At 38.2% G+C, this 72089-nt stretch overlaps 1 protein-coding gene across 1 annotated transcript; it reads left to right on the top strand.

Moving 5' to 3' along the window:
- Positions 1-44303: 44303 nt before the first annotated feature.
- On the top strand, positions 44304-44852 carry LOC125235218 (forkhead box protein Q1-like). The gene has a single exon (XM_048141700.1). The coding sequence runs from the start codon at positions 44304-44306 to the stop codon at positions 44850-44852; it is 549 nt and encodes a 182-aa protein (XP_047997657.1).
- The last annotated feature ends 27237 nt before the right edge of the window (positions 44853-72089 follow it).

The raw sequence follows: 72089 nt of genomic DNA, 5'->3' as shown, positions 1-72089 counted from the left end.
AAGTGAGCGTGAGCAGAAAGCGCACTCTGGTTAACGCCAGTGTTCGGCTTGCGTCTTGTGTTGCGTTTAGGCAGCGTTCCCACTTATCCGTCGCGTGTCTCGGGGCGCGCAACGGGCGTCCGCGCCACGCCGCTTCAGTGTAATTCAAAAAACGTCTACTCAGTACATTTTGTATAGGAAAGACGTAAGACGCGCCCCAGGTGGCGTGGCGGCGGCGGGGCGCGCGCCGCGCCGCTTGGCGGCGCGCCTTACGTCCTTCCTATACAAAATGTACTGAGGAGACGCTTTTTGAATTACACTCAGGTGGCGTGGCGCGGACGCCCTTTGCGCGCCCCGAGACACGCGACGGATAAGTGGGAACGCTGCCTTATGTTGTTGGTGTTCTGTGAAATGGGTTTTGGGTATTTCTCACTGTATAAATAGATATCAAGTTTATTTTTAGACTTCTGGTTATTTTCAATATATATTGTGTTGTTTTAATACTCTACTGGTTTATCGAAGAAATAAATGTACTATAAATAACAAATAAAACAAATTAAAACTATTCTAAACTAAACGTTAACAGCTAAACTAAACTAAAACTAAATTAATAATTAAGTTCCGTTCCGGCTTGTGTTGTTATAATGTATTCCTGTATTTTTCATAACTGATAACAACTGGTATCTTATCATACCTACATGTACTATATAAATATAAAAAACCTAGATGAATATAAAGTACAGAATGTTTACGTCGGTTTCGACAAATGATTAATGCGACAGTAAATAGGAGTGTGAAGTATTATGAGACAGTATTAATCACCGGATTATTTATTTTCGAAAATAATTATCTTTTGTCCTCGTATTTGTTTTAGAAAGTTCGTGATTTGTGCTAAAATCTTTAATAGCAATAAATCGATTTATATTATAAAACATACTTAATCAAAACATTTTTATTATAAAAAGATACGAGTAGGTACTATACGCGTGTACACAAACTTTTTGCAGTAAAGTTAAATCTTACGTTTTCATGCTTGAAGGATTCTTGTGATTCGTGTGATGTGCATGAGGACATTGAGGACCCTTAGCTATTCGAGAGCCACATACAGCTATCCAACGATACATAATACAAATTCATGCAAACGAACCTAATTCCACAACACTTTTTAGAAAATAGCGTCAAGAAAGAAAGGAACATATCTAAAGAAGAAAAAGTGAAAAAGAAGTCTGAGCAGGCAAAAAAAAGGCTAGAGAAAATAAAAAACGACCCAGTTTTGTTAGCCGCATACAAAGAAAAGGAACGAATGAAATATGCACGGAAAATAGAAAATGGACAAAGGAAATATGTGAAGGATATGACTCCTCGTGAACATCAGAAAGCACGTAAAAACTGGTTAATTCACTCATCAACTTATAGAGCGAGTCGAAAAATTCACAAAAACATTTCACAGTAGGTAAACTACAGCAGTGGAGAATTCGTTTTTATTATTTGCGAGTTTAGAAAAGCAAGTATATATGTATTTATTCTAAAACATAATATAAGCTACTGAATAAGATTGAGAATAACGCTGAACTTTATGGAAGTCTAAAAAAAAGATATATTTAAATTGAATAAAAACGATGACTGGTGGTGTGCCTTATGAACAATGAAGAATAAAGATAAAGTAAAATTGAAAAAAAAAAAACATATGTTTTTATTGCCAGGTACCCAACTGTGTGATATATAGCTTTTAGACTACCTACTAATAAAATTTCAGAAATTGTGTAGAATTGTTTAATATCTGTGCCGATAACTTTATTCAAATAAAAAATAGAACTTTTGTTTATTTTTAGAGCAGTAGTAATGAATCGGCTGTTGTTGAAAGACCACCCCCATACGTTACTTGTTATTTAGTTAGTTTTCTACAACGTCGGTAGCAACAGTCGCCGTAGCCTAGGGGCGTAGGTAAGAAATGTTTGTAATGTTTTTTTTAATAAATATCATCCTTTGTTTTGAAAATTTCAGACAAAAGGAAATCTAATCAATTTTCAATCAGATTTTTTTTTTCGTTTGTTTTTCAATACCTATGTTCAAAATTACCGACTTGTTTTAAAAATGCAAGCGTATATCATTATGGAATAAGGTATTCTTGTTGTGTTCGAGAACTTTCAGATCTTGTCAGGTCTTCCAAATTCTTCACTATTTAAACTGAACTAGGTAAAAATGTTAACTAACTGTACGGTTACAGCACGGCCGTGCACTCAATACTATCCAACAGGTATCATCAATAGTGAATTTTCACAATTACAGGCATGGGGAAAGATTCATTACAAGCAGTGAGGAATTGTTATGGCGAGCACAAGCCCGTAAAGATCGACAAGTATCAGAGATGCAAGCATTGTTCGATTAATAGAGAGCGCAAGATGACGAGATTTGCGTGCAGTCATTGTGAAGTCTATTTGTGCTTTGGTTGCTTTGAACAATTCCATAATGGATTTACTAATGTTTATTAATTATAATATATACGTGTAAATACTAAATACCACAATAAATTAATATGATACAAATTTAATCGAAAATGAATTAACGCAAAATGATTAAAATTAATTGTATTGCGAGTTCTGAGACTGTTAAGAAGAAATTCTGTCAGAATGAATCCTGATGAACCCTGGGGATTGCCCCAGGGTCGGAATACGGGAAGAGTAGTTCGAGAGACCGCACAATCGCGAGACAGGATGGATGTAGATCGCGGGGCTAAATAGTATTACCTCAACACGAGGTTAACGGTAGGTATACTATCAAGACTGTTCGATTCATTTGACATGCGTAGAATTTTTCATAATGTTTATTTATTTCGTATACAAGACTGTTCGATTCATTTGACATGTGTAGAATTTTTCATAATACATATTTATTTATTTCGTATACCTATGGATTGATCGGGTCATTGGTTGAGAATATTGATATATCTGGTCCCTATAAATAATAATAATGGAAAATTTTCCCACCCTCACCCTCGTGCGTAACGATGGCAACAGACCTAGTCTAGCACCGTGGGCTTAATAGCAACCTATTTATACCGATTACTACATAATTTGTCAGTGAGCAATCTAACTTACCAACAAGGTAACTTTAAATAAACTAACCCAAAAAATGCAAATTTACTAATTGGAAAACTGATGTGATCATGTAATTCAATTGTTATCACTTATCATATAATCCCACTTGGAAACCGACAAAGGACACCACTAGATTCCCTTATTTATTACAAAGATATGATCTACTATTTATAGTTTTACATGATATTTTCCGACTTGATTAGCACATACCTACTTATTGCCACATATTATTCATAAGTACATACATAAACCTTACAAAAACAAAAACAGAACAAAATCACTGTTCATAGGCAAATCGCATGAATATTCGTTCAGTAGTTTTTACAGTTTGTTACAAACTAACAAACAGGCACGACAGGGGTTTGTTTTATAAGATGATGATGATTTTAGTGACTCTATTCCAAATATAGAACTACAGTAAATATAATTTATGTTGTTTTATTTCTTTCACTTTTTTGGCAATTTTATAGCAAAATAACCTTATCTACCTATACCTACTACTTAGTGTTTAGTTGTTTTGTGTACCGATGACTAACTAAGATTTTCTGGTTGAGGCGAGCTTACTGCGTTAGACTTTTCCTGATTTCATCATGTAAGTCTTAGGCACAAATTCAATAGACCACATTATTTATTTTATTGCAGACAAAAAAGATACAAATATAAAAAAAACAGTAAATAAAAGCGAAACCACAAATAAGGAAAATAAAGGAGAGCCGAGAAGGGAACTAAGAAATATTATACTTAAACAGGAATTGGTAAAGCACATGCCAATACAGATCACGAAGTTCCAAAGGTGCCGCCACTGTTCAGCCACCAGGAAACGCCGCACAGCAACCCGATACACTTGTGCCACCTGTAGAGTTTACTTATGCGTTCCCTGCTTCAAGAATTACCATGAAATGTTGCCACTCATGATTGCTACGGATGAAGGTGTCAAAATAATAGGAGATTAAAACTAATGTCGACTACAGGAAAAAAAATCTTCAGCCGACTAGTGAAACACTAGCTAAAATGTAGCCAATGAAAAATAAATATTTAGTGCATAAATTTACTAAAATATTGGATGCGTTTTCTTCGATAAAATGCTTTGAAATGATTGAGTATAGTTAAATAGCTGTCCTTAAAATCTATTCAAAATGAACATAGAAATGTATTTAATACAAGTAAAAAAGAGAGGATATTAAAATAAACCCTAAATTAAAAAATCAAGTGCGTGTCGGACCCAAAGAATATAATATGGTCAGACCACACATAATAGAGGATTCCGTAGTCTGACGCAAGTTAAGAAAAACTTAGAAACTGTATTTAAATCTTTTATATTACATATATTTTAGTGTGGACATCTACTAAAAGTATATATTTCTTCACAGAAATGAAAAAGAGGCCATTCTCAAATGCGTGACGTCGAAAATCGGAATATTTAAAAGCGAAGCCAAGTTACATACCTTTCCGAGAAATGATACATTTAATACATTAGGTATGCCTTCAAGTTGGCAATATTTAAGATATTACCCATGCTAAATACAAAGGGGAATTTGTCTTGACACTCTTAACTAATGTTAATGTGTGACTGACTGCCATACGTTAACTGCGTCGCCATTTTTACGTGCTCGTGAAATTTATTGTAAATGGCGTAATGGTGTCTATTTAGGTGTTTTAGGTGCACTGGTGCAGGTTGGCGTTGGCGGTTTAGAGTGGTGACAACGATAAGTAAGTACAGCAATACACTATGTAACATAATTGCCGAAGATAAATCCTACGGCTTATACATTACCTTCTATAGTACCTTTAATTTTCATGGTGTTTATTTTAAAAAAGGAAGTGGTATTCGTAACCGCTATTCGATACCGGTTATGCTCTTAAATGGATCACCAGCATTAATGTTACATCCTGTATAGATGTAGCTCTAGTGGAAAGAGTGCTAGTCTCGCGCAATTCAAATGAAAAAGAGTAGTGTCATATCATATTCAGAAACCTTTTCTCATCTGAGTTACACAATATACTTTACGATTTTTACCAAAGTCACTACTCGTATAGGTAACTATGAGCAATATCGTCGTACCTGAACATAAATATGTATCTATTGTCAGCATCAAACAGCAATATTATAAATAAATATCTGTCCTTCTAGATTTCTTATCCATTTCAAAATCATTAGAAAAATCCTAATATAGGTATTCTATAGTAAAAAAAAAGTTCTAGTAGGTATAGACTTAATTAGCTGCTTTTTTACTTTATTTACACTAAAATATGTAGTTGTAAAAGTATAGGTTTACGCCATCATTGCAGCAGCTCAGAGTGATTCATACTTTCTATACCTACCCATTATCAGTCTGAGTTTAAAATCAAGACAAAAAAAACGACATAATACCGGTAGGGCTTAGCTAAAGGGCATACATAAACATTATACCTACTTATGTGCATCTGCCCAGTTCAAGGCAACGATATAAAGATAATACAGGCGATACTAGCTCCATCTGGTTATCGGCAAGTTTTTTAGTACACCAATGACCTGTGTAGTGCGTATGTCGCTACCTTATTACAGCGAGCGCTGGCCGAGTGAGTGTCGCGCGAGTTTGGTGATAGATGGCGTTAGTAGTCTCGAAAAGCACCTGAAATACACTTTAGTGCTAGCACTTATAGTTTTCGCGCAATCGGTCACGAAAGTTGCTCCTTTCTGCAATTTTCTTTAATGAATGATAAGTTTTCTCCTTAAATGCTTACGAAATCGTCGGTTTGATAGTACTAAAATATTATAATCTCAGAATGAATTTCAGGGGAAAAAAATCACTACCATGGGCGGGACTTGAACTCACGGCCTCTAGATTGATAGATATGATAGATAAATGACGCTAGGGGTACCATTGATTCATATAATAGAAAGCTGAAAGATTCGCTAGAAACTAGGGATGAGCTTTTGGTGGCTCAGTTGGTAGAGCCCTCGAGTTTCTATCCGGAAGCCGTGAGTTCAAGTCCCATCCATGGTAGTGATTTATCCCCTTTATTTTATTATAGTCATGAGTTTACAATATTTTAATCGTATCAAACAAATTTCGTAAGCATTTTGGGAGAACACTTATCATTCATTAAAGAAAATTGCAGAAAGGAGCAACTTTCGTGACGGATTGCGAGAAAACTATAAGTGCTAGCACTAAAGTGTTTATGAGAGATTTGTAGTAAATTCATTAAGGATTACTTCGTTCCTACACGCTTTTTCTGTATCTTCATTGGTTTTGTCAGAAATCGAGAAAAATCGCATTTTCGGCTCTTTAAGGGGGGGTAGAAGGGTGACGCTGAGGGGGGAGGGGTGGGGAGGGTTGATGAAAAATAACTTCGGCCTATAATCTACACATCCCAATTAAAAAAATCTTCCATTAATTATGCCAAAATTTTCATACATCACTTTCCAGGAGCAACGTACTAAAGGGTAATACTAGTAATATATAAATAACTTATTTTGACATTGTTGATCCAAACTAATATTTTTGATAAAAATATATGTAATAGAGTATAAAATAGCGATTATTATATGAAAATATAGTAGGTGTCGCTAACTCGTATGTAATAAAAAAAAAATATTTAAAACATAAATTAAAAAAAAAATGTACTTAACAAAAAGTCAGGAAGTTAATTTTTTTTTAATCGATGTATCCCTAATATATCTATAAAATATCCAAAGAACAAGTCAATCGAATACGCGGTTTTAAAGAAAAAAATAAAAAACAAAATTTCTTTTTTTTAATTTTTTTCGTAAACGGAAATAGTTTGAGGCATAATATCCAGTAGTAGTACATGTAGTAACAATACGAATAATCCTGCATATCAATATTTCATATTTAGCCAGGGGCGATTTTACCATAGCAGTCCGGCCAGGCCCTTTAGTAATATTAACTAGAGATAAGTGAAGATGCAGATGTTTTTATAGGATTAAATGTAAGAACGACGTATTTATTATTATCATTACTGATTCAAAGGTGCTGAAATCAATCAATAAAATATTTTATTCGTATTACATAGATGTTTGCTTCAGAGCTCTACAAATCAAGGCTCATGAATCGCTAGCGGCTTTCTGGAGATACAGTTGCGGCTCTACAATTACTCTCTCTGTTGAGCCAGTACTCACCCGTGAGAGTAATTTTTCTGTTTTACAGTTACCTATTTAAAGCTATCGTCGTTCGCTGACGTTTTTGATTATCAGTATTTGCATCATCTATAAGGCAAAAGCCGAAATGAAACTTAAAAATAAATAAACCTGACGTCTATATTGCGACCTAATTTTAAGTAGGTAGGCTTTTGCCCGCGGCTTCGCTAGCGGCTTGTAAGAGACAAAAAGGAACATGTCACTCTCCATCCCTTCAACTATCTCCACTTTAAAAATCACGTCAATTCGTCGCTCCGTTTTGCTGTGAAAGTCGGACAAACAGACACACACACTTTCCCATTTATAATATTACTTAGTATGGATGTGCGTACAAGAATTAGACAGGTCAACCGCGTTCGAAGGAAGTCAGTGCTGTCAAACTGGTATGACTATTGTCCCGGATTTGTAAGTTCACTTTTTTGACACATTTGTTTTGAAGTATGTTGCGATTGCGATGTGGCTAAGACGTATCGTTTGCCAAATCTAACGATTAATTTCGAATTGGTTGAATCGATTAGGCCTTAGGCCCTATGTACAAGGAGGCGCTTAAACAAATATACGATTTCTATCAACTTACTGAAATGTCATTTGAATCGAAATGACAGACTGCCACAGCACTAGTTTAAAAATAAAAACCGACCAAGAGCGTGTCGGGCCACGCTCAGTGTAAGGTTCCGTAGTTTTTCGTATTTTTCTCAAAAACTACTGAACATATCAAGTTCAAAACAATTTTCCTAGAAAGTCTTTATAAAGTTATACTTTTGTGATTTTTTTCATATTTTTTAAACATATGGTTCAAAAGTTAGAGGGGGGGGGGACGCACTTTTTTTCCTTTAGGAGTGATTATTTCCGAAAATTTTGATATTATCAAAAAACGATCTGAGTAAACCCTTATTCATTTTTAAATACCTATCCAACAATATATCACACGTTGGGGTTGGAATGAAAAAAAATATTAGCCCCCACTTTACATGTATGGGGGTACCCTTTTACGGTTACTGAGATTATGAATGATAAATGAGTTGACTACGGAACCCTAAAAATGAATGATAAATGACATAATAAGTAAATCCTGCGTGATAAATTAATATCGTAAAATACTCACTAACGAAGATCCGCAAAAATGTAACATGTGCTAGATTATGTTTAAAGTAAGCGAAATATTGTTTTTAAGTACTTGATTTTTTTAAATATTATTACAGGATTTTATTTAAAATTTCATTAGGTTGCGCGAGTTTACGTATTGTGGACGCTGTCATGTGTCAAAAAGAGGTTCTTACAAATCTGGGACAATAGGCAGATACTCAAACATGTTGACACTACACATTGTTGAAATAGGGCAAACGGAGATTTTTCACGATACAATTCGTCTACAGAGTGTGATTTTTATAACCGACAATATTTAAGGAAAAAACAATCAATGTTAATCAATGTAATCATATATATACCTGACGAGGAACCCAAAACAATAGGTAAATAAATTGTACCTACATTGGTGGCACCCAAAATTTTCCTTATTTTCCATAAATTATAGACACCAATCGCAGCGGTAGGTACATAAGAGTAAACCATCGCCCGATGGATGTAACCGCTGTGCGGTGACGTTGGTGCATAGGTAGATGTCTTTTGAGATAGAATTAACCTAGAACAGGCCCTAGGTAAAATGGAACCTAATATGAATGATATTTTATGTTTTAAGTTTTTAATAGCCAGTAAATCCAGAAAATGATGACATTAATTCCAGATCTCCGTTTCGTGCTATCGTGTCGAGGCAACCCCATGATCCGGATCGGCGGCAACAACTTCATCAAGGAGAAGTCGCGCGGGGTGCGCACGCGCTGGGTGTGCGGCCGCAAGCGGCGGCTGCACTGCATCGCCAGCATCACCACCATCGAGGGCCGCCTCGTCAAGATGTATGGCTTCCATAATCATACCTAACAAAGGGACATTTTCACATGTTACATCCTACAGGAGACGCCATATATGTATGTATAGACAACTGGCACTGATTTTCATAAATATTTACACCTAAACGGGCGTCTTAATTGTAAAGGTGTATGACTTTGCATACATTACCTCATTACTGCGTTACTGCTAAGTTTTTTTATTATATACGAAGCAGACCAGCAGGCGGGTCGCTTGATGGTAAGCGATTAACTTAGGGCAATCACCAGTGCCTTTAGCGGAATTATTTTGTAACACGGTAGGACGTAAATATTAGATGCGAGTAGTACTTCAGTAAGTCTGAATCGTCTTAAGGCTGACAATGACATAGGTAAATAAGGGACCCTTGTACCTAAATATTTTGTATACGGTGCTTATTATGTATATTAAGTTTTTAAACTTTCACGATTTTTACACATATTTAAACTAGCTACTACTATGTTTTAAACACTACGCGATTAAGTCCCGCTTGCAATTTTAAATATATATTAGTTTTATTTGTTAAAGACCAAGGCATATAACATGTAATTGTATCTTATGTACGTAATGTGCCTTTAGTAACTTCTACAATTACTAAATATTGACAAGTGTTCGACCGAAGCTTCGATTTCATTTTATACAGGTTTCGGTATAAAAAGATATGTTCGTCAAACATTTGCTCTCAATACGATATGGGTTGGATATGTCAGTGTCAATTAGTGGCCTTTTGAATACAGTGACATTGACACTTGGTACTAACATTTTTGTGCCTCTTTCTGGGTTGACATGACATTGTTACTAAGCGTCAATATTTTTTGTTGAACAGGCAATGAACGGCAAAGTGTCGCTGTCGGGTGACAATTGTCACTGTGGTGAAATAGGCCACTGACCTTACAGATACTGACAGTGGATACTTATTCATGTAACGCGTTATTTAATGACGCGCTGTTTCGTTACGTTATACAAATGTACTTGAAAATAAATAGTCAATGGTTCGTTAGATTATTGTTAAAACTAGGAATATTTTGAAACTTTTATTTTACCTACATTTTATGCTGTTTTTATAATACAATGTTTATTTTTATTTTTTTCTTTTATTCGATTAATATCGCTGTTATCTTATTTTTTTCTGTTTTACATCAGCTCTGGAAAATTACAATATATGGTCTTTTCAAGGTTCACTTGTTTGGAACGTATTTTAATGAATTATACGGTTTCCAGCAGTGGATAGTGTATATCAGCGGCGCGGGCGCCTGTTCTCTTTCCGCGACCTCGAGGTCGTGCTGCACCAGTGCTCCAGCGATTAACCTGCTCCTCCCTGGGATGGGACAGACAAGGAGACCCCTTCGGTGTGCTCATTTATTATCGTTTAAAGCTCAGCCTCAAAGTTTTACGGGTTTGTTCTTAATTTAGGTTAGAAGTTTTACAAGTGTTGTATATAAATCATGGCCATCACTTTAGTTATTATGTTAGTAGCAGATATTGGCAAACCCTGCAAAAATGTTTTTGATACGTGATGATTCGAGAACGTGTATTGAAAACTTGCAAAAAATTAGATATTTTTTAAATGTAGGTATCTAATTAAAAAAAGAGTAAAACTGAACAAAAAGCTGGAGAAGGCATATTTTGACTGTAATAATGTAACAGATCACGAATTTATTCTGAATTTGTTATAATAATCAAAATATTTCAAGTTGTAGAAACAATTGTTAGAGGCCTTATTGGAGACAATAATTAAATATCCATGTTTTTGTTTAGTCAATTAGCCATGTCGAGCAAAGCCAAATAATCATAAGGTTTTGTATACATATGTTTTATATAAATATTGTAAAATACCTAGCCTAAGAAAGAAAATAAATACTGATCATAAGGTTAATTTCAGTAATTAAATTAATTTCAACTGGTTAATAGGGCTATAATCTAGATGTCGAGGACGCGATGAATTAACTTCATTCTAATTATATAACCATTGATTTTCTTCCCCTAAAAGTTGTTGATATAAAGTACAGTTAGGCCACACTTTTATTTAGTCATAAATCTATGCCTACGATTAATTGTCATCGTAATCTTATTAAACTCATCTTTAATTATATTTACATTTCCTTGCCTACAAATAATATCACCTTTATAACGTACTTTTAATTTCCATCTACCAAAATGCCTTGCACGTGTTATCTCACTTTGTCTTAACATCTCTTTCGCTTAGCACTAGCAGTATTGGCTGCAGACAAAGTTAACCCGTATTATGAAACAAATCTAGTCTACTAGTTAATAATTAGAAACTTAATCATTAAGTATTGCTTATATAAATAATCGCAAGCCTTAATCGAGTGCTTCCGAGCTAAGCTCCATTTCCACGAAGTATCATATTCGGTTAGGCCAATTGCGGTGCACTATGCATCGCTTAAATGAATCAAATACCTACAATGTTTATTTTTCATTCATTGTGTTATTTTGTTTTGTGCTATTTTAAATTAGTTGACGGTTTACAAATGCCAGTTGAGAATGACGGGCGGGTGTTTAAATAGTATACCTACTGAAATTAAATGAGATTAACACAGCTCATTGTTTTACTCTTACCTGTGCAACAGCTAATGAATAGACATGTAAAATCGGGTAACTCATGTAAAATTGTCGAAGGTCGCTCGACATGGTTCGCTCCGTAACGAGGAGCATTTTCATTGAGCACGCGCGATGCCGATGCGCAGTCTGCGTCGGGACTCGGGATACCATCGGCATTGCGCGTGATCAATGAAAATGCTCCTCGTTACGGAGCGACACATGTCGAGCGACCTTCGACAATTTTACGTGAGTTACCCGATTTTACATGTTTAATATGTCTCACGGTAGTTTTATTATTAAAACTAATGAATAGATTTAAATATTTGAGTAACCAATTATAACCATCATTCGCTCTTATCGGATCGGCGCAGCATGTCTTCCTCTTCCATGCCTCTCTGAAACCCATCATCTCATCATTGACATGTTTTTTTTCATATTATCATATTCATATTCATTTATTCATAAAATTTAAAAAATTACATGTCAAAGTTAAAGTTAAATTATCATAATTAAGGATATTATCATATCTCTCCCAGAGTCCAACCAACTTTTCATTGGTTCCCCTACTACATTTTTATTCCTTCCAAATGGGTTACCAATTATGTTTATTGATATTGTCTCTTGCCTTTTTTATTTTTCTCGTACATTACTTTGTTATTTATGCATTAGACATGTAGAATTTGTATTTTTTTTACCCATATTTGAATATTTCGGTAAGGCAACGTAAAAAGCATAAGAAAGACAAAAACGCTAGATCAGAAATTTAAACTTGAAGAAATAATGATAAATCCTAAAGTTAAGCAAACTAAAACTGATGATGGCGCTGGCCTTTTTCAACACGTTCAATAGGTACTCAATAGGTACTTAGAGGTTTAATGGTAGAGAATGTCTTGTGGCATATATCCACATTTTGTAATTGTATATTTCTACTAGCTTATCAATTATATGAATGCCTTACTTATAAAATAATTCAATAGGATCTTTCTGTTAAAATATGTTGAAAAGAATCAACAAAGAAAAGTATCTATAAATAAATCTCTTACTCTATGCTGGAGTTGAACTGCTGTTTTATATCTGTTATGTGTTTTAAAGATCATTACAAACCAAGCCTCAACCTTTAAAAGGATTACCTCGTAGCATAATTGAGTTCAATATTTGCAGAAGTGATAATGATCCCTTCCCGCAAAGGCAAGCAGGACCTGCTCATGCTAGACGGCTACACCTACTCTTTGATGAACAAGACATCACGCGGGCTGCAGTACTACTGCTCGTCAAAGAAGTCGCAAGGCTGCCGCGCCACCGTGTACCGGCTTGCGAATGGTCAGGTCGAGCGGCACGACACCACGCACTGCCATCCTCGCCCGGGCTATATATACAAAAATGGCAACTATATTAAAATATAAGGTTAAAAATTCTTGTCAAAGTTCATCTTAACTTACACGACACGTGACCAACCAAGATCAAACGGGCCTCTCGCTCGTTTTTACCCAGAACGTGCAAGTTGTGGATTGTGGAATGAGGTGTTTCCCTTGCGCATGATGATTATGTCATGGGGTTCTTAAAGAAGCACGTATTTAGGGTTTTCTAAAGTCGGCAGCGCATTAGTAGCTTCGTTGATGTTACTTATGTCCTTAGGCGGCGGCGGCGGATACTATCTATTTGTTTGTGAAACAGTAGGTACGAGTATTTTAAGTGCATGTGCTGGCGTAGCGCTGGGACTCACTCACCTATGTTTGCGCGGTGGGTGAACAGCTACTTCATCTGGGGCCTATTGCATAACAAGTTACAACTCATATTACAAGCGGTAGTCCCCCTCCAATTCATTTTATAAGAAAGAGAGTTCACATACAAGTTGTAAATTGTTATGCGTCGTTTTCACGTCGTTTTTAAGTTTATTTATACATAGTTAAATAGGTATTAAGTTATTTTTTAGCACTAGCATAATTTTAAGGATTTGTTGTGATATGTACTATTTAAATATATTGAATTGAATTACTTATCTTTATTTTTATTCATTATATAAAAGATGGATGCAAATTTTATTCGTAGCTTATTTTGACAATATCGCGACCACTTAGTAATATATAGTAAGCAACTGGTTTTGTTTGACATTTTAGGTTTAATTTATCCATGTGATACAACCCACGATAAACGCATCCTGTGCACCGAAAACATACTCGACGAAGCCCGTGAAAGAATTTTCAATGGGGAGTCCATCAGAAGAGTTGCTCGCTCATTCAAAATGAGTGAATCTTGTCTTCGCAAACGCCTTAAGAGTGGCCGGCATGCCATTTCTCTTGGCAAACCTCTGACGTTCTCTGCTGATATGGAAGAAGACTTTTGCGCTTACATCAAGTACAAAGATGGTGATAATCTGACATCTATAAGGCTAAGGCAATTGGCTTATAAATTTGCTGAAAAGCATAACATCAAACATAAATTTAATAAAGACAAGAAAATAGCAGGAAGTGATTGGTTGCGACTATTTCGTCGGAGGCACCCAGAGATTATTTTACAAGGACGAGACACCCAAACAACTAACCATACCAACTGGTAAATGCTCTCTCATTGTGGCGTAGGCGAGAGGGTGGCAACCTTTCACTGCAATGTCACAGTTTCGTTTTCTATCGACCCCTTATTTGCCAAGAATGGCACTGAAACTTGAGTAGTTTCATGTGCTCTACCTACCCCTTTATGGGATACAGGCGTGATTGTATGTATGTATGTATGTAAATGCTCTCTTGATTCTTCAAAAATGTGTAAGAAAGTTGCATTGTATCCACAAGATTTTTCATACAAATTAAACTTGCTAATAATCATTCTAATCAATAACTATAGTTCAAAAAGTGGAATCTTGAGCGTTGCGAGGGTTTCAAGGCACGAAGGTTAAACAAACTTTGCCACCGAGTGAAACACAAAATTTTTCACCACACCAACACCATGAAAATATGAACTGTAAAACATCAAAATAAATAAAATACTTCAATTTATTTAACGTTTAGGATTCAAAATCATCATTTATACGTGAATTCTAACACCCAGCTTTAGACATCAAGTTAAAATTTGTATGAAATTACTTTGCACTCTTGTGGATAAAATGCAGTTTTGCTATCTGTTTTCAAATAGCAAAGAAAGCCTTTATCAGTTGGTGTGGTGAAAAATAATTTAGCTTGTACTAAACCGACTGGTAGAATTTATCTTAAAATGACGATCTTTGAATCAGTTGTTTAATAAATTGGTGGATTCCTGAAGTATGGAGTTTGATGTTTTATTGTTAATATTTTCGATACATGTCTAATATTCAACAATTTGTGCAGACGGAAGGAAACAAATCTACCGACAGCAAAATTAAGAAAAATTTAACCAGTGCATCTATTTGTTGTTCAGACGAAGTGATAATGATTCCGACGCGAAGCGGCAACAAGTTCCTCCTGATGCTAGAAGGCTACACGTACTCGCAGATCAACGAGACGGCGCACTGGTGCTGCTCCTCCAAGATGCGCGGCTGCAAGGCTCGCCTGCGGCGCAGCGGCGGTCGCGTGCTGCGCGTGCACACGCAACACACGCACCCGCCTCCCAACTATATTATGAGGAACGGCCGATATTACAAAATTTAAAAGTATTCTTTTTACATATTCATGTAATATTTGGCGCGCAACGCAACGGACGTCTCCGCCACACCGCCCGAATGCACGAATGTAATTCAAAAACGTGTCCTCAGTCTATTTTGTATAGGAAGGACACATTCGGGCGGCGTGGCGGAGACGTCCGTTGCGCGCCGCATCACATGCGTCTTATGAGTGTGGATGATCCTTAACAGCTGCGATACTGGTATAAAGTACATTACTACAGAGGCCGGGACAAAGGGGGTTGCCGGCCGAAGACATATAGACGGATAGGTCTGAGGCGGGCAACCCCATTTCCCGCCGACGTATGTATAGTGCTTTTCTCAAACATGGTATGAAATAAATAAAGTCTACTGAAAATAGTAACTTTGGATGGCTGTATCTCCTAAACGGTGCGTCGTAGCGCAAAAATAATCGAATTTTCGTTCCCCTTTGATACCCCGTATACGCTTATAAAAAAACAAAAAGTTAAAAAAAAACGAAAAAATTTTTTTTTGTATGAAAACGCACCCAAAATAAAATATTGTCTAGGGCCCGTACCAGTTGCAGTCGGCACGTCTATAAAGCCCCTTATAGTTTTTTTTTTAATTGGCTAAATACCTGGATGTTATGTCACAATTATCTGTGTTTGGAAATTAAAAAAGAAGACTTTGCCGGCCTTGGCCTGCAAGGTTTGTATGAAATTCCATTATCTATCAATCGGCCTAGCCGCACCTGCAACGTCATACTTCGCTGCCAATTATAAGGCACATATAGGGATTGCAATCCGGTCTGATTCCCAATCCGGCCGGATCCGGGCAACGTTAACCTTTTCTCAGTCTGTATAAAAATATCCAGTACCTATCGGTTAAGAAAAACTACAGTAACTACTTAAATTAAAGCCAGCAAGAGTAATTGACCTTAGTAAGTATTATTTGCTATTGCTGAATCAACAATCTTACTGGTTACCTTCATTTTTAAGCTTTGAATTTTATTATTCTCGTAGCAATATGCTCTCATGCTTCTCTTATTATGCTGAAAACTTGTTCTTGATTTTGAAGTCTTACTCGTACGTCACCACAGAGGTGCAAAGGGCCTTCACGAGCTCGCGCCACGCTTTCCTATCTTCAGCTACCCTCGTGATCTCGCTCCAGCTCGACCCGGTCGCTAGTAGTCCATCCTCAACGGACCGTTTCCATAAGTTTCCAGGGCGCTCGGAGCCACGACTCGCATTTTGCAGTTTTCAGCCGAAAGCAATGGTTGCGTTATTTCGTTCCCCTCTTTGAATAGTGTGCCATCCATGTTCCCTTTTGAGTCACGGTTAGCTGCTATATACTCTATAGGTCTCGATTTCGGATAGTGTTTGGCCAGAAAACGCGAAGGATCGACCTCAGACCATGGTTATTTGTCACTCTCCACCACTCCACATTATGCATCCCAACAAACAATCCCACAGATTTAACTACGGATTCCATAACGGAAAGTGTAACGCGTTGCTTGAGCACATTATTTGACTTCCAAACGGCCTTATAATGCAAAGAACATATGTAGGTACTAAAATATTTTTTGATTGAAAATCAGACCGGATTGCAATCACCTGTTGAGCGTCGTTCAAATATTGCCGTAAAATTATTTTTTTGCACTATTTTAACATATCGTGTTACATTACCGGATCCGGCGAATTTCACCGGATCCGGTGGCATGAAAAAAGCACCGGATCCGCCGGACCGCATTGCAATCCCTAGGCACATAACATCAATATTTCATACCATGTTTGAGAAAAATAAATAACATTGATCATCTTCCTCGTAGTCTGTCAAATAGTACCTAATCATGTTATTATGTTCAGCTGTGGAATAATCTTACGACTTTAATTTTAAGTTATTTTTTTGGTATTTATGTTGACTGTTGGTCGGAATAAAATATGCAGTGTTTTAGTGAACCTTCTTATTTATTTCTTTGTGTTTTTACTTATTATATATGAAGATGATGTAAGCTTAATATACATAATTTAATCATCTTGCCAGTCGCCGTAGTCTCTAATTTATTATTCACTAAAAATTTGACATAATCACGTATTAACTGTGATTATTTTTTATAGATGTTCAATTTATACCGACGGAGAAAGGCAAATATATTCTGGTGCTTCGTGGATACACATACTCGCAGGTCGGCGGGCGTTTCTTCTACTGCTCGTCGAAGCACATGGGCTGCCGCGCGCGCGTGCGGCTCTCCAGCGGCAAGCTGGTGGCCTCCGGCGACAAGCACAACCACGTACCGCCGTCGCACGCGCGCTGCGGCAACGGCGCCTTCGTGCAGCTGCGCCCCCGCGCGCTCCCCGCCCCCGCCCCGCAAGCCGCGCTCCTCCCCTCCCCCCTCGCGTCGCCCCACGCACCGTCCCTCGCCCTCCCCTTGAACTTCCCCAGAATACTCCCCAGAACCGACCTCTGGCTCCGACCCCCCAACCCGGAAGAAAAGAAAGATCAATAGAATTAAGCGCCAGAATAAACAGTGATACGTTATTGAGCAATAATTTATGAAATAGTGAATAAGTCCAGTTATACATTATATATGATTATTGTTGATATATTTAGATATACCTTACTTTTAAATGTTGATCTCTAATTATCTCAAAATCTATGTATATTTCGAAAATTATGCTAAGTATAAGCTACGCTTAGTGATACTTTTTACTCAACGCGATACGTAAATCGGTGATATATTCTATATATTTAAATCGAGCCTTACAGTAGTTAAAAATCTGTTAGAATATAAAATTATCATCTATTATTCTAGATTTATTTTATTCTAGTTTGTAATTGTTGTATACAATTATTTTAACATAAAGCAGCTTTTACGAGGATTAAACATTTTATGCTTTTAATTAAACTCTTTAATATTTTTTTCTAATTTTCAATTTAAATAATTCGAACCGCAGGAAACGACGAGTTTTGCGGTTGGGTAGTAGTGTTATTTTAGCCATGGAAAATCCCGCGGTTTGATAATAGTGACTTATGTAGAACACAACTGGTGACCGCGTTCAGACTTCGTCTGTGGATCTAGTGGAACTTACAGGGGCCTCGAGGCTTGTCACAGACTTATTGACAACTTTATTTTGTAAAGAGACTGACTCTATCTTCTCCGAACAAGAGTGCGACGATGTTTTCAAAATCATTTTAAGAAAAGCTAAAAAGCGTCGACAGAGTGAGGGACAAAGAAAGTGAGCGCCTAAAAAGCGACAAAAGGACGATTTTCATGAAATAAACACCTATACGAGTACGATAATACGAGGACACTGAGCGCACTGAATAATATTCATGATTGATGTGTGTAGTAAAATTAGGCACCCTTTTTATATATTTTGCTGTAATTAGGTTTCTAATGTTAGCTTATATGAAGTATGTCGTAAATTAAAAAAGGTTTTGACGTTGCAGTTTTAGGTAAAACTTCTCATCCAAATCCAAAACTAAGTAATTCAATATTTAACAAGATTGTTACACAGGTTACTTTAATGCACAACTAAGGATATATATGATTAATATGGAGTTCCTATTAAGCAAATGTGACATTCTGATTAAAAGATACCACACTGTCGCTTACCATAAGAACGAAGTTTACTCGTATCTTTAAACATAGGTACTCATTAATTACTTCCTTATGCTTAATCGCTTAATCGACAATGTTGAACTTTTACATGAGAGCGGCTCAAATAACAGGTCACCTTAACGTATGGCATCAAAACCTTACTAACCCTTACCGGCAACCGTTTTAGGTGTGGTGTTGTTACCGACGAGGTCCGGCAAGAAGTTCATGCTCATGGTAGACGGGTACACGTACTCGCAGGACCACCAGACGAGGCACTACCTGTGCTCGTCCAAGGCGAGCGGCTGCAAGGCGCGCGTGCAGTACCTGGGCCAGCTGCGCGTCAACCGCGTCAACACCCACCACACGCACCCCGCTCCCAACTATGTTTATAGGAACGGACGCTACATTAGAGTATAGTTTTGTGTGGTTTTGTGTGTCATCGTGTCCAAATACAACGATTACTACTGGTAACGCTGAAAAAAACTTACAATTGATTTTACTGGTGACTAGAGTCTGTAGTAAAAATGCATTGTAACTATTTAAGGATTAGACTGCCTTTTTGTCACAAACTTATAAGTTCGTTAGCACATTACCTACCAGGCAGTAATATATCATATTTGTGATTTTAAATTTACTTGATAGTTATTGCTACATCATCATCATCATTAGGACCTGAATATTTTAAGCAACTAATAATTTAAGCAGAATTCGCGATTAAACAACAGCGCCGCTTGTAGCTATGTAGATAGTGTACTGGTAGTTACTTAGATATAACTTAAACTATTTCAAAATCTTAAAAAACGGAAGGTCAATTGAGAATGACGAGAGTTATACTTGCATTTATCTAATAAAATTGTACAGTTTAAGTCACGTATTTTTACAATTTTTACAGCAAACTCTATATAAAATTAAGGTAATTATTTTTATATATGAGATGTATTTATGTACGTTCTTAATAAGATCTACCTATCAATATAGAGGTATAACAGCGTTTAATGCGCCCGTTTTCAGACAAAGCCTTCCTCTTCATTCCTCTACGCCTGTCGGTCCTTTGTCAACTGCATCCAGTTCTCGCCAGCTTGTTGGCAGATGTCACAAGAACTCTGTTGGATGCAACGGTGTGATGTACGCTTCAATCACAACTAGGACGTTTTCTAATTAAATCCCAACATACGTCCTGATATTATCATATATTGCCAAAAAATATAAGGACTATTTCCTATGAAAAGTCACACGTTGTAAAATTTGAGATATCTGGCTCGTAAGAATGAGTAGGTACAATCGTTCGCTCCATAGCGTAATCTACTTTGGACTTGAGAACGTTGCATATCGTTCGCCATGGAATGTGAGCCATCGTTGTCTTGGCTCCGCGCCCTGTATGAATAGTAACATCATCATTGTAATTTTAGGCGAAGCGGTATTTTACACGACAAGCAAAGGTAGATTAGGAGTAAAATACAACAAGAATAACTACCACAAGAACTATGAAGGAAGTAACGGCGTCATATCTTGGATATGCAGTTTTAAAGGGTGCAATAATAGAATCAGGACTCATGGTCTAGCGGTTATCAGCAGTGTCAAAGCCCACAGTCATAAAGAGGCATCATAATCATAAACCAATCAAGAAAAAAGCAATCAACTAATGTTGAACATCTGAAATGCAAGATTTTTTTTGTTTCAACATCAAGATACGGTATATTAGTCATTATTATTACATAATGTATAATGTAAATAATTCGTGGATATATTTTAGATGCCAGTCAATAGTTTGTGATAATTAAAGCGAAGCCCACGTTATTTAATTGTCTGAAGTGTGTTTGATAAATGTTATTACCAAATAGTTTTGTCTTTATGGCCGCGTTTCTGTCTTCATTTCTGTATACTTTAGGACTATCTTTTTCTAACTTAAGAGCTGTGCTCTTGTCGGTGGAGCAATTTCCAACTCGTCCGGTCCTCTGCCAACTCCTTCACCTTCTGGTACGACACGACCTGAATCTTTTTTATAGGGTATATCATTATATGCAATTACCGTAAGAGTTTATGATGTTATTTCAGCTTTGGCCAGGTTCGTTAAGAGCGCCAAGGGGACGTTGATACTCGAGTACGACGGGAACCGTTATTTGAAGAATTACCAGAACAGGGAGCGCATCTCGTGGCTCTGCAACAAGTACAAGTACGGGTGCAAGGCGCGCGTGGGCACGCTCCAAGGCATGATCGTCAGCGTCAAGAATCATCACACTCATGAAGACAAGCGCTACACATCTAAGCTTGCTGGTTTTTAGATCTTTTTATATATTATATTATTATTTTTTTATTTTGTATATTATATGTATCGTTGTCTGAATACCCACAACACAAGCCTTCTTGAGCTTACCGTGGGACGCGGTCAATCTGTGTAAGAACGTCCTATAATATTTATTTATTTATTTTATGAATTCACTACGCTTAAATTGTTTTAAAATCACTAGTCACATGGGAACTATAACAAGTTAGACAATGTTAGTGTTGTAGTTGAGAATAAGTCATATCATAAGTACATATTTAAATTACAAACGGTACTTAATCGCGTATTATTACGTTTTTAACACTGACCTCCGACTTTTCAAGGACCGCATTGTCCCCGTGGTCTTGAAGCAGACTAGCTTAAGTTGACATCTTCTCTTTTAACTACCCGCACTTGGTCCTGACTATCTTGAACGTTTTGTGCACTAGGGATATCACCTTGTCGACACCCAACACTCACTGTATTCGGTTTTCCAACCTGGGATATTGTTAGGGAAGATGAGATAATAAAACCTCAGTCTCTATTCAATTTGTTATACTTCTTAATTTGAATGGCTTCACTATAGAAACCACGATCTGTAGAGAAAATGAAATCCTGTTTGTAATTTAAATACGTGCAAGTTTAAATAAGTAAAATCGTATATAAAATAATGTCGTAGTTTGGTAGTTGCCGAAATAAAGATACCAAGATGGACGTTGGATGTGTAGCGATACTATGAGAGTAGGTTTTAGGATTGAATTATTTCTTAATGTTTCAAGTATTATTTTGAACATAATAGTAGGATATAATTTTATATTGTATTTATAAATATTTTAAGTACTTACCTATGTCTTTTATTTTGCCGTGTATATATCAGAAACAAATTTTGCGGCACATCTTGCGCAAACCGAATTCCCATTACTCATTTATTTCCTACAATTTGATTTCACACTATCTACAGTTATTATATTTTTATTAGATAAATATTAGTAACTGTTTTTTTTGTCAAAATACCTTTTAAGTACTTAAGTGTTCCGAATAGGTTCCAGGTTTATTAATACAAGTAAAGGCACCACGATGCTGGTTTGCGACGGCTTCCGTTTCTCGAAGAACTATCAGAACAAGGACAGAATCTCATGGAAGTGCAACAGAGCAGCTTGCAACGCGCGCGTCGTCACCATTCAAGGGCAAATTATTGGTCACAAAAATGACCATATCCATGATTAGGTGTTTTGTATAAAAAAACTTTGAATATTTATATGTTTTGCATGTGTTTGCTTTGTGTGATGATTAAATATTAGGCAGCTAAAAGTAAATGTAGTTTTGGCCTTCTATTCCTTTTTGCACGTTATTAAAAGTATTGAAGTACTCTTTGTTCATCTAACTCTAAAGTTCAACTGAGAAATAACACGGTAGTCAACATGAACATTGAACAACAACAACAAATGTATATATGCCTGAAAAGGTACGAGTAATGTATCAGCGTAACTGAATGTGTAATTGTACTTTCGACCTGCAATGCAACCTGATACTTATTTAGATACAATAAAAACTTTGAACATTGAGTTACGTACACTGTCTTTATTTGTAGTAACGGCTGATATTCAAATGTTATCAAAAAGTGTGGCGTATGTACCTACACATCAGTGGCGTGCCTAGGGTTTCAAAGTGAGGCAAGCCGAAAGGTACGTTTTGGCAATATCTAACTACTTAATCTTCAATTTTCGAACTCACAGCCCTACAAAATGTTCTATTACGCGCCGCACTTTTCTGAGAAATACACAAGCCGGGCGTTGGTTTTCGCGCGGAAATAATGTCTCGTTTTTGGGCAAAATTTAACTACTTTACCTTGCCTTCGTCGAGTAATATGTGTACCACGCATTTGTCACCGTCACAAGGAACAAATTCATCCATTGTCAATTGGATTTTTAAACGAATTAAACACTTAATAACAAGAAAACGAAGAAGAGCACATTCACTTAACGCAAATAAAACTTTCGACTAAATAATAATACACTTGAAGTTGTCAATCAAACGCGCGCTCAATCTTGTTCCTCACTTCATACCAAAAGCCCGGCTTAAATCGTGGAACAAATGTTCTATATATACCTACAAATAGTTATATAAGTTGCTAGGCAGAATGTAGGCTAAAAGCTAGGAAAAAAAGGATGCAAGAGCAAGCCCTATTGCAAGCCAACGAGTGCGAGCGAGCAAGATATAGCTGAACGTAGTGAACGTGCTCTTCCGCGCTGCACTAGCGCCACGGCAAAACATGGCAACATGCTGTGGTCTGTACCGTATGGTCGGTCGGCCGTGAGCTTCACTTATGGAGAACTTAATAATATCTAATATTAGCGCGCGATTTTAAAAATGTTAGGGCAAGCCCGGCTTTTGGGCTTATATGGCTGTACCGCCACTGCTACACATAGTTAAAGAGACAGAATCCATACTAATATTATAAATGGGAAAGTGTGTGTGTCTGTTTGTTTGTCCGTCCTTCACGGCAAAACGGAGCGACGAATTGTCGTGATTTGTTAAGGGATGGAGAGTGACATAGGCTACTTTTTGTCTCTTTCTAACACAAGCGAAGCCTCAGGCAAAAGCTAGTTTCTTAATAATTCAATGAGCGAATACTTAATGTAAATCAATATAATTACTTTTATTTTCCCTCTAATATTTGTTTAATCCCCTATTTCTTTTTATTTGTAATAAAATTATAAACGGGCTTACGTCTGGCCACAGACTAGCCAAAGGCAAAGACGTGGCCCACGATGGTGCCTTGATTAGTGGTTAATCAAATATATGTAGGTAATATAATAAATAAATAAATATTAGGACATTCTTACACAGATTGACTGAGTCCCACGGTAAGCTCAAGAAGGCTTGTGTTGCAGGTACTCAGGCAACGATGTATATAATATACAAATACTTATAAGTTATATACATAGAAAACATCCATGACTCAGGAACAAATATCACACAAATAAATGCCCTTACCTTACCGGGATTCGAACCCGGGACCGCGGCGTAGCAGGCAGTCCTATAACTGAAATAGAAGGTAACGTGTTTTTGTAATTTACAGAAAAGTCACAAGGCATCAAGTTTGAGACGACAATATTCGGCAACCCGATCATCTGCTGGGGCAGCCACCGGTTCATCAAGAAGCTGGGGCGGCGGAGCAAGACGTGGTGGGAGTGCACGGCCAGGAAGACCCGTGGCTGCCGCTGCGTCGTCGTCACCGCCGACGACAGACTGCTCAAGGTCAACGGGTGGCATAATCATTAGAGTGCATTTTAAGCATGAAGTCAGCTATGATTCTATAGCAATATAGGACGACAAATACTTTGACCAGTTGGCTTAGAACAGAAGTGCCAGGACAGTATCTAGACAGGTAGACCATTCCTGTACTCTGTACCTTTCTAGTTAGTACAATTATAAAACCGGGTAGTCTTTTGGGTTTCATGGTTACGTGAGCGATATACTCTTGTTACAATTTAGCGTTAACGGACGCCGCAACGGGTACAGACCGATGTTATTTTATGTGTTATAATCATTTACCGGTTCCATATTCTTTTCGGTCTAACTAGCATGAAGTTTTCAAGTTATTAAAAGCTTTTTCGTGTCATGCTAAATTATTAGTAGTGTACCTTCATAATTCAAAACCGTAGATATTTGTTGTTATATTATTGGTCTTCTGCGTCATTATCCTAAGGTACCTAATTTTAATTACATATATAATGTTCGTCTTCTTAAAACATATTTTATTATACCTATTCTAAAGGATGTCTATTAAATAGGTAGTCATTTTGTAAAATTAGCTAAGCGCCATGTTAAAAAGTTGCTATACTTACTTACAATGTTATTAATCTATTTAGATGTATTATGTAGATATGTCTTAGACAAAGGATTTATATGTAGTTCATGGAAATAAATATAATTCTAGTCTCGTGACTTCGGAAGAATTAAAATACATTCTCCACTATTTCACTGTCTTATTTCTATGCTTCAAATGACTTTTAGGCATGACTGATGAGAGTATCCTAACAGAACGACAATCATAATTAATACAATATCAACAAAATGTGTAAAAATATGATTGTCGTTCTGACGGGTACTCGCATCAGTCATGCCTAAAACTCATTTGAAGCATAGAAATAAGGCAGTGGAGAATGTATTTTAATTCTTCCGAAGTCATGTGTTGCTATGGATATTGTATTAATTATGTTTTATTCTATTGCTTAGTTACTCGTAGAAGAGTTTAATTACTAGACACATTTTAAAAATCTGAATGTTATCAAATAACGAATACCGAGAAACCGGTGGGTAAGTATATAATTATGCATCGTTCAATCACTTAGCATAGACGACAATAATTTATAATCCATACAATTTAACGTAAGTATAATAAATGTAACATCAAAACGAACCCAGCTATAGCCAGTTGTCGTTTCAGAACCTCAATTCGGGCTGTCGCAGCGGGGCAACCTGGTGGTGCAGATCGGGGAGTGGCGCTTCAACAAGCACGCGTGCTGGGGCTCCAAGGTGCGCTGGACGTGCATCAAGAAGAAGAGCGGCTGCACGGCGGCCATCACCACCATCGACAACGTTATCGTCAAGACCTTGGGCGCCCATAACCATTAAATGCTTTGCTTCAGTGGGTCGCTTTGATTGGGCTTTCTAGTTAAGTGCTCCATGTGAATCCAGCTTATTAATAAGTAGTCACTTAAAACGTACGTTACATGTAGCAGCTAAAATAGTTGGTAGTTGGTAGTACATACTTATACATTATGTAATTTCATAATTGTATGACTTGTTTAAATAAGTAGGATAGGCATTATATCAGTTAAGAACTGAGGGGTGATGCCTAACTGAAATTCACTACCTACCTATATTTCAAATCTTTACTTGTACAGGCTTGGTAAAATGTCATAGGTTTCCATGACTCTTGACCTGTTCCGACGTATGTAATTATCTATTATGGCTTAAATATTACTATAATTAAAATGTTGAAGGATACTTAAAGCCAAATCTACAATAATTAATTTACGCGATAATTTAAGTGGTTACTTTTTAGCAAATCTCAAGGAAGGTGGTTCTCAATTCGTAATGTCGTCTCCATTTTTAATGTTTGTTCCAGAATATCTCCGTCGTTACTGAACCAATTTTGAATTGTTGTTTTGATTGAATGTATATTACATACAGATTAGTCCCATTTTTATCAGAACCCAGTTCTGATGTTGGGATCCTGGAGAAATCGAGGGAACTCCTCAAGTCTTAAAGGCATACATATAGTATTTTAAGAACAGCATGCCACTTACGTTAGGAACAGTGACATTTAGTGCAGTGGAACTGCTGATGATGATCAGAACGGATCTCCTCAAATCTGAACGGCACGCTTATAGTGACTTTGGTATTTTAAAAGAACAGCATGCGCTTACCTCCAGAACAGTGACATTTGGTGCAGTGGAACTGCTGATGATGATAAGAACGGAACTCCTCAAATGTGAACGACACCCTTATAGTGACTTTGGTATTTTTATAAGAACAGCATGCATTTACGTACAGAACAGTGACATTTATTTGTTAGGAGATTTGTTCTCTTTGTTATGTTTGTTAAGCATATTGAGCTTTCAAGTCAAATTTTGTTAAGCTCGATTTCTTATAATCGGTTATCGGATCCATGAGGAATTGAGGAAATCTCCTGAAACCTTAACGGTATACGTTTACTTATTCAATTGTGTTTCCATCAATTAATTAAAGATTTAAGTTTAAAGCAGTTTTAAAAAATACACATTTCTACACAATCCAACATTTGCACCTTTCACCAAAACCCCAAACGCGGCGGTTTTTTTTTCTATTAAAATTATAAAGTTTTAATTGCTACTTCACAAAATATGTCAATTAATGCTATCGTATTTAAATACTAAGCGATTCCCAAGCGGCGAGAAGATCCCTAAGCGGCCAGTGTTTTCGTATAATAAAACTGTGGTGGTATTACAAATATATTGACACAAATTAACCCTTAAATGCATGATGGACAATCATTTTCTGTTTGTAGGAAAAACAAACATCGATTTTAATACTAAATCAGTGTTAGAAGTTAGTAGGTAAATATTTATATAAATATATCATTATTGGTAAAATTTATATGAAAAGTTGTACTACTATTAGAAAGGTACACTATTTGTGAAACCCTTATGATAAAATGTTTAAACATAGAATAATTACTAACTCTGAAAAAATCTGCCTGAATCATATACTAAAAATCGCCATCATCCAGGTTTTTCACACTTTTCCGCCATTTTATCTTAATCCTTAATGATGATTTTTTATTATTGGTTTGAAATAATGTTTTAATTTAGTTATTTAGATGTGAGATCTAGGAAAAATAAATGAAAAAGTCCAGCTTATATTTTGGCTAGTTTATTAAAAACAATTATACATTGTAGCCAAATGGCAACGTCATGTGTTTAAGGGTTATAATAGTTCTTAAGGATCAAATTCCCGATATTTTTAGGGAAGCATATGTATGTACGATGAATGGTCATCAAGCTCATGTTATATGTATCGTTGAACATAAGTATAGAGTCGTAGTTTCAGATTTTCAATCAATATATCATGAATAATCCGATGATTTTATTTAACATTCAGGAACATTGACTATTTGACTTTATAAAAGGCAAATATATGTTTACGCTGCTGGTTTTGTTAGCGCTGCTGCTAATGTTATTAATGGGCAAGCCTTTAATCAAGATTATATTTTTAGATCTAAACCCCGTATTCGCCCAGTCTCAGCGAGGCAACCCGGTGATCATGATCGGGCAGTACCGCTTCAACCGCGTGAACAAGTACGGCAGCCGCACGCGCTGGGTGTGCGTCAAGGCCAAGGCGGGCTGCCGCGCCTCGCTGCACACCATGGACAACGCCATCGTGCGCGTCTGGGGGTTTCATGACCCCATGGCGCACACTAGCGCTAATCGATTTTAAATTCAATTTACTGATTCACAAGCAATATTGATGAAGGGTTTAACCGGATGACCAAGTACGGCAGCCGCGCGCGCTGGGTTTGTGGCAAGGTCAAGACGGGTTGCCGGGCGTCGCTGTTAGCCATGGACACGGGTGCGGTGCCGATAGCGCATACTAATTAATCGATTATTTATTTTTGCTAATGTGATGGTCTACAAGGTACAAAATCTGAAATGTAACAGATCCACGTATTGCGTATTATTATAACTGCCACGAAATTTATTGTTAGTGTGCACAAATTTGAAATAGAGGTAATATACGTATTAGGTACTGGCACTTAAGCCAGCGTTTCCACTTAAGCGTCGCGTGTCTCGGGGCGCGCCACGCCGCCGCCACGCTACCTGGGGCGCGTCTTACGTCCTTCCTATACAAAATGTACTGAGGAGACGTTTTTTGAATTACACTCAGGTGGCGTGGCGCAGACGTCCGTTGCGCGCCCCGAGACACGCGACGCTCTGATGTGGCCGGTACCTAAGATAGTAAGTAAGTAAGTAAGTAAATATTCTTTATAGCACCATTTTACATGTTATAAGTATACAGAATGTTTAGTGAGAGTATAACTAGGTAACAACAGGCGGTCTTATCGCTAAAAAGCGATCTCTTCCAGACAACCTTAGGGTAGCTGGAAAAACGGAACAGAAACAAAAGTTAACAAGCAGTGCAAGAACAAAAAATATAGAGAATACCAACACAAACACACATACATATATACCGAATACATAAATAAATATACCTTACATACACATAATACATACATACATACATACATACATACATACATACATACATACAATAAATAAAAATGGCAACTTAAGATAGAGATAGATAGTATAATTTAAGCTGATATTTGAAAATTGGAAGAGATTTTACTAGTCTTAATTCTACTGGTAAGGAATTCCACAACCGTACAGCCCGGAAGGTAAAAGAGTTGCTATAGAATTTAGAAGTAGATGGTGGGGGAGCAAGAATATGAGTTTGAGAACATCTGATAGAAGAGAGAAACTTGAAACGCTCTTTGAGATAAGGCGGAGTAGCAGGGTTAAAGAGAATGCCAAAAAGAAGGGCGAGTATATGAGAGTCCCGGCGGCGACGAATAGGGAGCCGTTTGAGCTGAGAACGGAAGTGAGACACGTGGTCATATTTGCGCAAGCCGAAAATAAATCTTATACAAAGATTCTGCAGACGCTCAAGTTTATTGAGTTGATCCTCCGTAAGGTCAATATAGCAAATGTCGGCATAATCTAATATGGGCAATAAGAGAGATTCAGCAAGCGCAATCCTAGTTGCGTAAGGCAAGAGATTACGAAGCCTACGGAGAGATGCGGCCGCAGCGAACATTTTCCTGCTAACCTCACTCACCTGAGCTGTCCAAGAAAGATACCCAGATTTTTAACCTTTGGAGAGAATGGAATCCGTACGCCATCAAACACAATGGCAGGTAAAGAATTAAAGTCAATCCTGGAAGTAAGCTTTGAGCTACCTATGACTATTACCTGGGATTTAGTAGGGTTTACCGAGAGACCGTAACATTTAGTCCAGTTTAGTATTCTCTCCAGATCAGTGTTTAAGGCGCAGATAGTCTGAGGTAGATCGGCAGCAGAACTCTGAGCATAAATCTGAAGATCGTCAGCGTAAAGGTGGTAGGAAGAAGAAATATTGGAAGTAATAGAGTTTATGAAGATCGAAAAAAGTAAAGGAGACAACACGCCGCCCTGTGGGACACCAGCCAGCGTGTTGCACCACGAAGAACGAAAGGAATCCACTTTTATACGCTGCCGCCAGCCCACCAAATAACTATGGAACCATTCAACTACCGCAGGAGATACATTAAGTGAGCGCAATATGCCAAGTAAGATATCGAAGTCGACGGAGTTAAAAGCGTTACTGAAGTCAAGAAGCGATAGTACCGTGATCTTGCGATTATCCATAGCCCTGTTTTTAGCTTCGCACTTTCAAAATTTCATACCTTTGAAAGTGTGATTCAGTTTAAATTGTGCACTCTCGTTTGTAAGCATAGACAAAACTGCAAGATTATATTAAAAATGAGAAAAAAAATCGCCTGTATCTTAAGGATGACATTTTTATAAATAATACAAGAAATTCATGCTAAACCATCAAATAAAGTGACTAACTCCATCGTTGGTCCGGTTCAAGTTGAACCAGAGTCTTCAGCTTACGCAGCTTTACGTTCTTACCAACAGACGACCACAATTACATTCATATCCTACCGACTGCGCCATGTAAAATATTATATATTTAGATGGAGAAATAAGTAACACACGCAAACAATTACTTACGTACACACTCACACCTGTATAAGGGGTAGACAGACCACATGAAACGGCTTAAGCTTCAGGGGTTGAAAGAAAACGAAATTGTGACATTGCAATGACAGGTTGCCACTGCCACTGTTGCCAGCTTCTTGCCCACGCCATAATTGAACCCAAATGCCACAATTGACTTCTACGACATTTACGGGAGGAAAGGGAACGGGAACGGGGGAAATTCTTAACCCCAATTCTTAACATACAAGAAATTGCGTTCATATAGAGGTGAAAAATAGGTAGCCAAGTATAGTACTACAGCCAAGTAGATTACTTTTATAGGTATCTTCCAATCCAATCCAGTGATTTCAGAATGTGTCGTCTCCTTATAGAACCGAACCATAATATTAGTTAGGATGATATTCTGTGTTTGTGCCTTGTGGACCAGCCATTGACCATATAAATATCTATTATGAAGTTACATCTTTCGATATTGTTAATGTAGTATTCCATAAAAATATTTTACCTACTTATAATATTTCCAAAAAGACAAAATTTTAATTTATTGTTTTCATATTGACATTGGGGATAAAACTAATAATTACATTTGTAATGATCAAAAATTTGGCTTTCTTGCACCTCGCATTCAATTATTGATTTTCATGCATGTATCGTGCATGTGTAATATTTAAGTAATACATTTTACTTATATTGAATCATTTTATGAGGCATTTTTTTAAAGATAAAATGAAATATTTACGCAGGTATCTTATATTAAATAAATTTACAAGTCTATTCAATTATCGTTTGGTTGACGCTTAAGTAGGTATTCGACGTGATGACGATAATTTTCATAATATTTTAGATTCTTTTGATATAATGTTTTTTTTATTATTATTTATGTATGAGACCACTTTACATGGCTCTCTGACAAAGTATTTCTAAGTATTCCTATTGAGTTTAATGGTTAATAAAATTTCCAATCAAACCATGACTTCGGTGCTTTCCAATCTAATACTCGTATAAGGTTTTATACACGGCGAGGCTTAAGGTAAAACATCAATACATAAGGTAGTTAGTTAGAGTTACATATTGTCACATTATAAATTAATTAGTTTTATATTTGAATAAATTATGCTAGTAATTAAGTGTTATAGTATAAGGCAATCCAATATACATATAAGGCAATAAACTATTACTATGACATATAAATTACAAACATCTTGAATTTTGCGGTGGCGGTAAATAAAGGGTTGCTGTGAGTATCTAATTATGTCCTTGGTTATTCACTATACTTGGCGATACGAGTAGATACTTTTTGTCTTGATTTTTTGTATCGTAGCTTGTACAAACACATGACGCATCTAAATACAAGTATAATTTTAAAGTGTGTTTTATTTAATACGCACTGTCTGATTCTCTCGCTGTTGTTATTATATTTCTTGAAAGATTTATACATAACAACCACAGATCAACAAAACAGGTTAATTATCTTGAACATTTTGGCACGGTTCCTGCGTTTACACTCAGCCAACTTATCTCCTGGAGCAAATAAACATCTATATGAAAAGGAAAATGTTTCAGCCGATATACAAGTTGTGTTCGGCATGACTCGCGCGGGCAACCCAGCGTTGCACGTCGGCACGCACCGGTACAACCGAGACAGCGGCTACAGGGGGTCCAAGATGCGTTGGCGATGCGTCAAGACGCCCACCGGGTGTCGAGCTCACGTCATTACCGTCGAGAGCACCGTTGTAAAGATCTTTGATCAACACAATCATTAAATCGTGCTTCAGAGGCAATTTATTCTAATTATACTCTCTATGGCCTTATTAGAAGTAATAGGCAATTCTAAAATATTCTAAAAACAATGTTGTCAGTTTTTTTTTATTACTTTTGATATATATGTATATGTGTTTGTAAATATGGATTTTTTTAAATTATGTTACACAATATAAATAATATTATCCTTAATACATTTTTACACCGACTTATTGTGTTACCTACGTACAAAATAGGTTTATCTAAATAAGCACTAGACAGGTATCGTATCTTTTTAAACAGCTTATTATTCACAGGTGCCCAGGTGGTTCCGATTGAGTATATCACTTCAACCAACCAGCGATTACAAAGGCCCTAAATACGCTGTATGAAACGCTTGACTGAAGCCGCGCAAGTACTTATTTTTATTACAATGAAAGGTCACTGAAATTATACCGCGATTCGCGTTAGGCCCGTTCTTTTTTCTTTAACTAAATACATTTGAATGTTACGCATTTTTTTAAAATTTAAAATGATTATCACGAAAATAATTTAATGATAGTTGTAATATGCAGATGCAGTATTTAGCAGAACGCGAGCAGGCAACCCCGTGCTGCAGCTGGGCGCGCACCGCTTCAACCGGCAGAGCGGCTACAAGGGGCCCATGTTCCGCTGGCGCTGCGTCAAGCACCCCAGCGGCTGCCGCGCCGTCCTCAACACCTTCCACAATGACATCATTAGAATCTTAAACGAACATAATCATTAATCTTTGCCAATGTTGTACTTGCACAAGTGTCATATTAAATATCTATGAATCGTTTTAACAGTTTTAATAGCCGAGCCGAAACGGCAGATTTAACATTTTAAAATTGTAGGTACTGAAACACATCCAACTTATCAGTATAACAACTATAAATAAACTTAGAAATAAGGAATAAATAAAATTTAACAGTTACATAAGGAAAAACAATTAAGATGATATGTAAACCTACATAGGTAGTTATTTAATAATATTGCCTTTGGTTACCGCGATAGTTACTCATGAAATAAAACACTTTACAGTATTCGTGGTCAACGGGTGACGCCGAATCACCCGTTGACCACGAATGCTGTAAAATGTTCTAAACGTTGGGATGAATTGTAAATTCATTATACGCGATTTAATCCGTTTCCATGGTTTTATATGGAATAAAATTATTATTTAATGTTCTCCATTCCTGAATTTTTTCAATCCTATGTTGCTATATGTCAATTTATTGATATTCCATCATTATATTTTTAATGGCATGCATTCATTTGATTCTAATTATTATAGTACCTACTGAACAATGGCAATGAATGTCGTAAATTTAAAAATAGTTTTTTTTAATCAAATACCGATTTTCAGGGGCAAGGATTCATTACACTAAAAAGGGAAATCCAGCCCTTTCCTTAGGTCCTTACCGGTTCAACAGATTGGGTAACGCCAAAGAAGACAAAGACGGCATTTCGCGTTGGTACTGGTACTGCACGAAGAAGGTGGCCGGCTGCAAAGCCAGAATCCTGACTGAAGAGAGCGAGGGCAAGTACTGGCGCTTCGTGGAGATTACCAACGTCCACAAGCACCCGCCTGTCGGGGCGCGCGGGAGAAAGCGGGGCAAGCCTACGTCCACCAGCGAGACACCTACCTGAAAATAAATAATTATCTGACAAACACAACTCGTTTGCCTGCAGCTACGAGTTTTATTGTTTACTTGTTTAGTAACAAAACGGTAGTATTATTCTATTTGTCTATTTATGAGATATGAGATATGAATGTGTCAATGTCAACCCTAGTGTATTGTATGTATGTACTCGTTTCATGTATCCATCTATCCACGAAAACCAAAACAATTGATAACAAGGGCTCCTTTTGTACCTTTCTGGTACAAAACTCTAATAAAACACATCACTTGTGTATTGTGTAGTTTTGTACATTATCTACATACTAAAGTTTTTGACCTTACCGTACTATCACGTATAGTGAAGCGTATTGCATGTTGCTTGTAGCTCTATATACCCTTTGGACTGTATTTTATTGTATTGTAATAATGTTATAATTAATCTATATGAGTGAACCGCACAGAAAACCGTGATCTGTGAAAAATAATTAATTTTAGTATTATAATTAGGAAAGAAACCTTCTCCCTGAATGACAATTATTGAAAATATTCTGATTCAGTGACATGCACATTGACCACAGGCTATGCTACGGTATTTAAAAATATCAATATCCAGGGAGAAAAAAAAAGGATTATGTTTGTATAACAGATCGATCTGCATTTTAAATGTGATTAAATAATTGTAATCAAAAAAAGTTTTACGATATCCTCCTCACACCTGGCGTCCTTTATAAAGACTAAACAGTCCACACTTCAAAGACCGGGCAGAATTTTTTGTAAATAAAAATATTATTTTACAAAATATTTCATATTTTAACGGTTTTACCGTTCGATTATAAATAATAAAACGTGACGGACATTCCGGTAATCAAAAAAGTTTTACGATATCCTCCTCACACCTGGCGTCCTTTATAAAGACTAAAGCAAGTAACTCTATGGCGTGTAACAGTGATTGCTCTATAGACAATAATATTTTTATTGTTAGATCAATTCCCTAAAATAACCAAATGATTTGTTTTTAAACTTCCGTCTGCGCAAGACGTGTAAGTATTTCTACTTACCCAACAAATAACAAGCCTGCGCAAGGCCTTTGTTTGTTATTTTTTGTTATTTGACTGCTACACTAGCAGACGAAATAAAAGAAAACTATCTATCTAGTGTAATGAATTACCAATAATATAGCAAGCCCGTCCTGGCCTGCGCAATGTAGCGTGATCATAGAACTTGCCTTTTTTATAAAATTTTATCTGCCATTCCATAATATTCATAATTTGCCTGCGTAAGGCGTGTGAATATTATGAATATATTGTGAATATTCAGCCAACGAAACATAATCTCTGAAGAGATTTTGGCCGTCACGGCAGTCCACACTTCAAAGATCAATTCTTCTATAGACAATAATATTTTTATTGTTAGATCAATTCCCTAAAATAACCAAATGATTTGTTTTTAGGGGCACGTCTTAGTTACACCAGTAAAGGTAACCCGGTACTGATTTTGGGCCCTTATCGGTACCACAGGTCAGGTACAAACCAAGACTCAAAAACACGTTGGTACTGGTACTGCACTAAGAATGGGTGCAAATCCAGGATAATAACAGAGAATGGAGAATTTGTCGATATCAGGAGCGAGCATGTACATGACGCCTACAAGATGAAACTACCAATTTAAACAGGTCTAGAGAGCGATATACTTACGATTGGATAGGTTTATACATAATGTATGTGTCAAAATGTTTGTATTATATGTTATGACTTTTAATTAAAACATTAAATTCATGTAATCTGTAAACCGTGCCTCCTACGGTGCTGTTACATGGGCAGTGCACGGGCAACACAATTGCCAGCAATTCACATACAATTGCCGCGTTTGTTCAATATGCACCATATGGAGCGAACGCTTCAACGGTATGTGATGTGAATTGCTGGATGTGTTGCCCGTGTAACAGCACCTTTAAGTGCATATGTCATTTCTGGTTTCTTCTACTTCTTATAAAATTAGTAAAAAACCAAGAATAAACTTAAGAAACTTAATAAGTAATAAGGTAAATATGTATATTGACTGTTGTAAAAACTCATAAGATAAAATGATTGACGTGCCGATTGCTTTGCATTGCTTAAAAGTGTTTATTTTATGTAAACTAACTAATGTTTTTGTAGTGTTTAAGTACCAAGTATAAACGACATCCAACACACGGTATTTTTTGTCGTATGTAGCAATTAACGGAAATATTTTTGTCGTAAGAGGCACTATCTCCTAAACTGAGGGATTTATTGATAATTATTTAGTTACTTAATAAATTAAGGCAAAAAAGATATTCTAAAAGTGTTAATTTTTTTCTATTGTCATACTTGTAAGTACGAGTATGTGGTTTCCAAGTTATGTATGATTTTTTAAATATTGAATTTTGTTTTCTGGCTCCCCTGATAACTAAGAGTTTGTCCCTTACGACATTTCAAATTTCGAGTAATATTTACGCCATGAGGCAGTGTGCTCAAGTTTCAGTGGAACTTAGCAATTAAGAGGTTTAAAAATAAAACGTTAGTGTGACAATGCAGTAACAAGTTGCTAATAGTTCTTCGTCTACGCCACAATAGAACCCATATCTCACAGTCGATTTCTGCGATAGCTGTAGGACATTGGGTTGGCAAAAAAAATCCTTCTCGTAAATTGTGTACGTTTTGAGGAAGCAAACTAAGTATAAATACCTAAAAATGTGTTATTGAATTATTAAGACTTCATTACTAATACATTGATGATGTTTAACATAAAAAATTGAGCTTATAGTCGCCAGACCTTCCTCATTTTATATTGATTTAGACTAACACGATCTTCACTCTTATTAAATTTACACGGGTCGTAGTCGCGTAAAACTTACGTTTATATTTAACCCGACATTCGTGGTCATAGGTAGACTCAAAGGATGAAACTTTGAGATAATAAATTTGGAGTTGGTATCGACATTTAATGTCTGCATATTACCTAGTTCGGCCCGATGATTATCGAATCCTTTTTTATTTCGTCGAAATCACGGTGTCAGCGTGCATACGCTGACGTCACTGCCGGCCGGTCTACTGCGACTAGCCGGGTCAATGCACCAACTACAAAGGGATGTGAAGTACGGGCACCTGCCAAGGAAAATACTTCCCGCACCAATGTGGATGAAGAGGGGTTCACATTGGTGGAAAAGAAGAGCAAGGCGCGCAGAGCGGCTCGCAAGACTATGTGTGGCTCTGCGGAACCGGTGAATTCTGGTCTACGGATTGCCACACCGAGTAGGGCGCTCTACGTGTCTCGCCTGCATTACTCCGCCATGTCCGACGAGGTGGTGGACTACGTTCGCCGGAAGACTGGCTACACGCTGAGGGTGCAACAGCTGCAGTCGCGTCACTACGTGCACTTCAGCTCGTTCGTTGTGCGCGTGCCGCGGCCGCTGCAGGACACCATCGCGAGCGCAGACTTCTGGCCGAAAGGTGTGGTTTTTCGGCGGTTCCGGGGCAACCTGCCAAATCCCACACCGGGGCAAACGACGCAACGGAGCCACGCTGTGACGTCATCGCCCAAATCAATTGTTTAATTTTATTTTTAGTTTTGTTTTCTTTATTTTCTGTGTTTTTTGTTATCTAAGTTTCGTGACGCATTGGTTTTACTGTAAGGTCATGTAAACATGTTTTTACTAATAAATAAATAAAAATAAATAAATTACATATATCCAGTCTTTTCTATTACATATATGTAAAAATCAGCCTTGAGAATTTAAGGAAAGTTAATGTATATTTTATTTTGACATGTAAATAATGTAAATTTATGGTATATTACGATTAAATTTAATAGGAAAATTAAGGAATTTTCCTAATATAAGGATATTGACTGAAGGATTTGTTTTCAGAGGCACGTCTTTGTTACACCAAGAAGGGTAATCCGTTTTTCATTTTGGGCCCCCATCGGTACCATTCCTGCCCGTCAAGCAAACCCGGCAGAAGGAATTGGTACTGCGCCAAGAGATCAATCGGGTGCAAATCCAAAATAGTAACTGAAAATGGAGTATTCGTCGAAATGATGAGCGACCATGTCCACAAAAAGCCCAACTGGATGGAACCAGACTGGCTGTTGAAAATGAAAAAGCCGAAGAAATAAAGTGACGTTAAAATACGGGGTAAATTTGTATTAATAGTATTTTTGTCGAGACACTCGGTCCGTGGGGTGGCGGTGCGCGCGGGCTCTGCAGAGAGCTGGGCAGGCGGTTGAGGGAGTCAACGGGGGACCCTCGCGCGGGCAGTTTTCTCGCGCAAAGGATTGCAATCGCAACGCAATACAGCGCGGGAATGCTGCCTGCAAGGTTTATTATTTTAAGTTTTATTTTTAGGTAGTTTTCGTTCATTACTTTAAGTTTTATTTTGTAAGTAGGTTATGTTCAGTGTCTCTTGTGTAGGTATATTTTTACTTTGATTGTTTTATATGACAATAAAATTTATTGTATTTTTCTTCTTATTAAAAATAGTGCATTGCCATTTATTATACACCTATTTTTAATTTAGGGTTTTGACGATATTGCATAGGTTTTTTTATTAATTAAAGTATATGAGCATAAACATTAAATAAATGTCATATACAAAGAAAAAGTGACCAAGACCTTCAGTGTTCCGAGCTGGAATCGAACCAGCGTACTCCGCTTACCGGGCGAATGCCTGAACCACTCGGCCATCGGTGCACGAAGAAAAATAATTTAATTTGTTCTTAGAGTATGAATGGCAGCGTTTCGCTAGCTTGTAATCACCTGAGTTGATTCAGCTAGGAGGTCGAACCACATTGTTCTACCTCAGGGATGGCAGAGGGCGCCACGAGCCTTCGGAAATGTCATATGCTTGGAAATTTCGACCCTTGCCTTCGTGCACCGATGGCCGAGTGGTTCAGGCATTCGCCCGGTAAGCGGAGTACGCTGGTTCGATTCCAGCTCGGAACACTGGAGGCCTTGGTCACTTTTTCTTTGTATATGACATATATTTAATGTTTATAACATAATAGTGGTGTTACTACTTAAAAAATACAAGTTAAAATATTTTCTATGAAAATAATTTAATTTGTTCTTAGAGTTTATGAGCATAATATGGGCAAGGAGGAAAAGAGTTGATTTTATTTTCTCAGTTTCCCTTATCAGCGCTTGTTTCCTTCTCAAATGTGAAGGTAGGATTCGGCAATGCATCAGGAGTTTGTCAACCCGCCTTTAACGAGACAGGTAAGTCCCGTCGCCGGGCCTACGCAGCTGCTGCAACACTCACACAAAGTTCCTTCGATGCACTGCAGCTTTGGAAACAAGAATGGATGAGGCAAGCTGACGGTACCCCAGCTGTGAACATCGACCCGACATCCATGAACAAGGACACCAACCTCTCCAGGAAACTATAGTGTCAATTAAACCGCCTAAGAACCGGGCACGGACGATGCAACTTTTTCCGGCATAAGTGGGGATGGAGAGACTCCGCGCTGTGCGACTGCGGCACCGAGGACCAGATCATGGAGCACGTCATACAGCGGTGCCCACTTCGCGCATATTCGGGTAGCCCGCATGATCTGCTGGACTTGACGCCCAACGCTGTGCAGTGGTTGCAAGACTTGGATGTTGCCTTATAATCTTTTATTTTGCCTATTTGTACATATCGCCATACGATTAAATAATAATGGGCAAGGAACCCAAAAAAATATATATAAAGCCCCTTGCCTTAATATATTCCTTGAATTTTTACTTGTTTTATTATGTGATTATTATTATAAAGGATACATATAAATGGTTCCCCTTGTTTGCCTTTGGCATAATTTTTTAATCAATAATTCTTTTTAGGATATTGGCATAATACGTTTCGCATAATCTGTTATGGCATGGTATAGTTATATACATAATTTGTCGAGGAATATTTTTGTTTGTCTGAATATATTGCGTGCATAAATAAAGGTTATTTGCCGAATGGTTTCTAAGCATAAATGATTTGTCCATAACATTGTTTATTCGAAATTTACCACGCAGAATTTTTATCTTAGGTACTAAAATCATGTTGCAGTTCTAACCTAACCAACTCTCCTGATAGCATTTAAGAGCCCATCCAGCAGTGGTTTTAAGAAATATGCCGAATAAAATTATGCGAATCAATTTTAATCATAAATACAATCGGCGTGAACAATATTTTTCCATTTTTTTTTAATTATTTGTCTAATTACATTTGGATCTTGTTTTTACATTTATATAAGCATGTTTTTATATTTTGTATTATAGAGGTATTGCATGTATTGTTAATGTGTAGGTGTATTGGTTGAAACTGTAAGTAACTATGTTCAATAAATAAATCTAAATCTAAAAAAAAATTGTATGCGAACTTATTTTTGATAAAGTAATATTCGTGTTACTTTAGATTATGAAAAATAAGTTTTCTGTCATATCAACATTCGTCGAAAACCGATTATGCGAAGCCTGTTAGTGGGCCATTTTTTTCAAAGTTGTCCACCCCACTTTTTTTGTAACATGGGTATTTTATACGCGATTCATACTCAGAATCGAGAGCTCTTTCGATCCTGATAGGAGAAAAAAAAAATGTCCCAAGATTTCCATACATTTTTTCAAACCTTCCATTCCGTTACCGCCATACAAAATGTATGAAAAAATGGTAACGGAATGGGAAAAAAACCTTGGGACACTTTTTTTCTCCTATCAGGATTGAAAGAGCTCGCGATTCTGAGTGGAAACCACATAAAAAATTCCAAATACAAAAAAAAGTGGGGTGGACAACTTTGAAAAAAATGGCCCTAGTATGCGAAAATCGTTTCGGACAATTAGAGGTATGCCAAATAGAGAGAACCCCATATTCAAGGACTCCGTTTTCACAGGCCTTAATAATCGTAATTAACTTTCAGCAGCAGTTTTTGAAATAACCTGCCATGGTAACCATGTCCTCCAACTGGGCGCGGCCCGGTTTAACCGGGTGAACGTCATCGGAGCCAAGACCCGCTGGACCTGCGTGAAGAAGCCTTACGGCTGCAAAGCCACCCTCACCACACTGGACGGCGTAATCGTAAAGGCTTTGAACGAACATGACCACACGCAGAAAGTTCAGAAGAACGTTTTACGTTTGCGGAACTTGCAGAATATGTGACAGAAATAACAGGCTATAAATATATTTTAGTACATAATAGTTACGTACTGGTACAACATATGTCAAGTAGTTGTCGACGTAAACAAGTCCCGGTGGCCTGCGCAAACTGGACGGCGTAGACTACCCACAGAAAGTTGTACGTAAGTACGTATGCGGAGTTTTCAGAACATGCGGAAGAGTCAATATGCTATATTTAAAGAAACATAGAAGTATCATGGTAGGCAAGTTATATAAATATTCATGAAAATAGATTAATATATTTGTGCCTTATGTACCTAGAAGTAAACTATATTAATGTATAACAGGCCTTTGCATCTATAACAGATGATTAAGGCAGCATCCTTGCGACACTTACGTTCTTGGCTGTATAGCCTAATTCGAGAGAGGATCCCTCTTCCAAACACACGGCAGGTGTATGCTCCCCCAGATGGGCGGGGGTTAGAAGCTAGCTCGTGACGCCTCATGCGTTTATCATTCAAGGAGGAGAACGAGGCATTGTCGTGCTTGGATTGACCGTCATGGACAACACGACGCCACGTGGGTCGGTCTTCGACCAGTCGCTGCCACTGGTTGCATATTCCATGCTGGTTGCATGGAACATCAAATGTGGCCATGTCACGCATCACGCTATCTTTAAAGCGCAGCATTGGCCGTCCGACCGGTCTCTTTGCATCTGCAACCTCTCCCAGCAGGATTTGACTGGTAAACGAGTCAGCTCCATTCGGTACACATGCCCGAGCCACCTCTGTCGCCTCTTATTTAGTATGGCTGTGATACTAGGAAGCTGTGCCTCGGCTAGAATAGACTTATTTGTCTCGCGATCTTTCCATGTGATTCCCAGTATGCTCCGCAAAAAGGGCATGTGAAAGGAGTACAGAAGGAGCCGGCGTTCTTGTTTTGCGTACGATGCGATGTCCAGGTTTCCGCTCCATGCAGAAGTGTACTTAGACACACGCTTAGTAAATGAGAATTTTCGTTTTTACCGTAATTTATACTTTTATTATTATCAAATCTTTACGTAATAAGTAAGTACCTACATATGTATGTCTGTATGTAAAAATAAACTGTATTTTACTGTAATGTACCTATGTTTCTTCCCCGACCGGATTATTACCGATAATTGTATGTATTTAGAATTTCCCTGAAGGATGTGTTTGTGCATTGCGCGTTTGCATGGCAACTCTGTGCTATATTTTGAGTAGGACACTAAGATGAGTTTATTTTCAGTGCCCGTATTCGGTTCGACGCGGACCGGCAACCCGATGATCGAGATCGGGCCGTACCGCTTCCACAAGACCGGCAAGGCGGGCAAGCGCGGCAAGGTGCGCTGGATCTGCACGCAGTACCGCAAGGAGTGCCGCGCCTCCATCACTACGCTCGATGACGTCATCGTCCACACTAAGAATGAGCACAACCATTAGCCTATCTTAAATTATACATAATACCCCTCAGAGGCTAAAATGACGAACTTGTTGAGAATAAGAGAGGCTGGTCATATCAAAGCCAACTCTATCATCATCATCATTTGGCCACAACATCTTTCCAGATGATAGGTGCTACTAAGTAAAGAGGAAGGTATTATGAGGAGGTAGCCTACATCAGTAATACACGGTAGAAACAATTTTTACTTAGGGCCAGTTGCATCAACCACTGTTAACAGACACATCACGAATGCTCAATTCGGAATTGGACAGTTTGGTGCAACGGACCCTTAAGCTCATAAGAATTAAAATGTGACTGAAATCATATCTTTGTCCCAATCTTGATAGATTCGTAGTTTAATTTTTATTTTGTATTTATTTTTTGTGTGATTTTCTATTACTTTACCATTCCATAAAGTACTTAAGTTAGGTTTTTGCTACACTCCACCGGGGTCCATGTGATTTTTTTATATATATATTGTAACACCATCAATTGTACATACCATGGTTCGCAATAAATATTTACTTTACTTTACTTTAGGTTTTATAAGTGATTTTTGCATTGTATATAAAAATGAAATTATTTTTAGGGTTTTCAACCTGTGTTTTTTGATCTGATCTATGTAATAATTTTCATTGTGATGTATTAGTAATTAGTATAGGTACACGTACATAATAAGAACTTTACCAAACATTTTATCAAAAATTATTATTAGTTGATGCTGATGAAAATAATGGATATACCTAAGGTACCGAATTATTTATATAAGGTGCATTAGGGTAATTCCGAAAGTCGTCGAATTACGAAAGTCGCATAGGTAAAAATCACCATTATTTCCATCATATCAAGATTCCCCTTTCGGAATTACCAGAGCATTTCTGTTATTCGGAATTACCCTAATGCACCTTATATACCACTTAATGAATAAAGTCTACCATGGGGAAGAAAAATAAAGTCAAAAGGTATTTGCAATAAGCAAATACGTTTATTATGTAAGTACATAGGATTAAACATAATTATAGTGTGCCATTTAAGTCAGCTTTCAAAAGCAAAATGTAGGCGTAAAGAGGCATTGTACTGTACATTTTTATAAGGTATTTATTCTGCGCCTTTTACTGACAAACTTGTTGTCGGTTTTTAATTAATTAAGGACAACGCTGGATAGGGTGAGATATAGCAGATTTTTAAGGTACCAACTTTGTGAACCTAAGCATTAGAAAATCGATGTACTTCTTTAAAATATAAAATGTAGATTAATGAATCTTATTACTATTTAACTATATAGACTAGTCGATAGATGTGTTAATTTGAATTATATATTTTTGTATTTCGGGTGATAAATAAATTATTTGCTAGTCCTATCAAGTTTTTATCCTAGCCAATTGTTCTTTATTTGGGTTGTAATGTATGTGTTGTTGAATTGTAGTTGTAAAAAGTGTGTCAGTGTAATCACAATCTAGTTATGTTATATCGATTCACTGACTTTAGCAATTACTGTTCACCTGGCCTTTCCACTTCGTTCCTTACATTTCCCTTTCCCCTTCCCTTCAGTGGTGTTCAGTACGACACGATTCGGCACGCCTCAGATAGAGCTGGGGTCGTACCGGTTCTCTCGGTACCGCGTGTCGAAGGACGGTCGCAGCCGGCGCTGGGTGTGCTGCCGCGCCGGCTGCCGCGCTGCGCTCTCCACGCTCGACGACGTCATCGTGCGCACCGCCAACGAGCACCAGCACTGAGCCCCACTGGCTCGCCCCGTGCCCATTTCGCTTGTCCAAGGACGGTCGCAGCCGGCGCTGGGTGTGCTGCCGCGCTGCATTTTCCACGCTCGACGACGTCATCGTGCGCACCGTCAACGAGCACCAGCACTGAGCCCACCGGCTCGCCCCGTGCCCATGCCGCCTGTCGGAGGACGGGCGCAGCCGGCGCTGGGTGTGCTGCCGCGCTGCGCTCTCCACGCTCGACAACGTCATCGTGCGCACCGCCAACGAGCACCAGCACTGAGCCCACCGGCTCGCCCCGTGCCCATGCCGCCTGTCGGAGGACGGGCGCAGCCGGCGCTGGGTGTGCTGCCGCGCTGCGCTCTCCACGCTCGACGACGTCATCGTGCGCACCGCCAACGAGCACCAGCACTGAGCCCACCGGCTCGCCCCGTGCCCATGCCGCCTGTCGGAGGACGGGCGCAGCCGGCGCTGGGTGTGCTGCCGCGCTGCGCTCTCCACGCTCGACGACGTCATCGTGCGCACCGCCAACGAGCACCAGCACTGAGCCCACCGGCTCGCCCCGTGCCCATGCCGCCTGTCGGAGGACGGGCGCCGGCGCTGCCCGGCGCTGGCGTGTGCTCGCGACGCATCGCGCACCGTCAACGAGCACCAGCACTGCGCTCGCCCCGTCCACCGCTCGACGACGTCATCGTGCGCACCGCCAACGAGCACCAGCACTGAGCCCACCGGCTCGCCCCGTGCCCATGCCGCCTGTCGGAGGACGGGCGCAGCCGGCGCTGGGTGTGCTGCCGCGCTGCGCTCTCCACGCTCGACGACGTCATCGTGCGCACCGCCAACGAGCACCAGCACTGAGCCCCACTGGCTCGCCCCGTGCCCATTTCGCCTGTCGGAAGACGGGCGCTGAGTGTGCTGACGGACCAGTACTGAGCCCCCACTGCCTCGTCTCATGTCCATGCTGGGAGTGGTGGGCATTCTATTTTACTAAGTGGGACCTTATTTAATTTCTTACAGGCTAGGATAAAAACTTACAGAGAATTCCTAGTGATCGCATGTTGCATATATGTATCAATTTCTAATTTTCGGGTGTCATTTGTATTCTTTTGCTTAAACTTATGCTTATTGCTAATGAAAAGCACATAGTTTGCACGAATTCGGATTATTCGGTTTTTGTTATAAATTATGAATATTTTAACTAAAAGGAGAAGTTTTATGTTACGAGTAGAGTAGGATTGACCTTTAAGTTTGTGTTCATTTCCTGAATAAAATTAGATTCTGAAATTTGTTTCATTAATTTAATCAGTAAAATTGTAGTAGTTGCCGGTTTAGTTGTTTGTAGAAGTTTTTTTTTTATGTACATACTTCCGTTTATTCTATGGTATTAGATCGTGTCGTAGGTAAATTTTAGTTTGCATAAGTATTATTTAATTGTTTACTTTTGCACCCGCTAGATTGCTTACTTTACATTTCCAGTGCCGGTATTCGGTCAGACCCGCAGAGGCAACAGGACTATCATCATCGGCAAGCAGACGTTCTGGCTCGCCAGCGGCGGCGGCGCCGGCGCCGGCAGGGCCAAGCAGTGTCGCTGGTACTGCAGCCACCGCCGCTGCGGCGCCACCATCTATACAGAGAAAGATGTCATCGTCAAGACTAAGAACGAACATAACCATTTGACGGATGAAGAGTAGTCGTAGTTGTGGTATCTTTGAAAGTGTAAGTTATAAATTCCAGATTAATTTGGTGTCTATTTATTTTTGATAGCGTTTTGCATTGCAGACGTTTCTGATTATTACAAAACTTTGATTTTACTAGTTTTAACAAGTTGTGCTATTTCATACAGCCTCGCCTTACCTGCCTACCTTACCAATTTGTAAGCAAACGTTTGATTGGTTAGCAATCAACTGTTTCAATGTAGGTACATTTATTGTAACACTGGGTTACAAATGGGAATAAAGGCAATGTACATAAGATATGTTGGTCGCAAAAGCAATATATTTACTGGTTAACAAATGTATCATTTATTCTGGGAGTTATAAACACACTAGTCATTAACGAAATACGTAGGTATGTACCTCCTTACTGATTGAAAACGTGTAAAGCTTTACATAAAGGTATTTGACCTCTGAATGAATAGGTTAATTTTGCAATGCATTGTTTAGTTTCTTCGTTTAGAATATTGTTTTGCAATATTGCGCCGTTGCTAAATTTTATTGTTCCATGAGATATTTTTTGTTCTGTTAAAAAGACATGATTTTTTGTTCTTAAGATACTTTGGAAATGGTATGTTTTTTATCTTATTTTTTTCGACTCCTGCAGTAAAAGTCTTATTTATATTTAATAATATAAAATGTTAATTTTCTAATAATTGTAAGGTTTCTCCTCAGGGTTCCTATCAGCAAGTGCTTTGAATAGAATAATATACCTACACATAAGTATTTCCCAACATGTACTTTAAGTATACGCGCAAAACTGTTATTTTTTGTTCACTGTTAAAAAGACATGATTTTTTGTTCTTAAGATACTTTAGAAATGGTATGTTTTTTATCTTATTTTTTTCGACTCCTTCAGTAAGAGTCTTATTTATATTTCATAATATTAAATGTTAATTTTCTAATAATTGTAAGGTTTCTCCTCAGGGTTCCTATCAGCAAGTGCTTTGAATAGAATAATATACCTACACATAAGTATTTCCTAACATGTACTTTAAGTATATGCGCAAGACTGTTATTTTTTAGTTTTTGTTATTGCATGAGTATAGGAAATACTACGAGTATTTTCATATGTCGTTTGAAAGAATTGACTGTTGATTGATTAAAATATCTACATAAAATAGACAATAAGTTTTATTTCTTGATAAAATGTTTCGTTTTCGTTTTATTTTATCAGTGTTCTGTGACTTGGATACAACACGCTAAAGTAAAATCAGCTACATTTACAAAATGATTATATGGTAAATTTGATTTAGTACCAGTTTTTTCAGTGTCTTACGTACTAAGTCACAAAGGATCCAAGGTCCTGGTGTTGGGGGGTTGCAAGTACTACCACCACACCACCCTGGGCGACAGGAGCCGGTACACCTGCCAGTACAAGAGGGTCGGCTGCAGGGCGAAGATCCTCACAGTCTGCGACGAGGTGGTGGCCACCATTGGATACCACAATCATGATTTAAAAATGTTATGAAACATACAACAAAGAATGCATATACAACAAATAATACAAATTTATTCAGACATATTCGTTTATTTGGGTATACATCAGATTAGCTGGTTTAGTTACGTTTGGTGAGCTCAAAAGTTTTGGGAATAAAATTTGGTACCTTTATATGAGGTAACTATTCGTTTTCTTTTTAGTAGTATTTTTTAAAATAAGTAAATTTTAAAACAGTCTGATTTACGTAGTTTGTTATATTGTGTATCAAAATAAAAACATTAGTACTTACTGTAATTTTACTACATATTGTTCTTAGTATAAATTACGAACTAAAAAAATTAATTGCCTTGGAATTTAAATGTCCGCAGTTTCAGCTTATACAAATATTAATTGAATTTAATAATTATTAATTTTTATTCTATATCGTCACTTAGCACCAGAGATCGGACGGATTTGCGACATTCTTAGTGACTTACGTCATTTTAATGACTGAACTAACTGACTGTATGAGAAAATGAAAATGAAAATGAAATATTTATTTTTCAAGTAGGCATATTACAATGCGCATATGAACGTCAAATAAAGATGATGAAGAGATGTCGCACAAAAATCCGATCTCTGCTTAGCACCCATAGACCTGCAAGCTTTGCTTAGTTTGGGGCTAAGTTGATCTGTGTAAGGTGTCCCTAATATTTATTTTTTATTTTTGTATTTATTAATTTTATAAATTCCTTGGATCAAGAGTATAGGTACTTATATTTGGAAGAGTATCCGTGAACCAGCTCAGGTCCAGTAAGGGTACCGTGTCGCGTTGGTGCGTCAAGGCCAAGCTGGGCTGCGCGGCTATCTGCAACACCATAATCATGCTCGACCACGTCAACACTAAAGTTAAGAACAATTTTATTACAATCACAAAGGTTTGCTTTGGGAGCGGTACTAACGCATGGGGTTTTCAAATAAAGACTGATAACAAATGTAGTTATGGCGTAGGTAATTAATTCCCCTACTTGTGTCAATTAAGTGTAAGGAGGGACGTATTTTACACCTAAGGATTAACAGGCTCTGGTAAAGGCTCCAGGAGCACCTGGTAAAAACTCCCTTGATTCTTCAATAACGGATGAGAAAGCTACATTTTATCCTCAAGAGTGTAAAGTTATTTCATACAAATTTGAACTTGATATTGTCCTTGTCCCCTTGTGAAATAAATAACTAACAATAAGTACCTATTGTATGTAAGTAGGTACGATCTCGAGCAAATATATAACTTGCATGCAATTATTTTTTTGCAACGGACTTTTTGGTTTCACCACCTCATGCATTTGAGGCTAGAAAATATGTACCTAAGCCAGTGTGTAATGCTCCAGGAATACAGTTCGAAACCACCCGGTTCGGCAACCCCGTGATAGTGGTGGGGCAGTACCGCTACAACCGCTGGAGCGGCAGCCGCGGCCCGCAGGTGCGCTGGATCTGCGTCAAGAACCAGCAGGGCTGCCGCGCCACCCTCATCACTATAGACAACGTCGTCGTCAAGTCCAAGAATTATCATACTCATGCATGAGTATTGAGTACACTTACCATATTATTAGGAAGTTTGCAGCTTGTGATAATGGCAGAACAACAGGTACCGCTACCCGCTAGATCACAGAACACCTCAACTAATAGATAGAACATAGATGACAGTCAAAGTTACCGTACCTATAAGCCCTTGGGCTTTCAGTACAAACATCATGAAGGCTGTGGAAATATTTGCAGAAAATTATGAAAATTGTGAAGAGGAAGGTTAAATATATCAGCAAGTATTTTTGATCTGTAATGAAGAGTTTTAAACGAAAAGTATTAGCGTTGTGTAGGTATCACTTGAACGATAGGCTCGATTTAGGATTGATCATATCTTGTATAGTATACATGGATAGCATTACGACATCTTCATACCTATGTTATGCAATCTCGCATACAGTATTAAATATTACATACAATAAAGTTTTACATATTTATACAATTACCAAAATTTTTTTTCACAGGTGTGTTCCTTATTTTTGAAAAAAAATCACATAACTATATTTATAAATAATTAACTGAAACAGCTAACATGTAGGTACCAAAGAACAAGTGTTCTCCAAATACAACATTAAATCCCATTGGTCTCTATAGCACTATTTCAGTTTACATTTATTTACTTACTTGGCTGGCGCGATGACCCAAAATATGTTTTGGCCTGCAACACAAGGACAGGCCACTTTGATTGGTCTTGAGTGGTATCGCGCCACCTTTCACCGATGCCGAGCTCATGGAGGTTTACGTCCACTCTATCCGCTCAGCGATATTTAGGTTGTTATATTTTGGTTGTCCAGCAGAACGGCACTCCCCTACGCCCTTTTGACCATCCTTTCAAGGTGACCGAGCCAACGGAGACGAAGTGCTTTGGTTTCATCGATTATATTTGGCTCGGATACTAGTTCCTAAATTTCGGCATTCTTTCGGATTCTCCAATTGCCAACGTCTCTGTAATCGAACCCCAAAATCTTTCTTAACACCCTACTTTCTGTGGCTAAAAGTTTACATGTAAGTATGTAAGCCCTTCGTTAATTCTAATAATGATGATCCTAAACGGACTTAGGTACATAACTGTTATCTTTCCAGATGCAATGGCGATGTCGTTTTCGAGTTCTCGTCATGGCAACCCCGTCCTGCAGATAGGGCAGTACCGGTTCAGCAAGATGCGGAGCTGCAACAACCGCACGCGCTTCGCCTGCATCAAGGCGCGCACCGGCTGCAAGGCTTCCGTCGTCACATTCGACAACACCATCATCAAGTACAAGAACGAACACAATCATTGACCTTAGATTATTAGCACTCCTCAACTTTACGTTTCTATAGAAAGTTCCTGCCTCGCACATATGTTGGCTGAATTATTTTAAGAAAAGAGCTCATCATAAAGACCGGCATTACATTTAATACTCCATGGGGCCCTGGTATTTAATATTTATGAGCGGCGGTAGTCGCGTCAAGCGATTCCTCTTTTATTCTCAAATATCTACTCGTATATACAGTCAGCCAAAAAAGTGGTTTCACTTTTCGATGTGTTTAAAATAGAGTCGAAAAATGGTAAACCACTTTCTTGGCTGACCGTACCTAATTAAGGATTCTCAAGATACCATAAATTTAATTAGAACGGCAAAATTAACACTAAGAAGTATCGTTTGATTCGTTTTTCAGTACGACCTAGCTGGGCGGACATTTAAACCTTATGTAATGGTTATTTCTCCTTCTGTCATGATCTGTGTCTCTAGATAATTCGGATTAGTTGATAATCAAATTAAACGTATCATATCTTAAGTCAAAATTCTATGTATTAATTAGTATGGTAACGTTTATTAAAGTGTATTTATGTAAAAATAATATAAATATATTATTATATAAAATAGATATGCAAAAATAATGTTTATTTTTTACTTAAAACGTACAGTTTATTGTGAACGAGTATAATTTTCACAAGTAAACCACGCACCATACGCAAGCACGATGACTGAAATTCGTGCACAGGCTGTGTGTAAGTCGTTGATAGGTTAGGTAGTCATTTATTCAGTCAGGCAATTATGTAATGCCTGGCGTAAAAGACGAAAAAATCACGTGGACATGTGCGACTATGTAATAGTTATAAAGTAAATCGTCAAAGTTAAACTTTTTATTCTTATTGTATAAAACATTTTATTAAAATTTCATCTAATGGATTAACCTTTTCAGATTTTCATCCTACTTTTATCACTTCTCGCTACGGGAAACCGGTTCTCCAGCTAGGAGAGTACCGGTACAACCGCTGGAGCGGCAGCAAGGGTCTCAAGGTCGTGTGGACCTGCGTGAAGAACCCCAAGTGCCGCGCCAGGGTGTACACTATCGAGGACATTATTGTCAATACTTTACATGCACATAACCATTAATGTAATTCAGAAAGGCTTATCATTATGTAGGTTTTCTGTCTACTTGTCTCAACTAGAGATGCAACGGATAGTGATTTGGCCGGATTCCGGATAACGGATATTCGGCCGACGTGACCGCCGTATAACCGTTATCCGGCTGCCGAATATCCACTCTCAAGTTTAATACCTGAATGGAGTAATGTGCGGTGGAGGTTGCAACGTGCTTCTAATTTTACTATACTATTTTTGTATTACAGATTTTAATTTTTGGAAATTAAACTCGGCATAGAACTTGATTAATTTGTGGTTTTATATTTATGTTACTCAAGTTAAATTTGGCACTAAGACACTATCCGGTATCCAGCCGGATTTCACGCTACTTAATTGATGGTTAACTATCAATTAAGTCATAGTTAGTAAAAAAAACACAATTTTCTTGCTGCCCCATTGTGATTGTTGCTCAGTGTGACCCTCCCCAGTATACCCTGTGATATTCACATCGTGAGATGAGGTGAATACCTTCCAAAATATTATTTCACCTAGCAAAAAATATGCAAAAAATTATTGACAGCATGGCCTATATTAAAAAAGTGCAGTGAAGATATGTATGTATATGTACCTATACCTATAGGTATCAACATTAATAAATATATTCTAATTTGACGTCGGTTATCAATCAGTGCGTAGCGGTTGACTTGACACATCTAATTTATGATCAAACGAACTTCTTGAAGTGAAGTTCGATCGAAATTATATGAGTCACTTCATTTGAAGATATAAGAATTGTATTATGCGTTTTCAGACACGAAACCAATTTTTATGAGGTCCCGATATGGGAGACCGGTGATACAATTAGGGCCGTACCGGTTCAACAGGCAACGCGGTCGTGGCGGTCGGAAGATTACGTGGAGGTGCGCTCGATATCCCTGCTGCCCGGCAAGGATCGTCACCTTCGACGAGAACCTCATTCAGAATACAATACACAAGCATACGCATTCTAAGTAATGCTTGTACATGACTGGTGGTAAAATTAAATGTTTCTTGTCATATATTTGCCCTACTATTAGTAAATTAAAACAATAAAAGCATTTTAATTGTGATCTGGTGGTCCTTTATTTAATAGCTTATCTTTTGTGGACATAAGTTCCATGTCATTAGGTTTTTGGCCTGTCATTCTGGCATGCGTGTCCACCGAATATCATATACAACTTACGCAAGAAAATCAAAGGGGTTGCAACAAACTACTTATCGGTCGCCGTCGAAGTTTTCTTTTAATATTACTTGTAGTTGTTTCATTTAATATTACTGTATGAGATGTACAAGTATGGCGCACTACTGAATGACGTTGATTAGTTCCCAGGATTGGTACAGCTGGACCTGGAAATACAATATTTCAGATTCACTCTATGGTATCTATAATTTTTTACAGATGGATTCGAGAAGCCTGTATTCAGCTTGTCTAGATATGGAAAGCCAGTGATAAAACTCGGAAGGCATCGGTACAACAGGTGGAGCGGCAGTAAAGGCAAGAAGGTCACATGGACCTGCGTGAAGAAACAGTATTGTAGAGCAAGGCTTACCACGATCAATGATATGATTATATCACAATCGCATGAACATAATCATAAGTGAACATTCGTACTTGATATTAGGTTTTCGTCAGAAGAAGTTTTATCATGATAACAAAACAGAGGCAGGTTATATGTAAGTGTGCACGGGAAAACGTCCCACTTTGTCGATTGCTACAAAGTCGCTTTGTCAGTTTATTCATATAAAGATACAAGTAAATCTGGCCTTAATGGTAACCGACAAAATGGGACGTTTTATCTGTGGTTTTACTCAACACACTCACATATAGGTACTCAACATTCCGAGCAAAGTCTAACATATTACTTTGTAATTCTTTCAACTACCTAAAAGTGCCTTTTTTTAATGACAAATAGGAATTGTAAGTAGATATGGCAGGTATTAAAAAAGTGAAAATGTAAACATTTGTCATTAGTTGTATTTTAATTGATCTTATTTGAATATGCATACATTTGATGTTAATTTTACTTGTTATTAAGTTGTCATTTATATGTTTGAAATCGAATTAATAATATATTAATTGTAATTTTTTGGGTGTTCGGTTTTTTTTTGTAATAAAGAGTAAAATAAATCGTGATTATTAATAATAACTTAGAGAATGAAAATAAATACCGAGAATAATAATTTGAATAAAACCATAATAAAACAAACCGTATAACCTGGTACTAATAGAAACCTTTCATTGGAAGATGGTACCTATTCCAGATCCGCAACCGGTTTTCATTACCACCCGTCGCGGCAACCCGGTGATCCAGTTCGGAGAGTACCGATACAACCGCTGGAGCGGCAGCAAGGCGCCGCGCACGTCCTGGACCTGCGTCAAGAACGTGGCGGGCTGCCGCGCCAGGATTGTCACCATCGATGACGTCATCGTCAAATGTATGAACCACCACACTCACTGAATTATTCTACAAGCAGACAAGCTAATCGTCGCGTCGCCACAATTGCGGTATCGTGTACTGTGTGTGTTAGGTTTTTAGGCAAGGTTACATTGGTAATAAGCGGGGCTAATTTTATATCGTATAAGCAGTATAGTGCCTTACGTATTACATTTTGTCTTTTGTTATTAATTGTATAACTGCTATTTATGAAAGTTATATACCGATGTAAGTATTTGAATCTGTAATATTGTCAGTATTTTATAAATAAATAAGTCCCATGTTTCAAAATTCGTCATCGATAAATTACAAGAACAACATTTAAATTAATTAAACAATAGTAATAGTAGTTAATTGCACAAGCACTAGTTTTTTTGTAACAGAAAATAATAAAACACAAGTCAAAAAAACAGCTTATCATATCAAAAGCGAACTTATCCCTTTCATACTAAACATAACTACTATTATTCAAAAGCAGTTTGTTTTTTTCACAAGTCAAAAGTATATTGGTGCAACAGCACCAATATACTTTTGACTTGTGACAAAACTGAGTTTTATTCTAAATTGTAAAACAAGTTGAAATAAAACAAGTAAAGAGTTTTACGTACGGAATTTTCCCAGATGATGGGTTTGGAAGGTTAGGTTGGGTTTCTGAAGATCAATGAATCTTATCTAAATATTACTTAAATAAACTAAGTGAAAACCCATCATGAAAAAAAATAAATAGTGCGTAACTATATACCGTTATTGATATTATATGAATAAGGATCCGATTTATTTTCAATGATATCAAGTTTCTAGTTTTTTTTTTCGTATCTAGTTAGATCATGAAATGTATTAAAAACAAGATTACAGTACAAATTACATTTAAGCAACAACTACGAACAATATATCTAATCTTATAAATAACTTAAAATTAAATCTTAAAACCCTAAAGACTAAAACTAACACAAGCAGGTTATAACTAAATATAAAAAGCCTCCCTCAGATCCCCTGCCTCCGGCATAGACCCAAGAATGCTTGCGGCGTTTCCCCTTTGCACCGCCAGACTCAACCCCTGAGCAAAGAAGGAACCGGCTCTTTGGTCCCCCGAGACACCTATAAGGCGTTCCGACACCTTTTTAATAAAATTTTTGGTGTCAGACGACCAAGTTTTCTAGTTTGTATGTTTCATTGTAAGCAGAATAATAATATAATAATAATAATTGTTTTTATTTTGAGTTCAGACATATTACCTTCTTTAAATAGCTTGCTTTCTACTCGTATTAGGTACATACATTTCTACTCATGAACAAAGAATTTAAAAAACTACTCGTTTCAGATTCGCAACCAATTTACACCACTTCCAGATTTGGGAAACCAGTTCTTCAGCTAGGAGAGTACCGGTACAACAAGTGGAGCGGCAGCAAGCCCCCGAGGACTTCCTGGGTTTGCGTGAAGAACGTGGGCGGGTGCCGGGCGAGGCTCGTCACCATTGATGACGTCATCGTTAAAGCTATGAACGGACACACACATTGAACCATAGAAACAAATCACAGCTCATAGGCCGATAGTCCACTATTATATGTTTATCATAGAAATATGATCATATACAACATGCCGTCCTTTTTACAAACAAAAAATAATAAATTCATTTATTCAGCAAATAGGCCACGGGGGCTCTTTTACATGTCAACATTACAGAGTATTCATTAAAGTTAAACAAATGAAATTAATAGAAATATTAACAATGATTGTAGAAATATTACACATCGACCACAGCGTAGGTAATTCTATATACGCTGGGGAAACCTTTATAAACATCCCACATAGCCCGTATTTCGACACTATGATCGGTGGGTAAAAAGTACTTTTTTTTATTATCCCTTACAATTTTTTACATTTTGCTTATACTTATCGCAAACGTAATCTTCAAGCAAGCAAACAACGATCGTCTTAGAGCACATTGATTGTAAGAGACCGCCGACCGATTATCCGTATCCCTCTAACGATACCCATATTATCCGTATCCGTATCCGTATCCGTATCCGTATCCGTATCCGTATCGCTATCGCTATCGCTATCGCTATCGCTATCGCTATCGCTATCGCTATCGCTATCGCTATCGCTATCCCTATCGCTATCCCTATCGCTATCCCTATCGCTATCCCTATCGCTATTCCTATCGCTATCCCTATCGCTATCCCTATCGCTATCCCTATCCCTATCGCTATCCCTATCCCTTATCAAGATAACACTTTAAGTTCTAGCGCTTTGTACACATTTTTAAAGTCACATACAGGTCGAACGCGATTAATTAACATTATTTTTACCTTTTTTCCCAACGTTTCGGCCAGGTTGCACTGGCTGTGGTCGCGGAAGACTGACGTCCCAGCAAAATGTCACCGGAGATGTAAACAACACAAAACTACCCGATATTAATTTATATAAATGTTCGGGGTAGACAAATAAATATAATCTACCCGCTTTTAGTTAATGTTTATTTCCCACCGCACGACACACAAAAAAAAAGAAAAAAGGTAAAAATAATGTTAATTAATAGCGTTCGACCTTATCAAGATGCTTAATGATTTCTTATCAAGTGCTAAAATATAAAGTTTCATGGTTTTATCTTTTAAAATTAAGAAATCCCATACAAACTTTCAACCTCTTTTTCAACCCCTTCATCCCTTTTTTCGAAATAAAAAGTAGCCTATGTTCTGTCTCAGGGTCTAAAGATTGTCTGTTCCAAATTTCATCAAAATCGGTTGCGTGGTTTAAGCGGGAAAGCGTAACAGACAGACAGACAGACAGACAGACAGACAGAGTTACTTTCGCATTTATAATATTAGTATAGTAAGTATAGTAAGTATAGTATTAGCAAGGACCATTTAATACTAGACTGATATAGCCCATACAAAAAAGCGTACCCCTGAAAAAAGCTTAGTTTTTGCTTTAAAACTAGATGGCGTTGTTTCGTAACCCGGGAGTGGAAAAAAACATATTTTCACACATATTTTTACTTGTTTTTATATTATACTATGAATAACTATCAAAAAACTTTATTTTAATATCAAAATATTGGCTCAAAACACAATTTTTACAAATTATATTTTTTGGTCGGCCTCGACGTAGTTGTGATCGCTTCGCTGGCTAAGTTTGTTCGCATGTTGTCTAATTATTGCCAAATAAAATGACTAGATGACGTTGGTGGACTAGGAAAATGTCACATCCGTTTCGTTGTTCATTAATATAATATACTTAGTGATAATAAACCTATATGTTGAGCTCAAATACGTTCAACAAAACGCAATCATTGTGCCAACAGATGTGACATCTGACATCCATGTCACATCACAAATGTCATTGTATGATTTATTGAATATTCATAATATGTATATGGATGGTATATGTATATTTTAGAATCGCAGCAGCAATGCGAGTAGAGATACAGAATTAATAACTGTATAAATTAATAATTGTATGACCAATGAATGACCTCATACATAAAATTACCAGTTTAGGTGACAGAAGGCGAATCCAATTTGTAAACATTAAATGTGCTAAGGAAAAGAATCTTTCCGATTTTCAACGGGACACGGCTGAAGGGGCGAGCTGGTTTCGACTGCGCCCATGCATCTCAATTGTCCAGAAAGTTCATTCGAAGATCATTTTGCTTATAATAATCTGAGTAATCACAGTGAATGGTTTGACAGTATTTCAGCTAACATGTAGAGAGACTTGCTAGCTTCGTCGGTCAGGCTTCGTCTTGGACACAACGCGGATAGTTAGGCCGCCAGGTGTGGCACTTTGGATTACGTTTTTATAATAAATTAATGATAGTTTGTATTGTTTTGGTAATATGTATATTTTCTACTCGTATACTACTCGTTTGGTACTCGTATAAACCTAAACTGAGATAATAAATGAATAAAAGGAAATAATTAGTGAAACTCTGACATAAGTAATAATTAATGAGACTAAATGCGTTTTCACATTATCCGATCCGATATCGGATGTAGGACTGATACCCCATACATTACAGGCGCGCTATCTTGGATTTTTTCCATTTAAATCCTTCCGACATCCGATATCGGATCGGATAATGTGAAAACGGACTAAGACAATAGATACCTTGTTAGTTTTATATACCTATGCCTATGTATATCCCACCAAAAACATTCTGTAAAAAATAGCCGTCTCGATGGAGCTGCTTGTTTATCTCTAAAAAGTAATGAAATCTACATAAAGTTCCTTACTGCGATTTCTTTATTATTATAGTTAACTAGCCTTTGCCCGCGGCTTCGCTCGCGTTAAATTCGAAAATCTCTCCACAAACTTCCATCCTCCATTCTAAGGAAGTGGGGGGATATAAAAAGAGACAAAAAGTAGCCTATGTCACTTTCCATCCCTTCAACTATCTCCACTTAAAAAATCACGTCAATACGTCGCTCCGTTTTGCCGTGAAAGATGGACTAACAAACAGACACACACACTTTCCCATTTATAATATTAGTATGGATGTTGTGTGACTTGGCCGTTGAAGTGTAGCGGTGCTGGCGACAGATTGGTGCAATGGTGTCATGGAGCACCTGGTTATAAACTTCTTTATACCCTTGTGTATAAAGAAGTTTATAAGTTTCATATTCGATGGTCCGAGCTAAGGTTCGTAAAGCCATGAAGCCGAGCTGGGTGGCTAGCCGAATGGCACAATCGCTCACGAAACGCTCACGAAACGAAGCGCTAGTAGATATAATTAAAAATATAAAAAAATCATAAGCAAAGTAGCTATACACTGATATAAAATTAGAGATGTATAGTCTCTAAATGTCATATTATTACTAACTATAATTAATACATAAAGAAAGCGCAAACATACAAAGATAAAATATTTTCTTCACGTTGGAGAAAAAGAGAGGCATAAAGAACTATGATCATATTTCTATGATAAACATATGATAGTGTACTTTCGGCCTTTATCTGACGTAGGCTGATAGTCCACTATCATATGTTTATCAAGAAATATGATCATAGGTCTGTATGCCTCTCTTTTTCTCCAACGTGAAGAAAAAGGACGGCATGTTGCCTATGATCATATTTCTATGATAAACATATGATAACTAGTGGACTATCGGCCATAGAATTGGCGTGGGTGCTTAGAGTTAGAAACAACTATGTGCTGCAGTTTAATAGCATTAAATTTAATTAATTTACATAGTTGAAAAATAATTAAAATAAAATTAATAAATTATCCATGTTTTCGAACAGGATTTAAAAACAAATCTCATGCTCATAATTTCGTTCAAGCCTCTCTCCTCCTCCTCTTCCAGCAGGTTAAGTATCGCTGTTCTTTTGCCGATGCCGTTTAAAACATAAAAAAAAACTAGTTCATAGTTTCGCACTTCATCATCATCCTCCTTGCGTTATGCCGGCATTTGCCACGGCTCATGGGAGCCTGGGGTCCGCTCTGACAACTAATGCCAAGATTTGGCGTAGGCACTAGTTTTACGAAAGCGACTGCCATCTGACCTTCCAACCCGAAGGGTAACTAAAGGTAACTAAAGCGACTGGCAAATATCAAAAGACATTTCGCACATAAGTTCCGAAAAACTCATTGATACTAGCCGGGGTTCGAACCCGCGTCCTCCGGATCGAAAGTCGCACGCTCTTACCTCTAGGCCACCAGCGCTTCTAGTTCATAGTTCATAGTTTCGCACTTATTATAAAATAATATATTATTTTTATACATTGTAGTAACTGTATTTCCACTAATTCTTAATTATAAAATATAGGTAAAGATAGCTTATTGTTTGATGTTTCCAATTCGTTTCAGATGAAGTAATCTTTGTAACTAATCGAAACGGGAAACCGGTTGTTCAGTTCGATGGTTACCGGTACAACAAATGGAGCGGGAGCAAAGGGCGTCGAGTATCGTGGGTGAGCGTCAAGAAGAGATACTGCCCGGCCCGACTCATTACTTTTGACAAAGCTCTCGTAAAGACCTTGCATTATCATCATCATCATCATCAATCATTTAAGAAAAACTTTGTCGGTGCAGCAACTTTAGATGCGTGCCGTCTTCTGCCTTTTTTGACTTCCTGATACGACACAACTTCGATTTTTTCCTTTATTTGGGTCATATACGCTCTCCTTGGTCTTTCTCATTGAAAAATTTTGCATGCATAGGTATTTAGAATATGCTGTCAGTGCCTTTTATTTGTTAACAACAGTGCTTCTACTAGACCTAGATATTTTTCTAAAACGACCAAGGCAATGCTATGACTTCCTTGCGCATTTTTGTCACCTCTAAGGCCAACAACGTCCTATTCTAATAATGCTAGAAAATAAATCAAAATATTACTTTACTTAAACATTTTGACAGCCGTTTCCGTAATTGTATTCAACCATGAGTTAACACGGGACGGTATGTTTCAGATACACAACCTCGGTTCATCACATCCCGTTATGGCAAACCGGTTATACAGATTGGGCAATACCGGTATAACCGGTGGTCCGGCAGCAAAGGCCCGAGGGTGTCGTGGACATGTGTGAAGAATTTGTCGTGTCGTGCGAGACTCGTCACTGTCAATAATGTCGTGGTCAAGGCTATGAACGAACATACTCATTGAAGGCACACTACTACTGACACGATTCTGCAACATGAATGTGGCCAAAGTGTCGACAACGGCGTGAAAATCGTGAAGCGGTTAAAAATTTGGAGGAATTTTGTGAAAATTATCTATGCTCAATATTTTGTCCTCTGCGCTGATAGTTAAAAAAAAATCTTCTAATGACGTAATTACTTATTTATGTTTCTGCCTGTGATTTCTACAATGTAATAAACAGTTAATACTAATACTGCTACAAAGTCGTACTGGTTGTAATTTTTGAAATGTCTGAAAGGATTTCTTACCATTACAAGAAACTCAGAATATCTTTAAAATGTAGATAGGTATTTACATGTAGAATTTATGATGTGGTTTCAGAGCCAGAGCCACAGTTGGTATTCACGGTGTCGCGATACGGCAAACCGAAGATCCTGTTCGGCAAGCACAGCTTCAACAAGTGGACGTACAGCCGCGGCTCCCTGTTCACGTGGCTGTGCGTGCGCAAGGGCCGCGGCTGCCGCGCGCGCCTCTTCACCGAGAACGACAAGCTCGTCAAACAGTGGCGGGACCACAATCACTGATTGTAAACGACGTTTTCATTCCTAAACGTTCTCTATGGCAATGGCGCAACGTCATCGCAAGCCAGGGAACTAAAACTGAAACTGTTTAATGATTTATAAATAAGGACGACTGGTAAATTTTAAATTGTGGCTACTGGTTAAATCGGTGATGGTGTTATTAATTATTTTAAGATATTGTATCAATGGTTTTTCACATTTTAATTTTAGTATTGACTATACAAGTTTTTGTATTATTATGAAAAATAAAACTAACATTCTAAAACCTACGCTTATTATGAATTTCACTAAAATGATATGCATTAAATAAAATGAATTAACATACTTAGTTATATCGACTTTTAGTTTCCTGTCGGAAATTATTGTAAAGTGTTCTTGAGATATCCAGAGGTCGTGAGTTCAAGTCTCACACAAGGCAGCACCTTCCTACTTTTAAATTTATTCTAAGCCTAATATAAGTGTCAAAAGTTAAGACTGTTCTAGTGACTTGAAAATGTGTATTTCTAAAAGTAGATCTTCATTTCAGAGTCAGAGCTAGTTTACACGTTGTCAAGATTCGGCAGGCCAAAAGTGGTGTTTGGCAAGCACAGTTTCAACATGTGGACGTACAGCCGAGGGCCTCGCGAAGTGTGGATCTGCATTAAGAAGAATCGCGGCTGTCCCGCCCGACTACACACGGTGAACAAGAAACTGGTTGCGCAGTGGCGAGAGCACAACCACTGATGACTTGTATATATACAATACATATTATTTAGTCTAAAAAACGCTAACACCTGCCAGTCTGTAACATGTTGAACAAGGAGCACGGTTGCAGCCGAGCAGTGAAGGCAGCGCCATATCTATGGTACAAATCTATTTATGCTCTCTACACTGAGAGAAAATACAACCAGTTTTCATGTTCGTTCAACAAGTTTTCGATTTTATAAAAAAAAAACAACCAGACACATATTGTTTTAAACATACGTTTGGCTGATTCAAACGGATAAACCGCAACAAGTCGAACTTGTTAAATTCACAATGCAAATTTCTCTCAGTGTAGATGGTGTCTAAAATTATAAAATGACATGTTATGTGCCGAATGCGCATGCAGTTTGTATGTTTCTTTGTAATGACTATTCATTTGGACTTGTGCCTCTTATTTGGTAAACATTTCCATTACAGATGAAGAACAGTATCAGACACGAAATTATAATCAAATGGATAAACAATAAGTGGTTTATGATGCTTAGTTCATAAGATGTGTGATGTTTTGTATAGTGTGTAAGAACCCGAAAAAAAAAATTAAAAAACTGACATCAGATTTCTAGTCGAGAATGTGTCAAAATAATTGTATAAATATTTATTTATTGAACTACTGCAAAGTTGTTGTAGTAAATAAATATATTTTTCTACTCCCGTACTTTTATTTGACATTTACGGGGTCGTTTGTGCACGACAAATCTTTAAACCTTACCTTATATTTACCTATTATTTATGTCAAGACAAGTCTATAGTCTATTCCCCAAAAACGCATTTATGCATAAACGCAGTATGTTTTTGGCACCTAAAAACATACCCTTGATTGTTCCGCAAATTTGGGATTTAAAACCATAATTTAAAGGTCAATTCTACCAGCCAGTTTTGGGCATCAGCGTTGCGAATATGCTCTACAACAAAGAAAAACCCGTATTTTAGCGAAAGCGCCTACTCACAGAGACCCCGCGTGTTATGTCACAGATGTGTTATTTTTTTATATTTTCTAAATGTGACGTTATCTGGGTAAAGGGACCTTATGGTCGATGGCGCTTACATCCCGCTGCGACGTATTTGTAAACGAACGAGCGCCATCGACATTAAGGTCCCTTTACCCAGATATTGTCACAAATGAGATTTGAATGGTACCTAGTTATTTCTATGTTTCTATACAATCGATATACATGGGCAAGATTGCATATTCGAATACTCCAGTTCTATTATGGAATCACTCTCATCAGACTGAAATCGGAATTGAACGTGCATCCATTACAAAGGTTTCAAAATTATTATTTTTTGTATTTCAGAAGCCATATTCATGCAGACTCGGTCCGGCAGCACGGCGATACAAATAGGTCAGTACCGGTTCAACCGCTGGAGCGGCAGCCGCGGGCCCAAGGTCTCCTGGTCTTGCGTGCGGCGGAACCAAGGTTGCCGCGCTAGGTTGGTCACGGTGGATGAAGATATCGTCAGGAGCCTGCATGATCACAACCATTGAACAGGAGACTATCATACTAAGAAACACAGTCATCAGTGACTGTCCTGGTCGTGGGTGAAGTGGCACCAAGGTTGCCATGCATGACAAGGTCATTGAGTTGCACTAGTTGCTGTTCAACCATTGAACAAAAAATTCTAACAAATAGGTATATGGATTTAATGAGGTACCTACACTGGTTTTATTGTACTTGTACACCATAATATTTTCCCTTGACCTTTGTACTGTAAATGTAATGTAGGAGGAAGACAAATACATTTGAAATGTTTATAAAATAGGAACTACTTTTAAAAATCAACTAATCTACAGTTTATTTCATACTAGTTGGTAACCCATTTAAGTATATTATATTTTTCCCCTCACTAGCTCGGAAACACGTGTTTTGTCCTTTAATACCAGCGGGTAAAAACGCATTTTATCCACTAGTGGGCAAAGTAATTTGACCTTGAATAAAGTCAAATTAACTGCTTTAAAATTGATAAAAGTAGGTGAATCTAGTAATAAAGATGAATACCACCTGTGGAACTACTGGAAGCAGTGATAAACGCATTTCTTGCGTTGTAGTTTCCTCGCTATAGTGAGGGGAAAAGTTTTGTGTTACACTCGGATGCAAATGTATTTTACTTCTCGTGTGTTAAAAAACTCGCATGTTCAGCATTCTATTCTCGAACCACTCGCTTCGCTCGTGGTTCAACTATAGATTCCTTTCACTTACTCGTTTTTCAATTCTACATTCGGCGTTAAAATACAACTTTGCCCCCTTGTGTAACAAATAACTATTTATTATTATTATTATTTATTATTTTATATTATATTATTAATTAGGTCGGTGTTCGGTGTGTATTATAATATTCTCTGGGATGTTTGTTAAAAAACGCGTTACAATTCCAGATCCCATGTTCACAATGTCCCGTTTTGGGAACCCCGTCATCCAGATCGGGCCGTACCGTTTCAACCGCTGGAGCGGTAGTAGGGGACCCAAGGTGTCCTGGATATGCGGAAAGGTGCACAAGGGATGTCGCGCTAGAGTCATTACTGTAGACAAAGTCATATTAAGGCAATTAAATGAGCATAACCACTGAGGAGTATTCGGTATACGGTATTCGAAAGGAAATCGAATACCGTAATACTTGAGTTTGAGTCATCCCCGTAGTCATACAGAAGGAGTACTTTTATGAACATAACATAACTTTTAAGGCAATTAAAGAGTTCGGGTATGACGTGGCGTTCCTACTAGTTTTACTGTTGGAGTGGAACCTAGCAGATGTTCCGAATAAGTACCTATGTAGTAAGTTACACGAGGATTGTCATGAAACTCTGGTACCTAACCGAGAACGAAAGCAAACTAGAGCATTAACGTAATTATGTTAGTCATGTATGTGTGTTGGCTTATGAATAAATAAATTCTTTATAATGCATTTTTTATTGAAATAGCTAAATCCTTTAAGTAGGTAACAAAAAATTATGAAGTAAGTAAGTAGTTAATTTTGTTAGCGATTTCATATAATTTTATCTTTACCTATTACTCGTAGGAGTCATAGGTACGGAAAAATACGGAAAAAGCTTCACCGACGTACCTATTTTAAGTCGTAGAACTCGTAGTATTGTATTGAATCGTAAGTCTGATTCTGATCTCCCTGAGCCAAAGTACGCGACGTCGCAGCGCGGTGAGGTAAACCAGTGATGTTACTGGGAGATTACCGGTTCAACCGTTGGGCGCATAGCAAAGAACCACGCATGCGCTGGGTTTGCCGCCATTATGGGTGCAGAGCAGCTGCTGTCGAGACGCGGGATGGTAAAATTGTGGAAACCAGTAACGAACATAATCATTGACACCACGTCACAGCGAAATAAGCCGGTGATGTTTGTTACTCGGCGAGTACCAGTTCAACCGTCCATGTCACTGGATGCACAAGAAGGCGCCGAGTGCGCGTGATTTGTTATACATTACCATCGTCACCACTAAACGGGTATAGCAATCCTCAACTGTGCGTTTCTTCAAAAACTTCCCGCCTCGCATATGTAGCTAAACTGTGGAATGAATTGCCACATTACATAAATTCGGATGCAGCATCGTGGATATTTATTTAACAAATATAATAAGAATAGGCCGGCGGGGGTGAGATATTTGCATACAATATGACGTTATGCATACTAATTAATACTAATATCACCCCCGCCGATCTCTGATAATAAGTGATATTTAATGGTATGTTTTTGTCATCAGGTCAACCAGTATTTACGATATCACGATTTGGGAAGCCTGTACTGCTGGTGGGGGGTCACCGGTACAACAAGTGGTCGGGCAGCAAGGGGCCTCGCGCGCGGTGGATTTGTGTCAAGGAAAGGAGTAACAGCTGCAAGGCAGTCGCCATTACTTGTGAGGATATCGTTATAGATTTTCATCATCAACACAATCATTAAGAAGACCTGAAAGGAAAAGGGTGAATAAATAGAAAAAAAAAATCTTAAAAGCGATATGACTTTGTCATTTCCCCTTAGGCCGCATGGTCCGATCGACTAGTCCGATCAATCGGAATACGAAGATTTTTTTTTCCTGTTGGCTCGATTGATCGACTTTGTCATTTTAAAATCTGATAGTGGACAATATAATAAAAGTTAACGACGCTGGTATATTATTGTATACTTATATACAAGTACTGAGCAAAATAGCTTTAAATTTCCTTAAATTTTGACATGTCCACAGGAGAGACGACTAATGGACTTCCTATAAGATCCGAGGGCCCAAATACCTGGCCAAGAAATGAATGCTGTAAAAAAGGCGGGGAGGGATATGCAAAATAATTTTTGATCTATAACTTAGTTTGGTCAAGATTGTTTCCGGTTAGCGGTCAGGCTATTGGCTTCAGGCGTAACACTCCAGCAACTGCGCTACACTTTTCGATAACAACTCTATTCGTTTGGCGGTCGGCCTCCGGTTAGGAGCTGAGTTGGTTGTTCTTCACCGCTGTCCTTGCGGAGTTGAGGTTGACAGTCGAGGTTATCACGGTCTTTCATGCCGGAAGAGTGCCAGTCGGTTTTCGCGCCACGCCAGCCTTAATAATGTTATTCGTCGGGCTCTGGTCAGCGTTGGCGTGCCGTCCGTTTTGGAGCCACCTTAGTCTCGTGCGTGATGACGGAAAGAGACCCGACGGAATGACCCTTCTTCCCTGGCGAATGGGACGGCCGCTCATCTGTGATGCAACCTGCGTGGATGGCCTCTACTTCTTTAAGGCCGGGCGGGGCAGCGGCAACGGCTGAAGCACTGAAGCACCGCAAATTTGCTGCTCTTTTAAATAATTGTGTATAATATAGTTTTTACTTCAAATACCACAAATTAAAATACATTGTCCTCAGAAAAGCCAGTATTTACTACATCAAAGCGTGGGAGACCGGTAATGCTGCTGGGGAGATACCGGTACAACCAATGGGTCGGCAGTAGAGGGCCAGTCGTGAAGTGGATGTGCGTCAAGAAGTCTTCAGGTGTGGTCGGATGTAGGGCTATTGCCTTTACGACCAACAATATCGTTGTATCGATCCGTGAAGAGCATAACCACTGAGTTTAACAAAATGAGAGATATTTTCGAGAAACGGTACAACATACCGCCTAGCGGCAACTGTGGCTTTGTAACAAGTCGAGCCATCTGGGATGCAAGGGCCGTCGCTATCACATGTGAAAATGTCATCGTGGCTTTTTGTCATGAATCCATTCACCGGGCTTAGAGAAAATGTACAAAAAAGTTTTATTTTATTTTAATATATTGTTTTTATTTCCAAGTTATTATTGTAACTTGCTATGTATAATACAACCTGATTAATGAATTATTCATTTCCGTTAACTTTATGGGATTAATCGCGTTCGACCTGTGTGTGACTTTAAATATGTGTACCTACAAAGCGCGAGAACTTAAAGTGTTTGTGGGAAGGATCTTTAGGTCACATACCTACAATTAATTTCTATAGAGAGTCATTAAACATAAATTCAATGGTTAAACAAGTACCTATACATTTATTACTTCCTAATACTCTTGCTTTTGACATGTGCCTTTTTTCTTTTGGCATAAATTTATTATGTAGGTACGAAAACGACATTTTTTTTTCATTTATCTCAGCCAATAGCGATATACGAGGTAGTTTCAACCTAACAAATACTTCTCACTTCGGGGTTTTACCAATCGGCATTGTCAACTGTCAAGCTGTGAAAACGATCCAGTTAAAAATATTTTGCTTATTTTTCTCCTATCATTTTTATAATAGCAAATGCATGCAAAGACGTACAACGAGAAGGTGTATGAATCATAATTGCAGGATAAATATAGAAATTACCGTCGCAACGAAGACACAACCCGCTCCGTTTGAAATGACAGACGTCAAAGAAAGAAAACAACAACAAATAAAATAATACTTATTGAGAAATATTATATATCTCTTGTGTATGAAGTGCATTTAGTATTCAAGCGGTGTGCTGATATAATATTTTGCAAGTGTCCTGAAGTTGCATAACGTTCCACGGGATCCACCAAACTTCACAAGCGGTTCTCTTGTCTCAAAGAGCCCCTGCAGCAGCAGCGCAGCACACAGCGGGGGCCCAGGCCCTCTTCCTCGCGCGCTGAGCCTGGGCCCGCGACAGGGAATCGCTACGTTTTGTTTTTATATATCCTTTTAAGACTTTAGATAATTTAATTGTAAGTACTTAGTTTATTATACCTTTTAAGACAATGTTTGCGTGATCCATAAGTACATATATCTAATAGTTAAAATTAGATGATGGCTTCACAACCATGCAATGTTTCGGATTGGCTATATTGTTCTATTTGTTGTGATAATAAACAGTACAAAGGTCAACGGGGGCTCGCCGTTCATATGGGTCGCAAGCATAGCACCCGTATGATTGTCGATCCATCGCTACCTAGCTCTTCTCAACCTTTACTATCAAACTGTATGAGGGGCGCTACAGCAGCTGTAGCCATATCACCCACTAATGAGATACCTCTCGTCAAAAAGTTGGGGCTTTTGAAAACAAATAACCCAATCATAAAAAGAATACCCCGTGCTGCACGCATTACTGTTGCACGCAGCCTCACCGAGTGTATAGCTAGGGTTCTTGCTGAAAATTCTTACAAGGCATGGGAAAGTCTACTCACTTTTCCTTACAAAGTTTTACATGCGGATAAATCCTGTAAATTATCACTCACCTCTCAAATAAAAAGCAATACATTTATTCCCGACTCGTCTCTTATGCCGCGCGTTCGTAATATTTACACACATCTTCCTGCTAGTTCAGTAGCTTCTAAAGTGAAATCTGTAGAAAATAAACTTTCAGAAGGAAATGTGAGCGGAGCTGCTAGGCTTCTTTTTTCGCACGACGACTTAGCTGCACGTTCACCCGAGATCTATGAAGCTCTGAAGGAAAAACATCCAGTCCCTGACGCTAGTTCCATACTTCCGGATTCCCCCGGCACTGATGATCCCTCAGTTGTGGTGTCGGAAGATGCTGTAACATCTGCAATATGGTCTTTTCCCAACGGATCCGCCGGAGGAATGGATGGACTATCACCCCAACACCTGAAGGACCTAACCGCCACGTCATTGGGTGACACGAGTTCTGCCCTAGTTAAACAAATAACGGGTCTTATGAACTTAATGCTATCAGGACTCGTGCACGCCGAGATAGCCCCGCTGCTGTACGGAGCCAACTTAGTTGCTCTCGAAAAAAAAGGTGGTGGTATTCGCCCAATTGCCGTGGGCTGCACGTACAGACGACTGGCCTCAAAGTTGTGTTGCAGGAAGTTCAGCGAGAAGCTGAGACATATATTCAAGCCTCGGCAGTTAGGGTTCGGTATAAAAAACGGATGTGAGGCGGCTGTACATGCTGCACGTACGTTTTTAAGTCGCCCGGATTTCGAAGTTTTTGTGAAAATAGACGTGAAAAACGCTTTTAATTCGATCGATCGTGGTGCTCTGCTGGCGGCTGTGAAAAACGATTTGCCGGATATCTACAAATATATGTGGCAATGCTACGGAGCGCCGTCTAAATTGCTATTCGGAGAGTACATCATTTCTTCTAGCATGGGCTGCCAACAAGGGGACCCGCTTGGGCCAGCCATCTTTAGCCTTGTCATTCATCCAATCATATCAAATTTAAAATCAAAATTTAATTTATGGTACTTAGACGATGGGTCACTGGGAGGAGAGGCTTTAACAGTTTTAGAGGATTTAAAATTCATTATAGAGAAGTTTTCAGAAATCGGATTGTCACTTAATCCTGCAAAATGCGAAATCTTTATACCTGACAATCTTCCGAATGACAGGAAAAACGAAATTTTGTGCAATTTTAGTGCAGTTTTGCCGAATATTTCAAGCTGTTCAATCTCAACTCTCACCCTTTTAGGCTCACCAATTTTTAATGAATCTATTGCACCGGTCATTAACCACCATCTAAATTTATTTAACAGTACGTCAGAATTTCTTTTCAAAATTAACCCTCATATGGCGCTGTTTATCATCCGCTTCTGCCTATTTACCCCGAAATTCATGTACTTGCTCCGTAGCTGCGCAATTTGGAAATATCCTTCAATTACTGAGTCCATTGACATTTCCCTTCAGGATACACTATCCAAAGTTTTAAATATATCGTTTGAGAATGGTCAATGGACCCAGGCGGTTCTCCCGATTAAATTTGGTGGTCTTGGAATTCGCACCTCGGCTAGTACCGCTTTACCTGCGTTTCTGTCTTCCGTATACGGCTCCCTGTCTCTCATCGGTGTCATTCTAAACCTTCCACAGATACTCGATGATGAGGTAGCGGGCCTTACGGAGGCCAGAGAAACATGGTGCCAGTCGTGCCCGAGTGCGGACATCCCAGACGTTAGGCACGTTCAGCGTGCTTGGGACGTCCCTCGTTTGGAAGCTGTTCATTCCTCGCTCCTTGAAAACAGTCTGGACGATTTCGAGCGCGCCCGCATCTTGGCGGTTTCGGCCCCCGAGTCGGGCCATTGGTTACAGGCTCTCCCTTCCAAACCAATAGGCACTGTTTTGGACTCGAGCAGCCTAAGAATAGCCATTGGTTTGAGGCTTGGGTGCACAATATGTGTTCCACACACGTGTGCCTGCGGCAAAGGTGTGGATCAGCTGGGTCGCCATGGCCTCTCTTGCGTCAAAAGCGCCGGCCGTATATACCGCCACGGCACCATCAACGATTTAGTTCGTCGCGCGCTTGCTAGCGTCTCTGTGCCTTCAATTTTGGAACCAGTGGGTATGGCGAGAGATGACGGCAAGCGTCCCGATGGAGTTACATTGGTGCCGTGGAAGTTAGGGAGAGCCCTGGTGTGGGACGCTACATGCGTTGACACCCTTGCAGGGTCCCACATTGGGGCAACCCGTATCCAGGCCGGTGGTGCGGCTGACCAGGCTCAGGTCCTTAAGCGCCGCAAATACTCGTCCTTGCATAAGGACTACGAGTTTGCGGCGCTCGCGGTGGAGACGCTGGGCCCTTGGTCGGCCAACATGAAGGCCTTTGTAAGAGCTCTGTCGACTCGGCTGGTGGACACCACAAGGGACCCGAGGGCTGGCGCGTACTTCTCGCAACGCATTGCCCTAGCAATACAGCGAGGAAACGCTGCCAGTGTAATTGGCACCATGCCGCAGGCGGAACAGCTGGAGGGGGTGTTTTTTTTATGATTGAGTTGTTGTATTTTTTTTTTATTGTATAAGTTTTTTTGGATATATTTATAGTTTAAGTTAGTTTTAGTTTAATATTTATTATGTTTTAGTGTACTTAGTGTAATACCATACTTAAATTAAGTTTAAAATACCAACAATATATTTTTAAGTTTACTAAATAAATGTCACTGATCGGCATTAGTAAAAAGTAGGATTTACCGGTAAAACCTAGATTTTACCGTAATTCGGGCTTTTACACTGACATGTACGTTTACATACCTACAAATATTTTTATTTTGTATATATGTCGCAGTAAGATAGATAAAGCCGTTATATAGTTATAACCCTAGGGATATAATTATATGTCGTAACATAGTTAAACGAAAGCAATTTATTGCTATCTTACTAGGAATATAACTATAATACGTTACTAGTTTAGTCAAATAATTATATGACTGGATTCAGTTTAGTGAAATGATTGTAGACAAGTGTGGCGGTGCGGCAGAGGTATAGTTATAACCCTAGGGATATAATTATATGCGTTAAACAAACAAACCACAGTGAAGAATTGTTTAGGGCAAGAATTTGTTAATTATTTCCAATTCAATGTGCTTATTCTCTCTAAACACACAGACGGATGGACAGAGTCGCGACATAAGGGTTCCTTTTGATTTTTTTTGGTATAGAACTATAAAGAACCGGGACTTCCGGTTCCAGTCCCACTTAGAGACGTATTATAATTATATCCCTAGATTAAGTTTAATCCAGTGATATAATTATATAACTAAACTAGTACCTACCCTATTATAATTATATTCCTAGTAAGATGGTTATGAATAGCTTTTGTTTAGCTATGTTACGGCATATAATTATATCCCTAGGGTTATAACTATACCTCTGCCGCACCGTTGCACTCCTACCTACAATCATTTCACTAGACTGAATCCAGTCATATAACTATATTTAATCGCTTTCGTTTAACTATGTTACGACGTATAATTATATTCCTAGGGTTATAACTATATAACGGTTTTATCTATCTTACTGCGACATATACATACATATTTCCGTGTAGGTCTTGATACAATGTTTAAAACCTTTTTTTTCATGTTATTCTAGAGATGATACTACTAGAGACCCGCAGCGGGAACCCCGTGATCCAGATGGGCCGGTATCGGTTCAACCAGTGGTCGGGCAGCCGGGACGCGGTGCGCAAGCGCTGGATCTGCACCAGGGTGCATAACGGTTGTCGCGCTACCCTCATAACTGTAGCCAACGAGGTGGTTAAGAGCCAACCGCATAATCATTGACCTACTTATAATTTAAGAGTTTTAAATGATTCACGGTTAGTTTCATTAGACTTATATTGACCGG

This window comes from Leguminivora glycinivorella, chromosome 2 (genome assembly GCF_023078275.1).
Source record: "Leguminivora glycinivorella isolate SPB_JAAS2020 chromosome 2, LegGlyc_1.1, whole genome shotgun sequence".
Taxonomy (NCBI): Eukaryota; Metazoa; Arthropoda; class Insecta; order Lepidoptera; family Tortricidae; genus Leguminivora; species Leguminivora glycinivorella.
This window is presented reverse-complemented; position numbering and strand designations above follow the sequence as displayed.

Excerpts from the sequence above, each read along its gene's own strand:
- LOC125235218 (XM_048141700.1), top strand. The coding sequence starts at position 44,304 with ATGCCGCCTGTCGGAGGACGGGCGCAGCCGGCGCTGGGTGTGCTGCCG.